Source organism: Amblyraja radiata, chromosome 22 (genome assembly GCF_010909765.2).
Source record: "Amblyraja radiata isolate CabotCenter1 chromosome 22, sAmbRad1.1.pri, whole genome shotgun sequence".
Classification (NCBI taxonomy): Eukaryota; Metazoa; Chordata; class Chondrichthyes; order Rajiformes; family Rajidae; genus Amblyraja; species Amblyraja radiata.
Window position 1 is genome coordinate 11,003,303 of NC_045977.1, and position 60,948 is coordinate 11,064,250.

General features: G+C 42.1%; 2 protein-coding genes across 2 annotated transcripts; one reads left to right on the plus strand and one right to left on the minus strand.

The window, feature by feature from the left end:
* The first annotated feature begins 11,100 nt into the window (after positions 1 to 11,100).
* smim22 (small integral membrane protein 22) lies at positions 11,101 to 29,991 on the plus strand. Its single transcript, XM_033040386.1, has 4 exons — positions 11,101 to 11,258; positions 16,386 to 16,573; positions 19,558 to 19,637; positions 29,307 to 29,991. The coding sequence occupies exons 2-4, from the start codon at positions 16,444 to 16,446 to the stop codon at positions 29,352 to 29,354; spliced, it is 258 nt and encodes an 85-aa protein (XP_032896277.1). The 5' UTR covers positions 11,101 to 11,258; positions 16,386 to 16,443; the 3' UTR covers positions 29,355 to 29,991.
* A 5,505-nt stretch (positions 29,992 to 35,496) lies between these two features.
* Positions 35,497 to 60,325, minus strand: rogdi (rogdi atypical leucine zipper). Its single transcript, XM_033040388.1, has 11 exons — positions 60,214 to 60,325; positions 56,832 to 56,903; positions 53,484 to 53,566; positions 51,537 to 51,591; positions 49,701 to 49,781; positions 48,541 to 48,636; positions 46,433 to 46,531; positions 45,723 to 45,836; positions 40,952 to 41,001; positions 38,292 to 38,418; positions 35,497 to 37,396 (listed from the first exon to the last, which is right to left on the minus strand). The coding sequence occupies exons 1-11, from the start codon at positions 60,247 to 60,249 to the stop codon at positions 37,355 to 37,357; spliced, it is 855 nt and encodes a 284-aa protein (XP_032896279.1). The 5' UTR covers positions 60,250 to 60,325; the 3' UTR covers positions 35,497 to 37,354.
* Positions 60,326 to 60,948: the final 623 nt, after the last annotated feature.

Genomic DNA, 60,948 nt, shown 5'->3' on the forward strand with positions numbered 1-60,948 from the left:
CTATTGTCTATTGACTATTGTCTATTGTCTAATATGCAGCAGATTGACTGGAAGCCGCACTGCCATCTCATGTGAACGGTTTCAGTGCTTTAGGATGAATGGAGACAGACAGATGTTTAAGAGACATTGAGACAGGTACATGATGGATAGGGTAGGTCTAGAGGGATATGGGCCAAACGCAGGCAGGTGGGACTAGTGTAGATGGGGCATGTTGGTCGGCGTGGGCAGGTTGGGCTGAAGGGCCTGTTTCTACGCTGTATGACTTTAAAACTCTATGACAGTGGAGATCAAATTAGGCAGCAGAGCTTCATCCCACTGTCTAACTAGCGCCATGTTACACTGATGGACAAATGCAATGGTCTCCTGGCTGGCTCTGAGTGATCACTGAGCCTTTACCCTGAGGATTTACATGCACCGGTTGGCGATGAGATGGCTGCATAGTTGGTCTCCGACACACTCTGCTTCTTTCTACATCAATACCCACACACTGCAGCAACACCATGATTGCCGAGTCTGTCTGTCTCCATTCATCCTAAAGCACTGAAACCATTCATATGAGATGGCAGTGCAGCTTCCAGTCAATCTGCTGCATATTAGACAATAGACAATAGTCAATAGACAATAGGTGGAGGAGGAGGCCATTTGGCCCTTCGAGCCAGCACCGCCATTCAATGTGATCATGGCTGATCATCCCCAATCAGTACCCCTTTCCTGCCTTCTCCCCATATTTCCTGACTCCACTATCTTTAAAAGCCCTATCTAGCTCTCTCTTGAAAGCATCCAGAGAACCGACCTCCATCACCCTCTGAGGCAGAGAGCCACATTTTATGGCAGAGAGCCATATTAGCCACATTTTTTCAGATTTGTTTCAAAAGCAAAATCCTGGGAATTGGAAACGTGAAAACAAAATGATGGGAAGCAGCGTATTTCAGGAGAGGGGAACACAGATAACATCTGTGGGTCCAAGACTGTGTATCAGCTGTAGTTGACCTGACAAGTGACACTTTGACTGCAGCTTTATAGCGACCTCTGTTGGACATTGCCATCACAGCAGGCCGAGAACTGGTAGAATCAAACATCATAGAGGAGAATAATCACATCCTATGTAGGAAGGAACTGCAGGTGCTGGTTTACACCGAAGATAGACACAAAATGCTGGAGTAATGCAGCGGGACAGGCAGCATCTCTGGAGAGAAGGAATGGGTGATGTTTCGGGCCGAGATCCTTCTTCAGACAGATCAAACTTCAGAACAATCACAACCTAATCTGCGACTAAAAAGCTGTCTGTTTTATCTTCATCATTGTGGTTACACCTGCCGTATATCCAATTAACTGATTCATCTGAATGGTAAAATGGCCATAAGTGAGGAGGGTGAGTGTGATTTACAATTATACTTGGAGTCCTGGGGGGGGGACAATCTCCCCCCCCCCCCCCCCCCCCATCCATCATGTTTTGTAATCTGGACTTTATCAGACGCTTTGTAAGGGCTGAATCGGCCCGTTCGCGGGGCCTTAAAATCAAACTGCTGCATCGAGGCGATCGAGGCTCCCAATGTTGAAGCCCCTTCCGGCCAATGAAAGGCCCCATGAACGGGCCGATTCAAGCCCCACCATATTCGGGGCGGATGAAGCTGCTGTTGCTGGAATTCAGAGTCGGTCACCAACCAGGTCAGTTCCTGATGTTACCGTCCACAGGGCCCACGGCCAACGCCTCGCGTGTGTGCACATGCGTGCGCACATCCGCCAAGAAATTGTGTCCCCCCCCCCCATGTTTTGATAGCGATTTCCCTGCCTGCTTGGAGACACAAGAGACTGTAGATGCCAGAATCTGGAGCAAAATTTGAATGCAGATCACAACATGAAACAATCTGTTTGCCTCCACAGATGGTGCTTGACCTGCTGAGTTCCTCCAGCAGTTTCTTCTTTGCTTTGCACAAATACCTTTTTAATTGATCTAATCTAAAAATAAATTAGTAGCATGTTTATTAGCTTTTGAACCTGAGTGTTTGTGTACATTGTGTTCATGGAACACAGAGCCGTGCAGCACAGGAACAGGCTCTTCAGCACACAATGTCTGTGCCAAACATGATGCCGAGACCAACTCTCATCTGCTTGTACACAATCCATATCTCTCCATTCCCTGCATATCTATGTGTCAATCCAAAAGCCTCGAATCCACTATGGTGTCTCCCTCTTTGGTTTTAAAATACACTTTATTCGTGAAATAAATATATCTAAAACATGATCCTTACAGGACTCCATCCAACATTCTCGGAGGCTATACATACATTCAATATTGTTTACACAAATTACATAAATGTATCCTCCACCCTTGCCACTCATGTGGCCCACTGGCATGGAATCCCTTCTCGTATTTTGAGGGGCGTCTCCACCACATCCTGCCCCCCATGTCCAGCAGCGGAAGGACCCAAGACTGTGGTCCTCCCCCACCGAGCTTCAGTGCGTCCCTCAGCACGTACTCCTGCCGTCTGCAGCGGGCTAGCCGGCAACATTCCCCGACGGACATCTCACTCCGCTGGGAGGTCAACTAAGCTCTGGCAGACCAAAGAGTATCTTTCACCGAGTTGATGACCTTCCAGTAGCACTCAATGTCAGTCTCTGAATGTGCCCCTGGGAACAGTCCCTAAATCACAGAGTCCTCTGTGACGGAGCTGCAAGGAATAAATTGTGACAGGGACCCTTGCCAACCTCTCCAGACTGTCTTTGCGAATCCACACTCTGCAAAGAGGTGAGCAAGCGTGTCTGCCTCCACCACCACACCAGCAGCACATCCCAGGCACTCCCCACCCTCTCTGTAACAACCTTGACCCACACTTTACTCCTCTCACCTTAAAGCAATGTTGTCTAGTATTTGAGGTTTCCATCCTGGGGGAAAAGGTGTTGATTGTATACCCTATCTAATACCATATCATAATTTCATATACAGGTATCATGTCTCCCTCTAACTGCCAGCGATCCAGAGAAAACAATCCATGTCTGTACATGTTTGCGGCCTAACCAAAGTCCTGAACATCCAATCAGTGACTGTTGGCGTGGTTGAACCCCAGCAGTCCAGACACGTCTGAGAATTCAAGTCAAGTCAAGTCAAGTTTATTTGTCACTATACGTCAGTATTGACCCAGGGTCTCACCACTGGACTGGGTGCTGGCTTACCTGTAGAGAGGTACAAGCCCAGGAACCTGCTCGAGGTAACAGGTGGTTTAGTGGTCAAGCAATCAGCAAGATGCCAAAACCAGGAGGAACCACAACGACATGCATTTCTGTAGCACCGTCCATGGCAATGTATCGATTTTGCTGAAGATAGACACAAAATGCTGGAATAACTGAGCGGGACTGGCTGAGCAGGGACAGCATCTCTGGAGAGGAGGAATGGGTGATGTTTGTAAAGTAGGAAATGTGCCAGACAATTTCTGCTCCAACAACAATGATAATGCCACTTAAGTTTATTTTAATCGATGTTGATTGAAGTAAAATATTGGCCAGGTAAAAACATCCCAGCAAAATAGTGCCATGATATCTTTTACACCCCACTGAGAGGAGAGGTGGTTTCAATCTAATATTTCAGCCAAAAGACAGTACCTCTCATCTGCTTGCACATAATCGATATCCCCCCATCCCCTGAATATCCATTTAGCTATCTGAAAGTCCCTTAATCAGCACTGAAGATAGACACAAGATGCTGGAGTAACTCAGCGGGACAGGCTGAGCAGGGAAGGAATGGGTGATGTTTGGGGTCAAGACCCTTCTTCGACCCGAAACATCTGAGCAAAGCGGAAAGGAATGGAGATGGGAAGATATGGCTAGTGGTGGGATCCCGTTGGAGGTGGCAAAAATGTTGTATGCGACTGGTGATGGGGTGGAAGGTGAGAACTAGGGGGACTCTGTCTCTGCTACAACTGGGGGGAGGGGGAGCAAGAACGGAGCTGCGGGATAACGAGGAGACCCTAGTGAGGGCCTCATGTATGATGGAAGAGAGGAACCCCCTTTCCCTAAAGAATAAGGACATCTCTGATGTCTTGGTATGGAACACCTCATCTTGGGCGCAGATGCAACGTAGACAGAAGAATTGAGAGTCGGGGATTAAATGCCACTATCGTGCATGCCTCCATCGCCACCCCGTCACGCAGCTCTCCTTCAGTATGGCACTGGAAAGTTAGCCGAGCGGACCAGATGCGGTCTACAGCAGTGGACACCAACAGCTACGCTTGGCCAGGTCGACCCTGCAGCATTGCCAGGACAACAGGCCTTTATGGTCAGGTCAAGAACCCTGCACTTACAACAACTGGGACTTGAAAATGGCGCCAAACTGGTGACTCTGTATGCTGTCTCAATGTACTACTGCTATACACTGGTACTGTATCTGAGATGCTTATCCAAGAAGTATCTGAGTGCTTATGTATAGTGATACTTGTATTGAACTGTATAATAAGTTTAAGTTTATTGGCCAAGAATGTACACATACAAGGAGTTTGCCTTGGTGCTCTGCTCGCAAGTAACAACACAACATACAGTAACAATTAAGAATGACACATAAAACATTAAACAATAATAACATTATAGTTTAAACATGTGAATGAAATGAAATACCAGAGCAAAAGGAGGCTACAGACATTTGGTTATTGAGTAGAGATACTACTCATGGAAAAAAAGCTGTTTTCATGTCTGGCTGTGGCTGCTTTGACAGTCCGGAGTCGCCTTCTAGAGGGAAGTGATTCAAAGAGTTTGTGGCCAGGGTGAGAGGGGTCAGATGATCTTACCCGCTCGCTACAAAAATGAATTTCACTGTACCTCATGTGACAAATAAAGTGCCATACCATACCATAGTATTGTGCAAGAATCTCACTGATTGAGTGAACACAAACAGCGACTTACAATGAGAGGTAAGAATGTCTATTCTAGACATAAGTGAGAAGTAACTGTGATTCACCATCAAATGTACTCAGTCACTTCCTGTTTTGATGAAGGGTCTCTGATCTGAAATGTTTTCTTCCCATAGACACTGGCTGAACTGCTGAGTTTATCCAGCAGTTTCTGCTTGTACATCGTATTTATAACATCTGCTTTTTTTTTTCAGTGACTCCCAGCAGAGGGGATCAAGTGTTAAAACGTTGCCCAGAGTGGTCGGGTGCCTCCATGATCTCCTGGGCTGGCTGTAACATTAATGGCTGGGATGAGTCTACGTCTGCAGGGAGTGTGAAGTGTTGGCACTGCAGTGTGTCGTGGAGTCCAAGAGTAACATTAGTTTGCATTCGCTACACTGCCTTATCTCACAATCTGTTTTATTTGATTTTGCCCACATGGATTCATCAACGGATATTTTAAGGGGGGAGATTGGCAGATTCTTGATTGGTACAGGTGTCAGGGGTTATGGGGGTGGGGGGGGGTGGGGGGAAAGAGGCAGGAGAATAGTTTTGCGGAGAAAGCAGGAACAGGGTACTGATTTTGGATGAACAGCCATGATCATATTGAATGGCGGTGCTGGCTCGAAAGGCGGAATGGCCTCCTCCTGCACCTTTTTACTGTTTCTAGATCAACCATGTTTGAACGGTGGAGTAGACTTGATGGGCCGAATGGCCTAATTCTCTCATAACTGATGAAGGTACAAGAATAGCAGCAATTTTGTTAGCTGTCTTGATTTTTCATTGATGCTGGGACAATCCAGTGTCTCCACACAGGTTTACATACTTCAGCATGTTATATGCATTAACCAGCAATCATTTCTGCTTCTTTATCATGCCAAATGTGTTTAAACTGTGATAATACACCTCTAGGCATCTGCCAAGGAGCTGCAAATGAAGGTATAAATGGGTAATAAATCAATCCACTTCTAAAGGTCGTGCCCAAATAAATGACAACAATCACTTTGACAACCTTCCGTGGTTCCTTGGTTACGGAGTTCGCTCTCAAGGGCCTGTCCCACTGTACGAGGTAATTCAAGAGCTCTCCCGAGTTTAAAAAAAAAATCAAACTCATGGTAAGCACGTAGAATGTACCTAGCGGGTACGTCGGAGCTCGGGATGTCTCTTAGCGGCTCGTAACGCTAACGGCAAGTACTCGGGAAACGCGGTAAGCTCGTGAAGATTTTTCAACATGTTGAAAAATGTCCACCAGAGCCTCGAGTACCTACGATCGGCTATTACCGTAATTCTCCGAGTTCCAATCAGGGGAAACTCGGGAGAACTCTTGAATTAGCTCGTACAATGGGACAGGCTCTTCAGTGGTGGAATGAGAAACAAGACAAGGCCCAACCTAGTCATAGTAGGGCCATGAATTAGTGCATGGAAAGGAAGAGGCAGAAAAAGCAGCAGACACGGGGGAATAAAATGACCACGTTACATTTGTTGAAAATAAAAATCAACCCGATAAACCTGTTGTTCAGGAGTTGCATCTTACATAACCATAATCGAGCCAGCATTGAACAATAATTAATAAAGCGCCTATCAGTGGTTTCACATTCTTCAGGAGATTAAATAGTTTGTCCTGTTTTTGTTTCACTTTATTTGTGTTCATTGCAACAAAATGGTATATGGTTCACATATGATGAGCGTTTGACGGCACTGGGCCAGTACACGCTGGAGTTTAGAACGATGAGGGGGGGACCTCATTGAAACTTACCGAATAGTGAAAGGCCTGGATAGAGAGGATGTCTCCACTAGTGGGAGAGTCTGGGACTGGAGGTCATAGCCTCAGAATTAAAGGGTGTTCCTTTAGGAAGGAAATGAGGAGGAATTTCTTTAATCAGAGGGTGGTGAATCCGTGGAATTCTTTGCCACAGAAGGCTGTGGAGGCCTTCAATGGATATTTTTAAGGCAGAGATAGATAGATTCTTGATTAGTACAGGTGTCAGGGGTTATGGAGAGAAGGCAGGAGATTGGAGATAGGAGAGAGAGATAGATCAGGCATGATTGAATGGCGGAGTAGAGTTGATGGGCCTCTTGACCAAATTTTGCTCCTTATTCCCAGAACCCATCTTCTGCTTGGTCACACTGATAATCTGTGGGAATCAGGAAGTTAGAGGCCTGCATATAGTGGGCGACTGGGTCTAAAAATATTGGTTGCCAGGAGACAAAGGGGGCCCACTTCATCAGGGGCCCACTTGCCGTCGGACAAGCTGACACCCTGGCCAGTCCGCCGCTGCCTGCATACCAAGCTCTTATGATAGTGCTTCCTGTTATGCCCAAGCAAAAGACCAATAGTGGGAGAGGATGTGTTTCCTGGGGACTCGGAAATTTCTGTAAACAGAAATCTTCTGTGAGTAATTGATAAATATCCTTACATTTTTAAGAAGGTACTGCAGATGATGGACCTTCGACTAAGTTCCTGTTGTTTAGGGGTTTTGTAACTAAAGGTTGCGATCGATATAACCACAGAATGACAAGTCTTGTATTAGTGACAAGTATATTTTGAATGGGTACAGCCTGTGCACCTCCACAGACTCCTCTGTCAAGCTTCTCAGGTTTGCGGACGACACAACCCTGATTCGACTGATCCAGGATGGGGAGGAATCTGCCTACAGACAGGAAGTGACACAGCTGGCGTCCTGGTGCCATCGCAACAACCTGGAGCTCAATGCTCTTAAGACAGTGGAATTGATTGTAGACTTTAGGAGAGCTCCCCCTCCCCTCCCCCCACTCACCATCAACAACACCACAGTCATATCTGTGGAATCTTTTAAGTTCCTGGGAACCATCATCTCCAAGGACCTTAAGTGGGGGGCTAGCATCGACTCCACAGTCAAAAAGGCACAACAGAGGATGTACTTCCTGCGGCAGCTGAGGAAGCACAATCTGCCACAGGCAATGATGGTCCAATTCTATACGGCCATCGTAGAGTCTGTTCTCACCTTCACCATCATGGTCTGGTTTGGCTCAGCCTCCACACATGACATCCAGAGGCTGCAGTATATCGTCCGATCAGCTGAGAAGGTATTGGCTGCAACCTTCCCTCCATTGATGAACTGTGCACTGCAAGGGCCAGGAAGCGAGCGGGCAAGATCATCTCTGACCCCTCTCACCCTGGCCACAGACTCTTTGAATCACTTCCCTCTGGAAGGCGACTCCGGACTGTCAAAGCTGCCACAGCCAGACATAGAAACAGTTTTTTTCCCCACGAGTAGTAGCTCTACTCAATAACCAAAAATCTGTTGCCTCCTTTTGGTCTGGTATTTTATTTAATTCACATGTTTAATCAATAATGTTTTATTATTAATGATTAATGTTTTATGTGTCATTGCTAACTGTCACCGTATGTGGTTGTCACTTGCAGGCGGAGCACCAAGGCAAATTCCTTGTATGTGAATACTTGGCCAATAAACTTATTCATTCATTTGTGTTAAACGTCATTGCTGCAACTCTGTATAAACATGTGACTACATTTCCAAGACACTATAAAAGATGCTGTATGTCTTTGTTCATTAGAGTGGTGGCTCAGGGAGACTTAAGTGTACTTGGGTGATTCTTCAGTAAGTGTCTACTTTTAAGTTTCTGGAAACCTGATTATAAAACTTAAATGTTTGCAACTTTGAATGTTGTTTCACATAGATGAACATCTCTACTATGGGAAAAATATGTTTAGCGCAATCTTTTAATTTAATTTATTTTTTCCTCTTCTTTTACCAGGTTGCCCATTGCATTCAGTCATATCCGTCGTATTTTTACGATGAACAACACAGTAAAAAATAACTGATTTAAGAATATAAAATTAAATTTTTGTCGCAGTCTTTCAAATTATAGAGTATCTTACTCAAATAAACTAACAAAAATTTTTTTTGGAGTCTAACGCATTGATTTTAAACCTTCGTAACAGTTTACTGCCGAAAAAAAGTGGTGATTTTCAGCAAGAATGCTAACCTTCACAAAACTTTTCACCAACTTCCTCTAAAACAATATTAACCAGATGAATAGGCAGAAGCATGCTGTTCATTTATCAATTACAATTCATAATTATGGTAATTGTTGTATTATTTTACACATTATAAGCATAAAATACGCACGTGACGGATATGACTCGGCGTGATGGCGATAATCAGGTTCGGAATTGTCTCGTGACGGGGATGACTCAAACTATCTTTATGGGCCTGTCTTACTTAGGCGACTTTTTAGGCAAGTGCAGAAGACTCTGCGCTCGCCACATGGTCGCCACATGTTCGCTGTTGGTCTCTGGTGAGTCTCCTTCATGGTCGCAAGGAGTTCCCGCATTCTGGGAACTTGTCGCGGCCTCAGTATGGTCGGCTCAAATTTTTCAACATGTTGAAAAGTTTTCTGCGACCAAAAATTGGTCGCCATGGAGATAATCGATAATCCTGTATTCGTAGGTGCAGTTGTAGTGGGGTCGCCATGTAGTTGTAGGTAGTTGAGGTAGTTTTAGTTCATCGCCTTTGCTGACCGGTAATTTTCATTGGCTCATTGGGGGAAAAAAACGTAAGCACGAGTTTTCAGAACCAAGGAGAACCGACCGGTAATGTTAAATGTCTGCCAAACTTCACAGCTGTGTATCTCTGGCTTATTAAAAGTTGGCTGGCTTCTTAAAAGTTGTCTCCACTCCTTCTCCTCCCCCCCATCCTGTCCCCCCTGAGCTCTCCCCCCCTCCTCTCTCCCACCCCTCCTCCCCTCCCCCCCTTCCTCTCCCACCCCTTCTCCCACCCCCCCCTCCTCTCCCCCAAACCTTCTCCCCCATCCCTCCCCTTCTCCCCCCCATCCCTCCCCTCCCCACCCCTTCTCCCCCCCTCCCACCCCACCCCTTCTCCCTCCCTCCTCTCCCCCCCCCACCCCTTCTCCCCCCCTCCTCTCCCCCCCCCACCCCTTCTCCCCCCCTCCTCTCCCCCCCACCCCTTCTCCCCCCCCTCTTGAATGAAATGAAAACTTAAATTAAAACTTTATTCATTTAGGGTTTAATCTTTATTTATGAGGATTATGTTTATTAACAATATAGAAAAAATAGAAATGGGATAGAATTACAGATTTTCCTTATATACAGCCTGAAAGTAGCGGGACACCAAAGTAGACACTTACTGTAGAATCACCCATTTGACTCTGTATCCCTGACTGTTGATCAGTAAAGCTTGTGTTGATCTACCTAACCCATTGTGAGTTGTCTGTCTATAAGAAATGAACCTTAACACTTCTCTCCAGAGATGCTGCCTGTCCCGTTGAGTTACTCCAGCATTTTGTGTCTATCTTTGATTTAAACCAGCATCTGCAGTTCATTCCTGCACAAGGATAGAGTTCCCTTGCTTTCCCTCTATCTCCCAACCCTAGTTCTCCGACTAGTTTCACCGTCCTCCTGATTAATGCTACTGTCTGTATACCTCCTTGTCACCTTCCCCTCAGCCAACAATGAACCATTCTACATTTCCTTGGTCATCTGGTTTGACCTGTCATTTCCTTGATCACCTGCTTTGACCTGTCATTTTCACACCATACCCTTCCATATCTCTAGTCTCCCTTTCCCCTGACTCTCACTGAAGAAGGGTCTCAACCCAAAACGTCACCCAATCCTTCTCTCCAGAGATGCTGCCTGTCCCACTGAGTTACTCCAGCTTTTTGTGTCCAACTTAATAATAGAGTTCTCCCACCATCTCCATTCCCCTTGGTTTTACTCCTCCCCGTTCATTACCTGAACACCCGTCACCTTTTCACCTCTACCCTTTGTCACTAACTCCACCCATGTACTAATCAACCCTCCTCTGCACTGTATCCAGCTACCATTTGCCAGACTTTGTCCCGCCTCTACCACTCTTTCCCAACTTTCTCCCCTCTGCAACAATCAATCTGAAGAAGGGTCCTGACCCGAAATGTTGTCTGTTTACCACCACACATATTCCATGGCTGCTGAGTTCCTCCTGCACCTCGCGCTTTGCAATAATTAAAACAAAATAAGTTCCTGACAATCCGAGACACTTAAAAGCAAGGAATGAAATGAAAAACTATAAAGAATAATTAAACATACAAAAAGTTAACGTAAAGCATTTAAAATTGATAAATATATATATATATTAATAATGTTTTAACAACAAATGAACTTACCTTCCCCTCTTCCACCTTGCTACTCTAACGTGCTCCTCCTACCTTTCGTTCGTTGACTAATCAGGGAGCACCCAGGGCAGGGTTAAGGTGAGGCATCGAGTCTGAGCTGTTGCTCGTCTCTCCCCGACTAAACGAAAGACAAGTGAAGGGGAACAGTCGGGGAAGAATTACCCCAATTTAAAACAAAACACACAACAGTGAAGGCTACAGAAGGTAAGCTGTCCACGCTTAACGCTTCTTCTGATCATTGCGTTTGTGTTTCAACATAACTTGCAGTAGGTGTATGGGCGGCACAGTGGCGCAGCTGGTAAAGCTGCTGCCTCACGGCGCGACAGACCACAGACCCGGGTTCGATCCTGACCTCGGCTGCTGTCTGTGTAGAGTTTCCATGTTCTCCCCTCTCTGGTTCTCTCCCACAGGCGCCGGGTTGTAGATTAATTGTAAAATTGCCCCTAATGTGTAGGGAGAGCGTAGAACTATACGTGTGAACGGAGTGGACTCGATGGGCCGAGGGGCCTGTTTCCATGGTTCATCTATTTAACAAAATAGACCAGGAAACAAGTAAAAAAATCCATTCTGGAACTATGTCTCAAAGTCCATTTCCCCCAGAGTAAGGGACACCCTTGTACTCCAATACATTAAACTGACATAAATACCTGATAAATGTTATGTTACTTTTAAAATATTTGTTGTGGTTTTTGTAAATCAGTGTTGAGGTATGTATTGGAGTGTGGGTGCAGGCTGAACAAAGGTTTTATATGAGTGAGGCCAGTTTTTTTTTAGGGAAATTACTTCCTGGTCTTTTCACAAACCTGGCAGTTGTTGGGTTTCCTTTGTATAACCTGGCGACACAATGATCAGAAACACAAGAGACTGCAGGTGTTATTTTGCACAGTTCAATTATCTATGTTTCTGTTAACAACAAAGTTAACAAGTGAATGATGCAACATGTGGGGTGAACCTCAACTAAATTATAGAATGATACAATGCAGAAATAGGCCTGCCTTGCCAAAACAACCATGATGTCTGTGTAAAACACAACGTTCTGGAGTAATTTAGTGGCTCAGGCAGCATCTCATAGTCATACAGCATAGAAATAGGCCCTTTGGCCCAGTTTGCCCATGTCGAACAAAATGGCCCATCTATACTAGTCCCATCTGCCTGCGTTTGGTCCATATCTCTCTAAATCTTTCCTATCCACGCACCTGTCCAAATGCCTTTTAATGCTACAGTTGCCATAGGGCCACATCCCCAAGACGAGCAGGTTTGTAGGTTAATTGACCTCTGTAAGTTGTCCCTTGTGTGTAGGGAGTGGATAAGAAAGTGAGATAACATCTAACTCGTGTGAACGGGTGATCGATGTTTGGTGTGGGCTTGGTGGGCCGAAAGGCCTGCTTCCATGCTGGCTCTTCCAATTAATCAACACCATGAGGATTTAATGATCTGCAAACGTTCTTGGTGAAGGTCACAACAGACGTAATGGGAGTGGAGAATTTGCTCGGGGATCAAATTAAAATTTGACACAAGCCCAAGGACTTAATTTGACCTTCACCCAAAGGTCATCATTGGGCTCCATTGGATTTGGGTCGAGTATCTTGGCTTTGTATAATAATATTGAGCCTTGCTGCATTTATTTATAGTTGGGCCCCAAGTAAGAACTTTCTTAGCCCCCAATCCAAACCCAACAGGCAACCCGGCTCTGAATGTCTGTACAAATGTGTGGACATATGGGAGAGGCCCATTTAAATAAAGGATGCAAACCCGGAGATGTGTTTTATTTCCTCATGTTGAATACTGACACTGATATTATACAACCCAAAGTGTAAACATATTTATTTTTCTCTCTGCACCTTTTCTCAAAGTGCTACCAAATCATATTTGTCAGGATGGTGAATGTGCATGAATCTTGAGCATTGATCTTTATGTCCAGCAACTCAGTGGTTAGAGCGGGGAGAGGCGCGCATGTACATCCACCAGCACACAAAGCTGGGATCAAACACCTGCTCATCTCGGGTGATTTCTCTGGGGAAGTGACTGCGTGTCCGTAGCACAAACAGGAAAACAGCTGCTGTGTCTGACATGTGTATGAGTCGTGGCCGTGTACACAGCAAAGACCAACATCAACCTTACTGCTTCTCCAATCCAATAACCATAGTGGAGAGCCCGTTAATCTAACCGACTGCTACAAGTAAATCAAGTATTCGCCAAATCCAACCTACACATCATCAACCTTCCCCTCAAAACGTACTACTTGTCCTGCACAACAAAGGCCTTGTGATACGCAACAGGCCCTTCGGCCCAACTTAACCATGCCGACCAAGATGTCCCATCTACACTAGCTCCACCTGCCCATGGTTGCCTCGTATCCCCCAATCTTTCCTATTCATGTGCTTGTCCAAATGTATTTTAAATGTTGTTATTAGTTCCTGCCCCCAACTACCTCCTCTGGCAGCTAAGTCCATGTACCCATCACCCTCTGCATATTATATTGAAAGTGTAATGGTTTGCGGTAACTTGGGTTGTAAATGTACTGCAGGGAAGGAAACAATCATACAGAAAGCGCCAGTTTTAGAAACCAATTGCATGAGGATATTGAGGTTTATTTTCTAAGGTGGCTTGGCATAATAGGAATACTTTGACAATTGCTGCTCATGTATTGGAAAGTGTCAGATCCCATCAGTGTAAACGGGATAACATCAAATCGCTTCAGGTAGTGAAGGATTACTGGGTACAGGGTGAATCCCACCCCACCTCGGTGTTAAGATTTTACACGCCAATGGAAGGTTGTGAATTTCAGTTTGTAAGCCTTGATCTTTGTGCAGCGAAGTGGCAGAACCTATGATCTTTCAGCAGATATCTATTCCCATGTCGAGGTAGACATTTTTTAATCAGAAAGCCAGTAGGACTCCCTGCTGCATCCGCACCAGTGTGGATCGAGGGATTGCGCTGTGTGAACCTAATTACTTCTTTTAATAATAATAATGCATTTTATTTATGGGTGCCTTTCAGAACACTCAAGGACACCTTACAGATTAAATCAAGCAAATTACAAATATATAAATAAAATGAAACAAAAACAACATGTCTTTTTGTGTTTGATATGAACAAGTATGTTGAGGTTTCTCTACTTTGCAACCACACTTGTGTTCTACACCCCCACCTAACCAACTAGTTACCTACTTATATTGTAATTTCTCCATTATTTTCCCCTATAATTTAAATTGTTACCCGTTTCCAGAGTTTCCTTATTCTCAGTTTTAATGTTCACTTGATCTTGCCTCGTTCTACATTAGCAGCAAAAAGTGCTGAAGCTATACATCAAGACTGGTACCTGCTGAGAGAATATCACTAAAATATTTCCATTACATAGAGGAACTGGCCAAAATAAGCAATGTACCACTGCAAGCCAAACAGCTTTCTCCCACACTTCAACATTCAATCGATTGATGTAGGAGTGTGTAGGCAGGAACTGCAGATGCTGGTTTACACCGAAGATAGACACAAAATGCTGGAGTAAAGGGTCTGTCCCACTTACGCGACCTTTATAGGCGACCTCCGGCACCCGTAATAGGTCGCTGAAATTTTCAACATGTTGAAAATTCAGCGGCGACCAGAAAGACGCTACAACTCTTTGGAGACCTCTCACGACCATAGGAGACCTCTCACGCTATATCTCTAAACTAAACTAAAATGCGACAAATGATCTATTGATCAAGGCAGGTGGGGCAGAAGATGAAAACTGGGAGATCTCTGTCTTTGTTCTGTCCTAGGGGAGAGACTGTGAGAGCTCCATCCAAGACCACAAGAAATTGTAGCAAATTGTGGATACAGCCCAGACTATCACTAAAAGCAATCTCCCTTCTATTGACTCCATTTATACCTCACGCTGCCTCAACAAGGCCAGCAGCATAATTAAGGACGAGTCGCACCCTGGCCACTCCCATCTCGCATCAGGCAAAAGGTTAAGAAGTGTGAAAACGCACACCTCCAGATTCAGGGACAGTTTCTTCCCAGCTGAATCATCCTACCACAACTGGAGAGCAGCGCTGTATGACTGTCTACCTCTTTGATGACATTCGGACTATCCTTGATCGGACTTTTTCCAATGTTCTCTCGACTCTGGATCAGTTCCTGTAGATTGGAGGATAGCCAATGTAACTCCAGTTTTTAAGAAAGGAGGGAGAGAGATAATGGGGAATTATAGACCAGTTAGCCTTGTGGGGAAGATGCTTGAGTTGATTATTAAAGATGTGATATTAACGCATTTGGAAAGCAATGGCGTGATCGGTCAAAGTCAGCATGGATTCATGAAGGGAAAATCATGCTTGACTAATCTTCTGGAATTTTTTGAGGATGTAACAAGTAGAATGGATAAGGGAGAGCCAGAGGATGTGGTGTATCTGGACTTTCAAAAAGCCTTTGACAAGGTCCCACACAAGAGATTAGTGTGCAAAATGAGAGCACATGGTATTGGGGGTAGGGTATTGACATGGATAGAGAACTGGATGGCAGACAGAAAGCAAAGAGTAGGAATTAATGGGTCCTTTTCAGAATTGCAGACAGTGAATAGTGGGGTGCCGCAAGGCTCAGTGCTGGGACCCCAGTTGTTTACAATATATATTAACGGTTTAGCACAAGGGAATTAAATGTAACATCTCTAAGTTTGCGGATGACACAAAGTTGGGTGGCAGTGTGAGCAGCAAGGAGGATGCTATGAGAATGCAGGGTGACTTAGACAGGTTGGGTGAGTGGGCAGTACCATGGCAGATGCAGTATAATGTGGATAAATGTGAGGTTATTCACTTCGGTGGCAATAACAGGAAGGCAGATTATTATCTGAATGGTGTCAGATTAGAAGGGGAGGTGCAACGAGACCTGGGTGTGCTTGTACATCAGGCACTGAAAGTAAGCATGCAGGTACAGCAAGTAGTGAAGAAAGCTAATGGCATGTTGGCCTTCATTGCGAGAGGATTTGAGATGAAGCCACAGATCAGGAAAAGGAAAGGAAATTAACAGTGTCGCTGCTGGTAGAGCTGCCACCTCACAGCACCTGAGGCTGTGTGTGTGGCGCGTGGGTGGCCTCTGTCGCCGTCCGAACTCCGTACAGACAGCACCCGTAATCGGGATTGAACCCGGGTCTCCGCCACTACATTCGCTGTTAAGCAACAATACCACTGCGTCACTGTGTAATGACCTGGAAATCATTCTTGTGAAACCTTTTTTAAATACAATCCATTTATAAGCACGTGGTTAAGAAATTGTGTTGTGTGTTATATTGTGAAGGGTTTGTTAGTATATTTTGTGCTGGGTGCATAACAACTCCTGTTTTGTGTTGTGCAGTTACTGTTGTTTGCCAAACCTCCACGATTGAACCATCTCAGAACAGCCATTATCAAAGATGGCTGACCAAGATGTGGGAGCGCAGATTGAAGCACAGTTTAATGATGTTGTAAGGAGACTACAAAGCAAGCAACTTTTTCAGTCTACCTGGGATATTGCCACTTTTGCCATTTTCTTCATTTTTATTGGTAAGTTGCCAAAGGCTACCAAAGATTAATAATTGTAATCTACATATAGATCAATTGCTAATATTTAGGAATATAATTTTTTTTAAATATCTTTGTCCTTCAGTATGTAGCAAATCCTTGCCCTAACTCTTTCATCGGATCCTGAGATGTTGGAACTCACTCTTAAAAAGTTGTGGTTAAATATGTTGCTTTTTCTGCTAAATATCTAATCAGTTAAGGGAGACAAACATTGGCACTCTTGTACGTTGTATTAGCGTCTGCTGTTGTCTCAACATCAGGAAAAACCTGCCAGATGGTTGTGTTTTCAAACGGTGCCAATTTAAATTTGAGCAGGCCTGTCCCTTTTCTGTTTGTGTGATGAAGTTCCGTGCTCATGGCTACCCTGCCAGAAGACATGTTGCTGGCTGCTTTCCAGAGACATGTCAAATTTCCTGCACACAGAGAGCTGAACTTTAATCACCTGACAGGAGCCTGATGCACAAAAGTTTAGTTTTGAGATGCAGCACGGAAACAGACCCTTCAGCCCACCGAGTCCGCGCCGACCAGCAATCTCCACACACTAACACTATCCCACATACACTAAGAACAATTTACAATGATACCAAGATAATTAACCTACAAACCTGTACGTCTTGGGAGTGTGGAGAAACCCCACGCAGGTCACGGGGAGAAACTCCATATAATTAAGCACCTGTAGTCACGTAGCCAAAGCCTATAAACCCACTGTCACCTCTGAAGCCCACGGTTTAGTTTACCGTGTTGAGTTTTGTAACTGTGCACAGTTTAATTCTGAGATCCTTTGGTAACCTTGACAGGCATGAAGTTGAGGCCCAGGTTGCATGTATGTTAATAAGGATGAGTCTGATGCATAATCCACAAGTTGTACAGGAACACTCTAATCATCCACCTTGTTCTACCATCATCTGACCATGTTTGTCCATTGGAATGCCCATGCCTAGATGCCATTGAATCAGTGAACACATTAATATTATGAATGAAAGACCCTGTACAGGATTAAGGAGTTATTGTGAAAGGTATTTCTACATCTGTGAAAACAAAATTCAGATATTTAGTCTTTTAGACTTTACTTTAGAAACAGCGCGGAACAAATTTTGCATCTGCATCATTAGTCTAAAAGTAAACGCAGTCAACAATTGACATGCTCGGAGCCAGTGTTCCTCTACTTAATGAATTCCTCCCGGAATGAGAGATGTGAAGAATGTGTTAAATAGCAAGGTTAGTTTTACCCTAGTTCAGTTTGTACTTGTCATGTGCACATATTGCAGTGAAAAGTTTGTTCTGCATGCTGTTCAGTCAAACCATACTATGATTCACATGAGTATCATAGATCCTCTTCTGGAACAGCATGTAGAGAGTCGCCATGTTCTGGCGCCATCTTGTAACTTGAATGAATGAATGATACTTTATTATCACACGGGGGGTGGAAGATTGCAACCTTCACGTGGTCCGCCCTGTTTCGACTAATACAATCAACTAGACGTGCACAAACAGAAGATCAAATAGAACAAGTTGTCCTACAACTTTAAGCTGTGCATGCCACACGAAAGAAGAAGATCACACGTGACTTGTCACAGTGAGATTCTTTGTTTTGCGTACACATGGTATGCAAAGAGTCACCACATATAGGGCACCGACTAAGTTACAAAATATTCAATAGACAATAAACAATAGACAATAGGTGCAGGAGTAGACCATTCGGCCCTTCGAGTCAGCACCGCCATTCAATGTGATCATGGCTGATCATCCCCAATCAGTACCCGTTCCTGCCTTCTCCCCATATCCCCTGACTCCGCTATCTTTAAGAGCCCTATCTAGCTCTCTCTTGAAAGTATCCAGAGAACCAGCCTCCACCACCTTCTGAGGCGGAGATTTCCACAGACTCACAACTCTCCGTGAGAAAAAGTGTTTCCTCGTCTCAGTTCTAAATGGCTTACCCCTTATTCTTAAACTGTGGCCCCAAGTTCTGGACTCCCCCAACATCGGGAACATATTCCATTTATTCCCCTTTTTTCTCTCTCCCACTCCCCCCCCCCCCCCCAACGTCGAGTCCCTCTTTGTTTTCTGTCTCCAAGTCTCTGAAAAGTCCAATTGTGGCCCAAGGAATGACGCTATCCTACACACTAGGGACAATTTACAATTTTACCGAAGTCAATCAAGCTACAAACCTGAACGTCTTTGGAGTGTGGGAGGAAACCGAAGCACCCAGAGAAAACCCCCGTGGTTACAGAGAGAACGTAAAACTCCGTACAGACAGCACCCGTAGTCAGGATCGAGCACAGGTCCTCTGGCGCTGTAAGGCAGCAACTCCACTGCTACACCACTGTGCTGCCCACATTGTTACTTAGTCCAAAATATCAAAACTCCATATTTGGTATATAGAAATATTGAAGTTCTTGTACAACTTGTGGATCAGGCATTCACTGCTTCATAAATAGTTTATCACTTTGCCTATTTCAGTTGGAAATTCTAATTGTCTAAGGATTATTCTAAAATCAATGTTCTGCAGTCTGAAGAATCCTGCTGTTGAACTTCTGTTGGGCGAAACTGTTTCGCGACATTTCACGCGTTCAAATTTCCCTGAGCTAGATTGTGTTAACTGTGTACCTAGAGTCCTTGCAGCCTGCCTTTAATGTCAGCAATTTTGTTTAGCAAAAGAATTTTGCTGGAAAACCCAGCATGCAAAATAAGTGAATGATATTATTTTATTTGTACAGGCTTGGTGTGTTAAATAACCCCTTATGGTGACACTGCATTGCTCACAGTTTAAAAGGGGCAAAGTTCTGTTATCTTGAAGATTTTGTGCCTGGGAAAATATGCACAACTGTTTTAACAAGATAGTATAAGGCGGAAAAGTTGCCTTCCGACTGTCAAATCCAGTGGCAAATAATTTGCACTGTTGTGAATTCTGCTTGATTTCCCTTTAATTTTTTTTTTTCCTTCTTGTTTTCCTTTTAATTTTCCAGGTGCTGTGTTGTTTCTCATTCTCTTGGTCGTGGTTCGTTTTTTCTGGGGCTGCTGCTGCTGCTGTCCTTCCTCCAAAAAGGTTTGTCTTCTTTGTGGTGAACTGGTTCAGGACTTCCTGCTGTTGCAGCTGGGAGAAATGCCACCTCAGTGACACATAATCTCCGAATGTACCGTCAACCACACTGTGACAGCAGGACACAGTGGTGCAGCGCTAGAATTGCTGCCTCACAGCACCGCTGACCCGATCTCGATCCTGGATCCTGACTAGGGGCACTGCCTGTGTGGAATTTGTGCATTCTCCCTGTGACCACGTCTGTTTTCTCCGGGTGTTCCGGTTTTCTCCCACGTCCCAAAGACGTGTAGGTTTGTAGGTCAACTGGCTTTGGTAAAATTGAAAATTATCCCTACTCTGTAGGATACTGCTTGTGTACAGGGTGGTCGATGGTCGGCGTGGACTCGGTGGGCTGAAGGGCCTGTTTCCATGCTGTATCTAAACGAAACTATATGAAGATCCATGTGCCGCTGAGCTAAATCCTAAAGAAAAGCCATCCGGGCTCTCTTTTACAGGGACCTATCCAGTAATTAGCAGCAACCTGTCAACTTCATCAGCAAGGTTACGCTGCAGGGTGTTTGGTACAGAATCAGGCCTTTTATTGTCACTGCCTACTATCTCTCATTGGAAGCTTCATTATCTGGATGAAAACATCCGTAAACTGAACAAATCTTGCAACAAGCAATCTGCTGGAGGAACACGGCAGCCTTTGTCTACACTCATTGGTCATCCACCTGCCTCTATCTCCCACCCCCACTCCCTCCCCACACCACCACCTGGCTCAATCTGTCTCCCACCCCCACTCCTTCCTCACCACCACCTGGCTCAATCTGTGGTCACCTTCCCCATAGCCATCAATGAACTATTGTACATTTCCTTGATCATCCTCTGCTTTCATCTGTTCATTTCATACCTTATATTCTTTTTGTACCCTTCCATATCTCTGGTTTTACTTCGGAGTCACGTGAGTGATTCCGTAAAGAACCCGCTCAGCACGCAGGCGCAACATTAACGCCAGCAGTGCAACAGCGGCATGCGGGAGTCAGGCGCTCCCGCTACGAGCCTGAAGGAAAGGAACGTTAGGTAAGTATTTACCTTCAGAGTAAAGTCGGTCTTTGCGTTTGTTTTTGCTCCAGGGGGAGCAAAGCAGCAGAGGGAAGCGGCCCCCGTTCGACTCCAGGGAAGGAGCCGACAGTGGAGGGGGGAGAGGCGGCAACGGGACCGCACACGCTGCGGTCCACAGACACGGGTGCTGCGCTGATGCCCAGTCCGCTAAAACGGCTGTCTGACCAACAGCAGCGGACTGGAGGGAAATTTAAAAACCGGCCGGCACCCCTGCAGACTCCCGACAAGGTGACTCGCCGCCCGAGAACCGCTGAAATGCCGCCCGAAAACGGCAGACAGCCTCTAGCAGCAAGGTCAGGACCAACCTCAGGCTGGAGACAGACACGGAAGATGGAATCAGCACTTCAAACAAGAAACAAGAGTGTCTGTTTCTCCAAGCCAGAGGAAGGTCATGGAGCTAAAAACTCCAGCGAGACTTGCCTCAGGAGCAGGGGCAAGTCCGCCAAGGGAGCTAACACTCCCACTCCAGTGCCTAACAGCACTGGCCATCTCCCTTGTCGAGGGATCGAAGGGGACCAGAGCTGGGCTGGTCAAGAAGAGGGGTCACAGGCTGAAGTTTATCGGGAGTATGCTTGAGGTACAGGATCAGGAAGAGCTGCTGGGTGTGGCCGCTATGTGGCTCCACCACTAGCGAGATGGCTTTTCAGTCTCAACTGACGGCCAGCTTACTACCTGTTCTTTTCAAAAAACCTCTCCAAGACAGGTAGTCATGAGGTGTTGGATTTCATCACGCCTCCCCTAAATTGCATTTACTCAAAGTGCCCACCGTTATTGGGGGGTACATTGAGCATCGCTTTTAAAAACCCAAATATCTTAAAATGAATTTGATATCGTTGACGTCGGCTATCATTTTCGCATGCTCTTTCCAGAGGGTCAGGGTAGTATGGCAAAACACCTGACCCTACTGCTCGCAATGCTCCGCAACTTCTCAGGAAGTCATAAAACCTGCCCTCAACTCAAAAAATTTACAGGACTGTGAGAACGCCGACCTCACAACCACAGATCCTGCTGTCTGGCTAAGTTACCAAACCAAGCCTAAAAAACTGGACGAAGTGTCCAAAATATCAGCGCAAGAGGGCAGGGTCTGGAATGAGCACCACACGTAAACCAGTCAGCAGTACCTCTAACGCGTCCACCAGGAGGGTCTACCTCATGGTACTGGTGAAAGCTCGGGGCCTGCATGCCAATCCCGTAAGCCTTTCAGGCCAGTGCCCAGAGCAGGCCCCATGAAAAATGCGCCACCCCCCAACATCACCGCCACGTCAGACAACGTGCAAGACTCGTTGAACCTGCAGGAAACAGAAGAATACCCATAACCATGGAGGTAGGTGGGTCTGGTTCCTACCAACGTATAGAAAATAGGGGCTTAATACTAACAGGGGGGAGATTACACCTGTTTTAAGAAGCACGGGAGTCTATCACGAGTGATCAGTATATACTCAATGGCTTTAGTGGATACAAAATACAATTCATACTAGAAAAATTGCCACCAGTTCAACATTTACCCCAGAGGGTATTTTCCCTCTCCGTTAAAGAAACGAGAGGGACAAGCTGAACTGGTGAGACTAATTACAAAGGGTATCATGGGAAACATGAACCCTTGGAATTCGTATCAAATATTCGTCACTAAACCCAAAAAAGATGGTGGATGTCGCATCATCATTGACTTAACTTCACTAAATATGTTTGTTAAGTATATACATTTCAAAATGGAAACGGTTGTTACTGCCAAACAACTAATTTCCAAAGGATACTTCATGGCAAGCATTGATCTTAAAGATGTTTACTATTTAGTACCATTCACAAGGATCATCGCAGATACCTGAAATTTACCTGGATGGGGCAGCTATGGCAGTTTAAAGCGTTACCCAATGGGTTCACATCAGCCCAAGATTATTCACCAAGATACCAAAACCAGCTCTGGCAATATTCACAAGACAAAAACATATTGTCATGGCATATCTTGATGATATCTTAAAAAAATAGGCAAGACCATGGAATTGACTATGTTAGCTGTATCAGCTACCAAACAGTTAGTCGAAACCCTGGGATTGTCTTACATCCAGATAAATCTAAGTTGAAGCCATCCACAATCATGGACTACTTGGGCTTCACAATTAATTCAGTCTACGTGACTGTAACATTGCCAAGAGACAAAACCGTTGAATTGGCACAATCATGCAACAATTTATTGGTCCACGTACTCCCAACTATTCGACAAGTAACAGAGTAATTGGGAAAATGGTAGCAGCATTTCCGGCTACACAATTCGGACCTTTGCACTGTCAAAACTTACAAAGAGCAAAGGTACAGGCACCAAAACGACATACAGGTCATTATGATCATGTCATGAAGTTATCCACTGAAGCAATATCAGAACTACAGTGGTGGGCAAAAAACGTTTGGCATAATTTCAACCTATTATCATCACTAACAAGTAGTAGATGGACTAACCCAGAGTCATCGTTACCACTTACACTGGGCATTAATTATCTACAGATGTTGGGTGACTTTTATGGTTTAAAAGCATATGCACAAATATGCATCACTTGCATGTACGGTTACAAATAGATAATACTACGGTGGTGGCCTACATTAACCATATGGGCGGCATAAAATCGGTATCATGCGACAAATTGGTCAACACAATTTGGCAATGGTGTGTCGAAAGACATATTTGGCTATCAGTAACTTACCTGCCAGGTAAGCTAAATACAGTGGCAGACACCAGGTCACGTAAATTTAATGACAACATCGAATGGATGTTAAACCCCAAAAAATTTGCAAAAGTTATCAAGCAATATGGCATGCCAGATATCGATTTATTTGCATCAAGGCTAAATCACCAGGTACCTATGTATGTCGCTTGGGAACCAGACCCTGAGGCAACAGCGGTAGATGCGTTCGCGATGGATTGGGGAAATTCTTCTTCTATGCATTTCCTCCCTTCTGCCTCATCAGTCGGGGACTACGCACAGTATAAATGGACTCTGCTTCAGGTATTTTGATAGTACCCGACTGGCCTACGCAGCCATGGTTCCCAAAACTCCATGACATGGTTGTTGAAACTCCGATGGTATTCCCCAGTGACCCAGAGTTATTAACACCCAGTGTCGGGCACAAGCCACCCGTGCCATGGGAAAAAAATCAAACTCCTGGGTTGCAGATTCTGCACAAACCACTTCTGGGACTGGGATTATCTGAACAAACCGTCGACACCATGTCAGCATCCCTCCGAACATCCACTAAAAAACAGCACTTGTCCAGCATCAAGAAATGGGAGAAGTACTGCTTGGATACAGGGACCACCTACTCAACCGCTACAGTTACCAACGTACTGGAATTCCTGGCGAACCTTCACCACGATGAAGGACTCAGCTACAGAGCCATCAACACAGCTAGAAGTGCCCTGCCTGTCTATTTAAAACCAGCTCCAGGACAACAGGCCATGGGGTCCCACCCGCTGGTGGTCAAACTAATGAAGGGTATTTACAACTCTAACCCCCTAGACCAAGGTACACCCATACATGGGATGTCAGTGTGGTCCTGACATACCTCAGGGGATGCCCACCAGCCAGATCCCTCAACCTGGAACAATCTATGCTCAAAACACTCATGTTGATGGCACTTGTATCTGCACAGAGAGTCCAGTCACTACACCTATTGCGACTGGACAGCATGCTCACAGCTCCAGACCAGATCTCTGTCGCTATCCAGGGACTGATCAAACAGAGCAGACCAGGAACACCTAATCCAGTCGTGGAATTCCGGGCTTACCCGCCAGAACCACGGTTATGTGCCATGACCCACCTACTATCCTACATAGACACAACCAAAATATTCGAGGGAGATGAAAAGCCCTGTGGGTCAGTCATAAAAAACCTTATGGTCGGGTGACGAGCCAAACCATTGCGAGATGGCTCAAGCAGGTGCTAAAAACTGCTGGGATAAACACTAACATGTACAAATTTTATTCCACCAGGGCAGCATCCACGTCGACGGCTAAAAGAATGGACGTGCCTATAGACCACATCCTGGCTACAGCAGGATGGTCGGGGGAAAGACCGTTCAGAAATTTTATAATAAGCCGTTGGCAAAACCTGTTTTATTTGCAGGAAAGATTTTACGGACTGCAAATATTTAATTTAAGCCCAGGGGAGCAATTTAATTTCTTTGTTGTTATTGTTAAAAAATACCATTGTGTTTTTCTACAAACAGATTCATTGGTTGATTACGATAACACACTTTCTCCCTCAAAGACTTCGGCAGTGAGTGAAGTAATAACTGTTACATAGGTTGAAATCACAGAGCTTTGAAGTCTTCACGGAATCACTCACGTGACTCCGAAGTAAAATAGTAAGATTAAACGAGAACTTACCAGTTTGAAGTTTGATCTGTTTATGAGGAGTTACGATGAGGGATTACGTGCCCTCCGCTCCCACCCTCAATAATATGGGTCAAACTGACAAACTGATGTCTCCTTGTCTTTACTATGTTTACTTCAATAATTGTGTCTATCTGTGATTCCACACCGCTGCTTTGAAGTATGCCGCGCATGCGTGCTGAGCGGGTTCTTCACGTAATCCCTCATTTTAACTCCTCATAAAATACAGATCAAACTTCAAACTGGTAAATTCTCGTTTAATCTTACTATTTCCCTCTCTCCTGACTCTCAGTCTGAAGAAGGGTCTCGACCCGAAAAGTCACCCATTCCTTTTCTCCAGAGATGCTGCCTGTTACTCCAGCATTTTGTGTCTATCTATCTCCAATCTGCTCATAATGCTTCTTCACCCCATCTCGGTCCACTAATCACTCACTTGCCTCTGTCTCAACACTGCCATCCTTCTTTATATAGGCTATTTTCTCTCTGCACTCTTGATCCTATTGCAGGGTTTCACCCCAAAATTACAGACTGTTCCTTCAGCCAACGAAAATGCTGCTTGAGCTTCAGCGTTCTCCTGCAGATGGTTTGTTATTTCCAGCATCTGCAGTCTCTGAATCTGAATCCCTATTAACAATCTATTAACAGTTAATCTGTGGAACTCATTGCCAGAGGGCTGTGGAGGCCAAGTTAGTGGATATTTTTAAGGAGGAGATAGACAACTTCTTGATTAGAAAGCGGGGTCAAGGATTATGGGGAGAAGGCAGGAAAATGGGAGTAGAATCAAGATTCAAGAGAGTTTATTGTCATGTGTCCCAGATAGGACAATGAAATTCTTGCATTGTAGGAGGCAGAGATCAGCCATGATTGAATGGCACAGTAGACTCGATGGGCCGAATGGCCTAATTCTACCCCTATGACTTGTGAACAAATTTTTCAACTGCTTAATAAATCTCAAAGAAAACGCAGTCAACAATTGACATACTCGGAGCCAGTGTTCCTCTACTTAACTAATTCCTCCCGGAATGAGAGATGTGAAGATTGTGTTAAATAGCAAGGTTAGTTTTACCCTAGTTTGTTATTGTCATGTGCACATATTGCAGTGAAAGGTTTGTTCTGCATGCTGTTCAGTCAAACCATACAATACATGAGTATAATAGATCCTCTTCTGGAACAGCATGTAGAGAGTCGCCATGTTCTGGCGCCATCTTGTAACTTGAACGAATGAATGATACTTTATTATCACATGTGACTTGTCACGGTGAGATTTTGTTTGCATACACAAGGTATGCAAAGAGTCGCCACATATAGGGCACTGACAAAGTTACAAAGTATTCCATTTAGTCCCCTTTGTTCTCTCGCCCCCCCCCCCCCCCACCGTGTCCCTCTTTGTTCTCTGTCTCCAAGTCTCTGAAAAGTCCAATCAAGGGATATGGGGTGAAGGCAGGCACGGGTTACTGATTGTGGTTGATCAGCCATGATCACAATGAATGACGGTGCTGGCTCGAAGGACCAAATGGCCTCCTCCTGCACATATTTTCTAAGTTTTTATGTGTAAAACTAAAAAAAAATTATGACGTCTGAGTTGATTTTTGGATGTCATTTTATTTCAGGATTTTTATCTTATTATTGTTTTGCTTGGTGAATTACTTCTAAGTTCAACTTGTATCACATGGACAATAATTAATTGGAAATTATATAAAAAATAATATCATAAATAGTAGCATAATATGTACTTACTGCCAGCTTTTTTTCTGATTGAGCTGAAAATAACCAGCTGGGTCTTGCAACTCCATTTAACATAAATATGAGTCAAGTGTCAAAAGTATTTTATTGTCAAATGTTCCAGATAGAACAATGAAATTCTTACTTGCAGCAGCACAGCAGAATATGTAAACGTAGTAAACCAAGTGTACTATGTACATAGTTCCACCAAGATGCAGATCAGATCGCCACATGAGATCCTTCTTCCCTGCAACTATCAAACTTTACAACTCCTCCCCTTTTGTTGTGGGGCAAACTGAGACTGATGCTTCCCCCTCTCCCCCTCCCTCTCCCCTGTCTTTGCACACACCCCAAGCCTTTCCACTTGTCACTTTAATTTCTTGTTTCATGTGTTGTGTATTATGACGGTTGGCAGATCAATTTCCCTCCTAGGATAAATAAAGTTCTATCGTATTGTATAATGTACTGTAAACAATATAGTAAACGAGAGGGAAAAAAGTTCTGTGCGTGTGTATATATACACATACAAATACACACATATAGATCGTGTGTGTACACACACACACACACACACACACACACACACACACACACACACACACACACACACACACACAGCATTCAGAATGTATTCAGACCCCTTCACTTTTTCCACATTTTGTTACCTTACAGCCTTATTCTAAAATTGATTAAATTCATTTTTTATCATCAATCTACACACAATACCTCATAATAAAAAAGGGAAAACAGGTCTTTAAACATTTTTGCAAAGTAATTAAAAAGAACAAACTGAAATATCACATTTACAAAAGTTTTCAGACCATTTGCTATGACACTCAAAATTGAGCTTAGGTTCATCCTGTTTCCATTGATTATCCTTGAGATGTTTCTACAACTTGATTGGAGTCCACCAGTGGTAAATTAAATTGATTGGACATGATTTGGAAAGGCACACACCTGTCTATATAAGGTCCCACAGTTGACAGTGCATGTCAGAGCAAAAACCAAGTAATGAAGACAAAGAAATTGTCCGTAGACCTCTGAGACAGGATTGTGTCGAGACAGATCTGGGGAAGGGTATAAAACAATTTCTACAGCATTGCAGGTCCCGAAGAGCACAGTGGACTCCGTCATTCTTAAATGGAAGAACTTTGGAACCACCAGGACTCTTCATAGAGCTGGCCGCCCGGCCAAACTGAGCAATCGGGGGAAGGGCCTTGATCAGGGAGGTGACCAAGAACCTGATCGTCACTCTGACAGAGCTCCAGAGTTCCTCTATGGAGATGGGAGAACCTTCCAGAAGGACAACTATATCTGCAGCACTCCACCAATCAAGCCTTTATGGTAGAGTGGCCAGACGGAAGCCACTCCTCAGTAAAAGGCACATGACAGCCCGCTTGGAGTTTGCCAAAAGGCACGAGAAACAAGAATCTCTGGTCTGATGAAACCAAGATTGAACTCTTTGGCCTGAATGCCAAGCGTCACGTCTGGAGGAAACCAGGTACGGCTCATCACCTGGCCAATACCATACCTACGGTGAAGCATGGTGGTGGCAGCATCATGCTATGGGGATTTTTCAGCGGCAGGAACTGGGAGACTAGTCAGGATCGAGGGAACGATGAACGGAACAAAGTACAGATTGTTCCTTGATGAAAACCTGCTTCAGAACGTTCTGGACCTCAGACTGGGGCGGAGGTTCACCTTCCAACAGGACAACGACCCTAAGCACACAGCCAAGACAACGCAGGAATGGCTTCGTGACAAGTCTGTGAATGTCCCTGAGTGGCCCAGCCAGAGCCTGGACTCGAACCCCATCGAATATCTTTGGAGGGACCAGAAAATAGCTGTGCATCGACGCTCCCCATCCAACCTGACAGAGGTAGAGAGGATCTGCGGAGAAGAATGGGAGAAATTACCCAAATACAGGTGCGCCAAGCTTGTAGCGTCATACCCAAGACTTGAGGCTGTAATTGCTGCCAAAGGTGCCTCAACAAAGTACTGAGTGAATGGTCTGAATACTTATGGAAATGTGATATTTCAGTTATTTATTTTTAATTACATTGCAAAAATTTCTAAACACCTGTTTCGGTTTTTTATTATGGGCTATTGTGTATAGATGATTAAAAAATAATAATTTAATCCATTTTAGAATAAGGCTGTAATGTAATAATGTAGAAAAGGTGAAGGGATCTGAATACTTTCTGAATGCACTGTGTTTATTTATATTGTGTGTGCATATATCTATATCTATCTATCTCAGACCCCTTCACCTTTTCTACATTATTACATTACAGCCTTATTCTAAAATGGATTAAATTATTTTTTAAATATATATATATATATATATATATATACACGCACACATACGTACACACAAAAAATATGGTTATTCTTCGTAAGACATCGAGATCAATAAGCTAGCAAAATGAATTTCAAATATTTTGAGCTGATTCTTTCTCTTTCAGCCTTCAAAGCGTAAAGTGGGTGTCGACAACCTGGCACTAGAACCGTAGAACTTAAATTGGATCTTTGACCATCAGCCGGATCATTTAACGACCACCTTCACTGTCACAGAATCCAGTGCAATCCTTTTGGCCGATGTCTTTTCCGAATTAATCCAGCAAAGAAATCTATCCTTTTTTAGCAATCTTGCTTCAGTTTGGTACCAACGTTACCTTGGACCCACACTCTGTGTACCGTTAGGCAGATGACTAGCAGCAATGTTTTCTACAGCCCCTTAATAACCACTCTGGGTAAAGCAAAGAGATCTTGAAAATGAATGCGTCCCTTATTTTTGGAAGGGAATACACCATTTTAAGCTGCAACTGAGATTAGATTGGAAGAGGGTAGGTACAGGTTTGTGCAGCATGTTGGGATTCAAACACACAGCTTTCCTTCAGAATATTATTTGTAATCTCTTCCAAATTCTTATTTTGCTAAAATCCTAATTGAAATGAATTGATTGCATGTATAAAATCTATTGATTGGGTCCCATCAGCGTGCACTTTGTTTTAATTGTTAACTTCCATTCAACATTCAATATCAAGTTAATTCTGTCTGGATAAATTGTTATTGCCAACACAATATTTTAATGATGTACTATTTTAAATGCTTTTTTCCAGAATAAATTATTTTAATGGTGTAAAAATGGAATTGGTTTCTTTACAATTACTTTTTAAAAGCAAATTTTGTGCATTCACTATATGTAGCCGACTTACATTACTTCTTATTTGCTTTCAAAATAAATGAAACATTCTAACATAGGTCTACCTAGTAAAGCTGCTGCCTCACAGCGCCAGTGACCCAGGTTTAATCCTGACCTCGGGTGCTGTCAATGTGGACTTTATGTGTTCCCCTGTGACCTTGTTGGGTGATTTCCACCCACGTCTCAAAGATGAGTGGTTTGTAGGCCAATTGGAGTGGATAAAAAAGCAGGACAACATAGAAGTAGTGTGAACGGGAGATCCATGGACTGAAGGGCCTGTTTCCATGCTGTATCTCTAAACATGACATCGCTTGTGTGACTGGGCTAAGTGTCGAAACAAGTCTTTTTAATTTTGCAAGAGTAAAAGAAATTTGCATTTTATCCTATTGTCAATTTGTTAAAATGTTTATGAACATTTGTTGCCAGAAGAAAATTGTAATTTATAGATTGAAGTGCGCAATTAATTCATGATTATCCTAACAAGAATGAAATGGGCTGAATGGCCTCCTCCACAGTGCCCGCCATAATGTTTGGGACAAAGACCCATCATTTATTTATTTGCCCTTACAAATTTGAGATTTATAATAGAAAAATTCACATGTGGTTAAAGTGCACATTGCCAGATTTTATTAAAGGGTATTTTTATACAATTTGGTTTCACCATGTAGAAATTACAGCTGTGTTTATACATAATCCCCCCATTTCAGGGCACCATAATGAATGGGACACATGGCTTCACAGGTGTTTGTAATTGCTCAGGTTTGTTTAATTGCCTCCTTCATGCAGGTATAAGAGAACTCTCAGCACCTAGTCTTTCCATCACATTTGGAAACATTTATTGCTGTTTATCAACATGAGGACCAAAGTTGTGCCAATGAAAGTCAAAGAAGCCATTATGAGACTGAGAAACATGAATAAAACTGTTCGAGACATCAGCCAAACATTAGGCTTACCAAAATCAACTGTTTGGAACATCATTAAGAAGAAAGAGTACACTTTAACCACAGGTGATATTTTTCTATTACAAATCTCAAATTGTGGAGTAGATGCAAATAAATAAATGCTGGGTCTTTGTCCTAAACACTATGGAGAGCACTGTTTTCTCGTCATATTCAGATGATCCATCAAATGCCTCATATGCAACTGATGTTGGATAAATGTGATGCTTTTTGCTTCCACCTTTCTGTTCAGGCAATCAAGTCCAAGTGTGTTTTTTTTGCTCACTGTTCACGGAGGGTGGTGGGTATATGGAACGAGCTGCCAAAAGAGGGAGTTGAGGTAAGTACCATAATAGCATTTAAAAGACTCTTGGACAGGTACAGGGAAAGGAATGTTTAGATGATAGGTCAGGTTTATTATTGCCACATGTAAGGTACAGTAATAGTTTTGCATGCTATCCATACAGATTGATATACCGTACATAGAGACAATCAGTTCAAACTCAAGTGCGATAGAGGAAAGGGGAAGATAAAGTGAGATCATAGTTCTCAGCTTAGCACATCAATTCCTTAGACAAAGTTCAGTGTCCTCAAAAATGTAGAAGTGAATTACATGGTCCCCTAGCTTATGGAGGGGCCGTTCAGAAGCCTGATAATGGGGGAAAAAGTTGTTTCTAAGTCTAGAACACACTGTCTCTAAGTGTTTGATTTCAAGCATCTGTACCTTCTGCTGTACACAAAAAACTGGAGTAACTCAACAGGACAGGCAGCATCTCTGGAGAGAAAGAATGGGTGACATTTTCGGTCTGAAGAAGGGTCTCGACCCAAAACGTCACCCAATCCTTCTCTCCAGAGATGCTGCCGGTTCTGCCGAGTAACTCCAGCATTTTGTGTCTCTCTTGGGTCCAGTTCTTTTGTTGATAGTGCTGTGTGCGTTGAAGCCACCAGATGGCAATAGAGATTCATGAACTTTAGTAAATTTGGACTGTGGAAACTTTATAGGTTTTTGATTTCAGGGTGGGTAGAGAATTGTACTGAACAATGCACAAAAACATGAAACAATACATGTGTCTTGTATGCCACTGGGGATGTAAGAAAATATAAGTAGGCCACCTGTCCCCTCAATCCTGCCCTGTCATTTAATATTACAATGCTGGTCTGCCTGGGTCACATTTCACCTGTGCCAGTTCTCTGAGCTCTCAGTTCTTCTCTTCAATTATCTTATTCCTTTTCAAATCCCCTAATGATTTGCCCTACAAATCCTTATGCAGAAAATAATTTGTTTTAAATGACTGGCCCCTTCTCTGTTAAATTTGTAACCATGGCCCCTAATTTGGGATTCTCCCACCAGTGGAACCATCCGTCAAGCCTGATAAAGTCATATTTCAACAACACCATCCCTCTTCTAAATTCTAAAGATTAGAATTGATTTATTTAGATGCTCATGTCAGGGCAACCTTTTCTCAATTCCAGTAATTTCTTTTGGATCACCTACAATAGTAGTATACCCTTTCTTAGATAAAGGAAGCAATACTGTACACAATACTCTGGGTGTAGTCCCAATATCACCCTGTACAATTGTAGCAATATTTCCCCATTACCAAACTCTGCATGTACTCCCAGTGTAACCTCAATATACCCCACAATACTTCACTATTTCCAAACTCCAATCCTCTTGCAAAAACACTTTGTACCAATGATCTTTAAGTAAGTTTGTGATTCATGCACAAAAACATCTAACACAATATAAATTTGATTTTTGGTGGGATTTATTCAAAAAACATTCCTACTTCTACCCACATGGTTTTAAATAAATATTGGGGGAAACCTATGCCTTTGCTAAATGCATCAAAATGCCAGTCTGGACAATGCAAAGCTGTTTTGTTTTTCCATCTCAGTGATCAACAGTGGCAGAACTATCTGGCTCTAGCTGCCTGACCTCTGTGTTGAAGAATGCTGCATATTCTTTTATTCAATATTGCTGCTTCTCCCTTCATATACTCTACGGCAGAGGTAACCCAGTCGTTTAACTCAAGATACACATTTAGTAGCCTGCCATAAAGACAAGCATTTTCGAACAGATGTCATTTGCTTCTATAGAACAGGCTGACGAGTTCACTGTCTGAAAACAGATGCCCATAGAAGAACATCTCTTGTTGGAAAACATAGTATCTGCTGAGTTGTTTTTGATCACTTGCCCTTCATGAATGGTAATGAAGGGTGCAGCGGCTGTCCAATTAGAACCATGTGCGACCAACGTTTTAAATCTTTGAATATTACAAAAAAGGCCATTATTCCAAAGCAAAAAAAAGTGTCAGTTGCAGACTGGCGCAGTTTTGAACACCAAAAATGCTATGCTGTAATCCTATCACCACATTCCTCACTCACCCACTTCAAAATAATTGTATACGCCATTTTCACAATTGCTACTTTAGCAATTTTGTATAGTTCCCATTCATTTCTTCCTTCTGCGGCACATAAAGTGCTTTGAATGCTGCTGAAAGGGATCAGTGCACTGCTCCATTGATAATTATATTCTGCCAATAATCTGTTGGCATTCGTAAAGAAATTAAACAGCCAGAAAACTCAGATTCGTTGAACTCAATACTTTATTGCAGATACAATATGAATGTTTTTAGCGTGGTCCACACAATATTCCGAACAATTTAACAATCGATGCAATGTATGATTGATCCCAGTCGCATTTTTACATATGTAGCAGTTATCAAAATGTTCTCTTTCAAGCTGGGTCACAAACATTAACAGAACTACATTGAAGTTACATTCATATTACATGATACTGGAAGACATCACATTTTTTTTACAAGCTTATCCATTCTGCTTTACTTCACTTTTACTTCACTAATAAAATCAGATCTATCTAATTGTCTCAGCTAATAACTTCAAAATGTCTGACAATGTGCAGTTTCACAAGTAACAATATATCAGAATGCCTTAAATAAGGAATCCATGTATTTGATCTACTTACGCTGCAGTTTAATTCTTTTTAGAATAGAAATCTAGCTTTGCATCAGCAAACCAGGCAAGGAAGTGAAGCGTAACATCTTCCCACAAATGAAGTCCAAGCTGCAGGCTGAACCTCCAGAGGCAAAGGCAACAAGCAGCGAAAGGGCAGCTATATTCAATGAACTATGATCTATTGAAAGCTGTTTCATTTAAACAGGGAAAGCATCAGAGTCTGTTACTCTGAAGACCAATTCAGGAATCAGCTGTTGAAGATGCTTTATACCATCCTGTGCACACATGTGCTAAATGCAGGAGCAATGAAAGTAGTACAGTGCTCTGCTATAAAAGTCAAAAGAATTGCAGTTACTGCAAATCTGAATAAAACCAGAAAAAGCTGGAAACACTCAGCAGGTTGGGCACCATCTCTGGAAGGAGGAAGAAGAGTCAACATTCATTAGGTTCTCATTCTTGAATTGTTCACCCTGTTTTGTTTTTTCTACAAATGCAGCCTGACATGCTGAGTGGGTCTGAAGAAAGGTCTCAACCCGAAATGTCACCTATTCCTTTTTTCCGGAGATGTTGCCTGACCTGCTGAGTTACACAGCATTTTGTGTCTATCTTGAGTGTTTCCAGCATTTTTTTATTTCAAGACTCTAAACTGTTGTTTCTATTCATTAAAGAATGCTCAAATCTTTAAGAGGCATATACAGTGCCCTCCAAAATTACACGTGGTTGAAGTGCACATTGTCAGATTTTAATAAAGGCCATTTTTACACACTTTGGTTTCACTATGAAGAAATTACAGCAGTGTTTATACATAGTCCTCCTATTTCAGGACATCAAAATGTTTGGGACACAGCAATATCATGTAAATGAAAGTAGTCATGTTTAGTATTTTGTTGCATATCCTTTGCATGCAATGACTGCTTGAAGTCTGCGATTCATGGACATCACCAGTTGCTGGGTGTCTTCTCTGGTGATGCTCTGCCAGGCCCGTATTGCAGCCATCTTTAGCTTATGTGTGTTTTGGGGGCTAGTCCCCTTCAGCATATAAAAGGCATGCTCAATTGGGTTCAGATCGGGTGATTGACTTGGCAACTCAAGAATTTACCATTTTTAGCTTTGAAAAACTCCTTTGTTGCTTTAGAAGTATGTTTGGGATCATTGTCTTGCAGTAGCATGAACCACCGGCCAATGAGTTTTGAGATGGACAAAAATGTTGGAGAAACTCAGCGGGTGAGGCAGCATCTATGGAGCGAAGGAAATAGGCCGATGTCTCTAACAGTTTTATTCTTGTTTCAGTCTCATAATGGCTTCTTTGACTTTCACTGGCACAACTTTGGTCCTCATGTTGATGAACAGCAATAACATTTTCCAATGGTGATAGAAATGTTAGGTGCTGTGAGCTCTCTTATACCTGCATTAAGGCGGCATTTAAACACACCTGAGCAATTACAAACACCTCTGAAGCCAAACATTATGGTGCCCAGAAATGAGGGAATTATGTGTAAACACAGCATAATTTCTACATGGTGAAACCAAAATGTACGAAGATGGCCTTTCATAAAATCTGACAATGTGCACTTTAACCACATGTGAATTTTTCTATTACAAATGTCAAATTGTGCAGTTCAGAGGCAAATAAATAAGCAATGGGTCTTTGTCCCAAACATTATGGCGGGCACTGTAACAACTACACAAGCAATGTAAGTCTGAATATCATGGAACTCATTCAACAATTAAGAGAACAGAAAATAAAGTGGTTTGAAGAGTACTACCTTATTTGGTTAAAAGCATAGACAATTTGAACAATGCTCAATCTAACCAGTGCTGGAACTTAAAATGATCACAGTACATTTTGAATAATATGTTTGTAATTTTTTTTAACTGTGTCCTTCCTGTAATTATTACGCTGAAAAAATTCAATAGTTACAGGAAAGATCAAAGTCTATTTGGAACACAAACAACTGTCTGGTCCAAGAGTGGAGAGGAAAGATTATTGTTCCCAATTTTTAGCCCTTATGAAGGGGTTTGGAACGGAATATCGGCTCCTTTCCCTCCCATCAAGTGCTGCTCAACCAGCTGAGCTCCAGCAGTTTGCTTTTGCAATAGAAAAATCTAATTGTCTCACATAACAAGGACAAACATCTAAATCCAGTGCAATGTTTATTAATGGTAATTCAAACACACCGCCTTTATCTATAGAAAATTATTCAGTTGAAATACATAAATACATCTCATTTATGACCAGCATTAGGGAACTTTGTCAGATTGTTCCTTGTGCGTACTCTACTGAATCATGCCTGTTGACTTCAGAGAACAGCCTACACTTCCAGCAAAGATTTCTCTTTATTGGAATATATATTCAATGTAGTTATACTGTTCTTTGTTAAATTAGTGTTCAAAATGAAACATTTACATTAGCTCGGCTATTTAAAATCCAGTATTTCAGTGGTTAAAATGTTCATGTCCGCAAGACTCCATATAAATTACATACACAACACAACTGACCTTAATTCTTATTAACTGCTCGACTGCATGAAAAGCTCCCATTTGTTTTTTGTTACATTGCATATTAATCCACAAACGACCTCATTTCACCTAGCATACCACACCCCCTGAAGTCTATTATCTGTGTAACGATGGTTCTTATTTTTGGTCCATCTAAATCTCTAATCCTTTAATGTGCACGCCCCAGATTCCAGGAATAATCTAATTTCTGGTGCAACGGTTGTCATTAACGTAAACACAAAACTTCAGGATGTGAATAATTTATGATTCACCCAGCACAAACGCAAGGCTAACACAATATCATGGAAATGTAATACACAAATTGTAGAGTAAGCATGATGTGTTTACAATTAAACTACATTATTAACTATCCATTTTATCTTGATGAAGACACAAGCAAAGTCTCAAAAAGATAAGACTGACCCAAAAGAGGTATAATGTATAGTTTTTGTTCTTATAGCTTCCTAGTAAATAGCTCATAAGCATTGATTTTAGTGGTTGAACACTGAGCTTTGAGGGAACTTTCCTTTCTTCATTCCCCTTCGCCTTTGTAAAATTCGACACCAATTATTTAACAAATGAGCATGTTACCATCATCAGTTGAACTTCAGCCTATGCCATCAAGCCTAATGCTCTGAGGAAAATAAGGCCTGCTGGTGGCTCAAACTTCACCATCGTGGGATATTTCCAATTATCATTAGGCCAGGCTTGCTCCATAAGCGATCCAACTCATTAAAAACGTGGCAAAGGAAGGTGGGAAAAGTGCACCAAGTGTAACCTATTTGATAAAAAAAAATTCACACACACAGCATTTACAGTAGACAGACTAAACGCTGCAGCAGTAAGTGAGTACAAAGTGCAAACTGATCTTCATTTAGTCTGTCGATCAGCATCAGTAGGGCTTGAAGTTCCAGTAATTGGAAAAAACGGAGACCTATGGGAAAAATGCAAATGCTGCATCACCCAATAGTAAAATCTTACATCCATATTCCTAAATCTGCCAGTTTTGTCAAGGAAAACCATGTTAGATTGTCCTTTAATGAACATTTATAATTTTATCATAACTTCTGACTAAGTCCAAACCTCCGCTCTGAATCTTAAGGCTATTGTATGACTTCATTTCAAATCAAACTCAATTTCAAACAGAATGACAAAGAGGTTTAAGTTTAGTTTAGTTTAGAGATACAGCGCAGGAACAGGCCCTTCGGCCCACCGAGTCCGCACCGCCCAGCGATCCCTGCACACTAACACTAGTCTACACACTCTAGGGGCAATATTCAATTATACCAAGCCAATTAGATGACAAACCTGTACGTCTTTGGATTGTGGGAGGAAACCGGAGATAATCTATTCGGGTCACAGGGAGAACGTACTAACTTTGTACAGACAGCACCCGTAGTCAGGATCAAACCCAAGTCTCTGGCACTTTTAGTCAACAACTGCACCACCCTGATGGATTCCACACTTTGTTCGGCAAAGTGATTACTTCCAGTAATTTATTGCAGGGAGTGAATCAAAGAGTAGGACTAGCTGTAGTAGTAATTTGCCTGTTGTTTACTCTGCTGGGCAGTGAATGACAGAGGGGTGAAGAGGACAGCAGAAGGTAAAAAGTAGGGTTGAAGAAAGACAAAAACTACATAAATCTGTATCTACCTAGAATCAATCAGTTGAAACTTACTCAATTGTGAGAGTGTTTACAATCAGAGTCAAATAACAATTTTGTTACTGTAACAAGCAGGTTGTATCACTGATTTTCTATCTGCGATAACTGAAGTGCACAAAGTAAAACATTTTGGGTTAATTTACAGATGAAGGAAAATAGATGATACCTTATCCTTCAGTTGCTGACAAAGCTGTAGAGCAATGGTAAAGAAAACAAGCGTATCATTTAGCCAGGGGACCACACATTCCACTTTGTGTACATGGCTAACTTCAAACTTCTGGTTATTAATCTCACTGCAATGCAAAAGTGAAACAAAAATCTGAATTAATTGCTTTCTCTCATCGCCGTTTTTTTTAGCCAATAAAAATCGCATGCATTACTATTACTATGATTACTAAAACTAGATGACACCCAAAAGGCTTCTCTATTGACCCTGATGTACTGACTGCTGTATAGTGTTGGAATGGCAGCCAATTTCAAATGAGTTCAATAGGAAGTGTTGAGGAATTCAAGATTTATACATTCAAGAAAATTATTTGAAAGGAATTTTCTTCTAAATGGCTTTCATCCCACTGATCTGCAGGATATCCACAATTAAAAGTTGTGAAGCTTTATATCCCCACTTTAGAGAAACACCCATCTCCAATTTCCCAAGAAGGTCAGCGTTGGATTAGATTGCGGAGAGGAGTTGAAATGTTCAGCAACCAGGAGATCCAGTAGGCCTTGATAGGCCAAACGCAAATGTTCAGTGAAATGGTCGCCGAGTCTACAGGAGGCCACATCAGGAACACCAGATGCAGACGAAGTTAGAGATGCATGTGAACCAACTGTTTCACATGGAAAGACTGCTGGGGTCGCTGGAAGGATGTGACGGAAGTAATATAGGGACAGGTGTTACACCTCCTGCGGTTGCAGGGGAAGGTATCTGGGGAGGGGGTGGTTCGGGTGGAAAAGAATAACAGAGGGATTGGTCTAATTTAGTTTAGTTTAGAAATACAGCGCAGAAACAGGCCCTTCGGCCCACCGGGTCCGTGCCGACCAGCGATCCCCTGCACATTAACACTATCCTACACACACTAGGGACAATTTTTACATTTACCAAGCCAATTAACCTACATGGGGGAAGATTTGGGGAAGATGGAAAGGGGTGGGGAATGGAAGATATGACTGGTGCTGGGACCATGTTGGAGGTGGCAGAAATGTCGGAGAATGATATGTTAGATGCGGAAGGCAGTCTGAACAAGGGCCCGAACCAGAACCGTTACGTTACAGTTCTCCAGGGATACTGCCTGATCCGTTGAATTACTCCAACACAGCATCTTTTGTTGTAATCCAGCATCCACAATTCCTTGTTCCTACATACTATGTTAATATTGTATGATTTAATTAGTTTCAAGTGTAATATCAGAAGCACTCTTGTTGCAGTAAGGCTGTAGTGATCAGGGTTGTTGGAGTCGTGGAGTCGGAGCAATTTGGTGCTGCTGGAGTCGGAGTTGGTAAAAAAGTCCTGACTCCAACAACATAAATTTTAGAGACTACGTAAATCGTAAGACTACGTAAGACTCCGCAATGAAAATAATTAAATTAGATTTAAGGGGATCAGGCAGAAGTAAAATTCTGTTCCTAAGGACATTATTAATACATTTTAGGTATGTACTTTTGTAGCAAACTTAACTACCTACACATTTAGTTTTAATTTCTATTGCATTTGAGAACTATTATTTTTTTGTCATAATTTAGCCATTTAGCTCATACCTGTGGCCTTAGAATAATAAATTTTGGAGTAATGCTTTTATAATTTTTATTTAATTCAATGGAATTTTAATTTTGTCATAGTCCTATATGTAACTTTTTTTCTTTTAGCATAATTAATTATGTTTTTTATTCAAGAATAAACAATAAAAAAGCCACAATAGCGTAGCTACAACCATTAGACTCAAAATTTCAAGGACATGGGTTTAAAATGTAGCCTGATGATTCATATACTTCTTATGAAATGCCATCTTGTGTAATGTCATCATAGTAGATTTAGAATTATTATACCTAGGAGTCGGAGTCGGATGCACTAGAAATCAAGGAGTCGGAGTCGGGTGTTTTGGGCATCGACTCCACAGCCCTGGTTGTGAAGAAGGGTCTCGACACGAAAAGTCACTAATTTCTTCTATCCAGAGATGCTGCCTGTCCCGCTGAGTTACTCCAGCATTCTGTGCAACTGAACTATAGTTAACTGGGCATTATTAAGACTTTTACAGTTAAAATTGTTTTTGTTGTGGCAATCAAATCGTTGTGAAGGCCTGTTACACCTCAAATACAAGTCTGTAAAACCACATCCAATATTTTAGCAAATATCTTCTAAAACATGCATCATCTATAATCTGCCGTTCAGTAAGTTTAGAGCTGCTGCTATTTCTAAGTATTTTTGTTCTTCCCCCAAATCTTTCCAATATGCATTTTAGTGATGTCCAAACAGTGGTGACAAACATCTATTCCTTATTCGCTGTAAAACAGACTAAAACTAATATGTAAACCACTCAAAATGTAACTAATGAAACTTGGAAAGCAAGTGCTAAATATAACATATATACAAACTGCATACACAAGTCAGCTCTGGTTCCCATTGTTCCTTTCAATGAAATGTAAACACTCCCCATTTAGAATATACATAGCATCTTTTCTGCATGTCATTTGCTTCAAAACTCAATTTAAAATGAAGAGAAAGAATCTTGCTTGTTATTAGATATTTCCTGCCAAAACAAACTAATGCTTCAGGCAGAGTAGACATGATGCATCCATTTTACCTGTGAACAAATTCAGAAAAGCACTTACAACATGGATCCCGGGTTGTGCAGCACAGAGCTCCCAGCTGCTTTGAAGTTCTAAAAGGTCAAAACAAAACTAATGAGAAGACATCACAAGAAAGACCTTCACAAATTTCATACATCGTAAATCCTTTCTCCAATTTATGCTTTCATACATCGTAAATCCTTTCTCCAATTTGAAGAACACCTAAACTGGCAAGAAGAAATATTTTTAAGCTCAGATAACAGAAGTGATGCAAATATACATGGATAATAAATAATGTAAAAGCTAGTGCTGTATTAAATGATAGACCCTTGTATATTAAAAAATCAGTGTTTCCTATTTCCTATAAATCCAAGGTGGCGACATGTCTATGGCGACATGTTTCCAGCCACACAGCAGAAAATCAACAAATATGGTAGTTCTCGGCTTACCTGTATAAAAGAAACAACAGAAATCAGCGATGCAACTGACAAGCTGCTAATGAATTTAAACACTGTATTAAATGAAGCTGCTAATGCATTTAAATGCATTTAAATGCATTAGCGCAATTGCGATCTGCAGGCAGCAATGGAGCTGCCAACTGTAAGGGAATTCCCGATGGCAGGGGAATCCCCGACCTGGTGGAGGATCACAGGAACAGTAAGTACTGTACCTGGAAACACCGGGGAGGTCTCCATTGTGTCCAGAAACGTGGCCGACGGGCAGGAGTACGTCAGACTTAAGCGCAGGGGTCTACGACCCCCTCTCCCTACCATCCTACTAACCAATGTACAATCACTGGAAAATAAAGTGGAGATCTTATGGTCAAGGCCACTTTACCAAAGGGAGCTGAGGGTATGCTCTGTGTTCTGTTTCAGAGACATGGCTCAACCCCAGCTCCCCAGATTCAGCCTTCTAGCCTGAAGATTTCCCCATCCATTTTTGTATGGACCTTACGCAGGCATCTGGGAAAGGGAGAGGCGAAGGCGTCTGCCTCATGGTCACCTCTTTGCTCAGATGCGGCAGTTCGGTCTAACTCCTGCTCTCTGCACCTGGAACATCTGGCGGTGAAGTGCCGCCCCTTCTACCTCCCTAGGGAATTCACCTCCATCATCCTGACCGCGGTCTACATCCCATCCCAGGCAGACGGCCGTCTAGCATTGGAGGAGCTGCACACCGTGGTCAACAAGCACCAGACAGCGTACCCTGAAGCGTTTACCACCATAGCCGGGGACTTCAACAAAGCCGACCCAAACTATACCAACATGTCACCTGCAGCACCAGAACACCCTTGACCACTGCTACACGACCATCGCTTTATCCCTCGCCCTCACTTCGGGAAATCCGACCATTCAGTGGTGCTGCTTCTACGTGCATATAGGCAGCAACTGAAGAAAGCACCCACAGAGGTGAGGACTGCACAGAGCTGGGGAAGCAGAGGAACAACTACAGGACTGCTTGGAGTCAGTAGACTAGGCAATGTTCAAGCACTCGGCAACGGACCTGAGTGAATACACCACAGTCGTTACAGACTTCATAAGGTAATGTGTGGAGGACTGCGTTCCTACATAAACCTTCCGAGTGTTTCCTAACTAGAAACCTTGGATGAACCAGAAGGTCCGCTTTCTTCTGTGGGCTTGATCCCGGGCATTCAGGTCTGGTGATGCAGACGTCTATAAGAAGTCCAGATATGACCTTGACAAGGCCATCAAAAAAAGCCAAAAGAGACTTCCGCTCAAAGCTGGAGGATGAGGCGGATGTTCGGCAACTGTGGCAGGGCTTGAATGCCATCACCTCCTACAAGGCGAAACCAGGAGGCAGCTCAAGTGACAGCGAATCATCACTCCCTGACGAGCTCAATGTGTTCTACGCACACTTTGATAGGGAGAACACTGATGTGACTTCCCGAGCCCCCATACGCCCTGATGGTATTACAGTCACAGAGTTGTCGACGTAGAAGATCCTTCAGGGGGGGGGGGGGGGGGTGAACCCTCGGAAAGCGCCTGGACCTGATGGTATATCTGGTCGTGTTCTCAAAACCTGTGCAGACCAACTGGTTGGAGTTTTTGCAGATATTTTCATCCTCTCACAACTGAGGTCTGAGGTTCCCACCTGCTTTAAGAGGGCATTAATAATACCGGTGCCCAAGAAGAATAAGGTGACGTGCCTCAACGACAATCGACCAGTGGCACTAACGTCCGTGGTGATGAAGTGAGGTTGGTTATGGTGGATATCAACTCCTACCTCAACAAGGACCTCGACCCACTACAGTTTGCCAACTGTCACAACAGGTCAACAGAGGATGCGATCTCACTGCCGTTCAATACCATCATCACCTCCAAGCTGGTTACCAAGCTCACGGAACTGGGTCTCTGCCCATCCATCTGCAATTGGATCCTCGACTTCCTCATCCACAGACCACGGTCTGTTCGAATTGGCAGAAACACCTCTTCTTCATTAGCAATCAGTATGGGAGCACCTCAAGGCTGCGTGCAGCCCCCTGCTCCGCCCACTCTATGCTCATAACTGTGTCGCCGGACATAGTGCAACAGCATCTTCAAGTTCGCTGACGACACCACCGTTGTTGGTGAATTACAGATGGTGAAGAGTATAGAAGTGAGATCGACGGATTGACCAAATGGTGCCACCACAACAACCTGGCTCTCAATATCAGTAAAAACAATGAACTGATTGTGGACTTTGGAAGAGGAAGGATGAGGACCCTCAATCCTCAGCGGGACAATGGTGGAGAGAGTAAAAAAACTTCTAATTCCTGGGCGTGCATATTTCCGACGATCTTTCCTGGACCCAGCACACTGATGCAATTATAAATAAAGCACATCAACGCCTCTACTTCCTGAGAAGATTACGGAGATTCGGTATGTCAGAGAGGATTCTCTTGAACTTCTCCAGGTGTACAGTATAGAGCATATTGACTGGTTGCATCATGGCCTGGTTCGGCAACTTGGAACGTCCAGGAGTGGAAAAGACTGCAAAACGTTGTGACCACTGACCAGTCTATCACTGACCTCCCCACCATCAAAAAGGCAGCCACAATCATCAGAGACCCACACCATCCTGGCCACACACTCATTTCACCACTGTCATCGAGAAGAAGGTACAGGAGCCTGAATACTGTAATGTCCAGGTTCAGGAACAGCTTCTTCCCTACAGCCATTAGGCTATTAAACACTACAACCTCAAATAAGCTCTAAACTACAGTACACTATTATTATCATTATTATTGCACTATTGTTTGGTATGTGTGTGTGAGTATGTGTATCGTTTATCATATTGTTTACAGTGTACAATGTTTACATATTCTGTTGTGCTGTAGCAAGTAAGAATTTCATTGTTCTATCTGGGACACATGACAATAAAACACTCTTGACTATTTCTCGATTCACCCATGGCACCAAGCTACATTCTCATCCTGTTCCTTTGCTCCCTAAATAGTCACAACTGTGCAGCCAAATTGTGCTCTCAACCCATTCACAAGTTTGCAGATAACAGGAAGTACAGGAAGGAGACAAAGAGCTTGGTAGCATGGTGTCAAGAAACAACCTCGCCCAAATGAAAGGTCTGGCCAGACTCAGGCAGCAGGGTTGTAGCACTTGCTATAGTCTGTATCAATGTTACTGAACCGGAGACGGTCTTGGTGTTGACTCAGAATGCATTCCCCTGCAATTTCCTGCTCCCAGAACCTGGTGCTAACCATTAAGTTAATTAAAACTTAATGTTTATGTAGTCTTTGATATAAAAGAAAATGATTTTATCTAAACTACTGTTACCGAAAAGATTAGACCCCAGTGCAGATTCCTGAGTAACGTAATTACGTATACTCATTCACACAAACCAGGTTACAAAATTATCTACATTTTATTTCTGCTAAAAAAAAAACATCAGCGTAATCAATTTAAATACCTTCTGGAAATTTATATGGGAAACACGCACAAATTCCCCCTTATCGATCAGTTAATATTTTTTCCACAAATTCCAGCATGTTAGATTACGTGCTGGCATGCTCATTTACCCATATGTAAGGAATTTAAATATGGTCAATAATTATTTTTTAGTAACCTCTTATAATCAGAAGATTCTGTTTGGATAAGAGAAAGTTGCAGTGCAACCCACAGAATATACTCACCAAGAAGCAGCCTAAAATTTAGAAGAGTGTTTGATTTGATTGGCTTGTTATGGACATGAAAACACTCTTTCTATAAAACCTATAGATCATAAAAATCCAAACAGTGGCACAGCTGCTGCCTCACACCACCAGAGACCTGGGTTCAACCCTGACCTCGGGTGCTGCCTGTGTGGAGTTTGCATATTCTCCCTGCGACTGCATAGGTTTCTTCTGGGTCCTCCGGTTTCCTCCCACATCCTAAAGATGTGCAGGTTAGTACGCCATGGTTAATTAGCCTCTGTAAATTGTCCCGAGTGTGTAGGGAATGGATGAGAAAGTAAGATTACACAGAACTAGTGTGAATGGGTGATCAATGATCAGCGTGGACTTGGTGGGCCAATGTTTCCATGATGTATCTATAAACTACATCCAAAAATATTCAGAATCATGCTCAAATTTAACATCAAGATCTGATCCAGACTATTGACAAAATCTAACCTATAAAATAAAGCTTTGACTGTTTAAACCAAATGATATCTGCATCAGATAACTTTCATAAAGATCCAGACACTGAACAACTGCACAAACTAACCAGGTTATGCCAATTACAATAAAATAGTTTCCTTCTTAAACATCTACTGAGCAACTTTACTACTGACAAAATGCACCAAAAATGATGCTTCATTTCACCTTATTCAAATTGGGCTGCAGAAGATGAAGCTGGTAGACAATGAAACAAAGTTTGCTCAGATTAATGTAGAAGTTGGCAAAGACGTCACCAGGAAGAGATGGCGTGAACATTTTCTAAAAGGGAATTAAGAAAGTTATTTAAATTATGCACAGATAAATCCAAATGTATAAGAAAAAGTTGAAATTCTTTAAGAATAATAATTAATTCTTTTTTTGTTTATCAGTAGCAAGATGTAATAACATAGAGATATGCTGATCAAAGTGACAAGGGAACAAACTAACAAGTAGGAATTTCAATGTTCTGTTTCGGTACATATGACAATACAACACTCTCGATAAGTATATATATTTGTGAGCATTATACAATGCAAATACAATCTTTGACCATTGAAAGATAAAATCTCCAGAATTAACTCCAAATGGAAACTGATGCCCACAACGTTTCCCTCAAGACATTTTTATCTTGGACAAGTTAAAAAATGAGGCCTTGTAAAAGTATTAAAGTTCATGTAAATCACATCTGCTGCCCTGCCCTCATCGATACACGTTGGTACCTCTTGAAAGAAGCGAATTAAATTGATCAGACAACATTTATCTTTGACAAAGCCATGATCTTTGCATTTCAAAGTGATCATTAATCTACTCACTCAGAATTCCTTTTGAGAGTGCAGGAAGACAATAATCAATCATGCAGGAGGACATATGCTCACCATTAAACTGCTCGAAGCTACTTCTGGGAGCGTCATAACTGCAGGAGTGGTCAGTCTATTGCGAGCACGGGTTAGCTGCAACATTACTGCATCCATGAGCTTAAAGAGAAAACGTCTTTATTTTGTCAAGCTCCGATTAAATTAAGAATGGTCAATTATCATTCACGTAATCTTTTTGGATTAGTTTTAGAAATATAATGCTCCCTTCACTGAATTGTGAATAGGGGAAAGACTGTCCTTTGTCTACACAAATATTTATCTTAATTGTGAAGCTGACTTTGTGTTTTTGGGCCAAAGTCCCAGACTACTTTTTTTTGTTCAAGAAGGAACTGCAGATGCTGGAAAATCGAAGGTAGACAAAAATGCTGGAGAAACTCAGCGGGTGCGGCAGCATCTATGGAGCAAAGGAAATAGGCAACGTTTCGGGCCGAAACTGAAGAAGGGTTTTGGCCCGAAACGTTGCCTATTTCCTTCGCTCCATAGATGTTGCCGCACCCGCTGAGTTTCTCCAGCATTATTGTCTACCCTACTTTTTTTTGTATTCTTTCCGTCCGTGGGACTGAATAGATGCTTCAGAGTGGTTCATATGAAAAGAGAGGCTTTGTCCTGGGACAGACCAAGCGATTCCCAAGCAAGCCACCATTGCCTCATCAGAAGTGAGTCAAGTCATTTTTCATAGGCAGGATACAATATGAATGCAATTTTTTACAAAAATAATTAACTGAAATATTTTGCAGTCTAAAGACATTCTGTTGCTATTTTGTCATCTCGATACACTGCTGTTATTCTAAGTCATCCCCCAAATACTAATCAGCAAATATAAATCACTACAAACTACTCTTGATCTTTATAGTTTAGAGGATCTTCAGACACAGGCAAGCAGGAAAGTTATAGTCAAGGCGATAGAAAAGTAAAATGACATTCCTTTGGAAATAACATTTCAATCTGTTCTTCCAAAAGCACAAACTTGTGTTCTGGGGAAAAGGTTCAAATATCACAGGCAGCTACTTCCCTCGTGCAGGAGATTATGCTTCCTATTGAAGGCCACCACCTTGTTTGGGAGAGTTTGAACATTTAATAATAATTTAATTTTTTTAAATAAATACTTTATTGATCCCCTCAGGGAAATTCAGATGTCCAGAAACCCCCAACCAACAAACCTACAGATTCAAAACGAACGCAGACAGAAAATACATAGAATACAATGTGGACACTACCTGAGAGCAATAAATACTTAAAAAGACCAATAATTAACAATTAAAAATTGCAAAAATGCATCCCCCTACAGCCTAGCGGTCCGAATTATAAAATCTAATGGCTGCAGGGGTGAAGGATCTCCTGAACCGCTCCGGTCTACAGGGCAGGGAGAGGAGCCGGTTGTTGTTCCGAGTGCTCTTTTGACTCTCCAGAATTACATGGAGGGGATGCCCGGGGTTTTTCAGGATGACCTGCACCTTGTGCCTCATACGCCTCTCAAGCACATCCATCCCAGAGTCTACTCTCCCCTCCAGCACTGAGCTAGCTCGTTTAACCAGTTTGACCAGCTTCTTGTTGTTTTTTGCACTAATGCTGTTGCCCCAGCAGACAACAGCGTAGAAAATAACACTTGCAACCACAGTGTTGTAAAACATGTGCAGCATATCATTACACACATTGAAGGATTTGAGCCTTCTGAGGAAAAAGAGTCTGCTCTGGCCTTTTTTGTAGAGGGAGCCAGAGTTGACAGACCAGTCCAGTTTGTTATCAAGGTGCACTCCAAGGTATTTATATGTCTGCACCACCTCAATTTGGAGGACAGCAGCACACTACTGTCTTCCTGTACCCAGGAAATATGTCCTAAGCAGAGACCTTGTATTGGAAATTAGTTGTATTTTGCTGCTTTTATTTTAAAAGCGGCCTACTCCATCCTCACTCCCCTGACACTGCTTGAAAGGTAACTCGGGTCTGTATATGGACTACTTACAGACAGACGGCACCATATATTAACAAAATAATCAAACACTATTAATGATTCACAACTTTTTAAAGGAGTTTAATTTTAACTACTGAGTGAAACATTACCAATTCAAGGACGGTTAACGCTGAAGAATCGTTGTAGTCTGACCAACCTTGTTGACCTCTGCCCCGGTCTTAAACTGGTAAGTTTGATCTCTGCTATTTAGGAGATACAAAGCTTGACCAACGTGATTCCTGGCATCCTGAATCTGTGAAGGGGAGAGAAAATATTAAAATGGAAGGATTCTAAGTCACACAGTGAGGTGGGTGGGTGGAGGCAGGGGGCTAAGGAAGAGGATGAGGTGACAATACCAGGTAGAAAGACCATTAACATATAATTGAGAATTCTTATACAAGTCAGGAATACAATAATAGAATGAGAGAAGACTTTAGCCCTTTACTCACAATAATTCATACTGTTGTGCAGTTTTGTTTATATATACTGAACTTTTGTTGTTGTTTACTATGCTGTTTAAGGTGTACTATGTTTACATATCTGCTGTGCTGCTGGAAGAATTGTATTGTTCCGTTTCAGGACATATGATAATAAAACTCTTGACTCAGGAAACCTTGATAAAGTTTAGAACAATGGACCACAATCTGCCACAATCTCCAAACAGCATTCCAGATACCACTCCACAACCTACTAAGGTTGCTAGATCAGAAATATTAACAGCATCCCTGTCTACAGATAATGGCTGAGTTTTCATTTTGGTGTATAATACATTTCTCCAGTGCGCACTGCAGTTTTGATTTTTCTAGCTGAGTACAAATGGTCCAACTACTTAAACATGATCTCAAGAAAGCTGGAATGAATGAAAACTTTGTCACGTGTGACAAGTCACTGTGAAATTCTTTGATTGCATATCCAACAATGGCTACGGATAGGACGCTGACTAAGTTACAAAGTAACCCACGCCGGCTCCTCCTCTCTTCACCCCCTCACGGACAAAGATTGATACTTAAATCCCCCATTAGTAAATTATACAGGGTCTGAATTCCTTATATGTACTTTTATTTAAATAGATGAGGTAATCCGAAAATGCAAATAACAAATGGAATGAATAAAATCAAAATCCATCATTACAAAATCATCACTGAGCTCTAAGGTCAGTGGTAACATGAAGGGAATCAAAAGTAAACCACCTCCAATCACAGTCATTATGCAAAGAAACCAATACCAATATTTTTGAAAAGATGAGCAAAGTCTTATTAAAAAAATGAGCAACCATGTCCAGAGAAAGAAGAAAACTGTGGTGATAAAAGCTTTTACCTGCTGTATTTTCCACTGTTTGTCCTCCCTGAAGGTGCAATGCAGAACCTGGTTGTGTTTAGGCAGCTTCAGGTTAATGTCCTATTTTAAAGAACAATTTTTCAATTAAAATTCAAATGCTTCCTCTTGACAGTAACCGCTGCCAAGATTTGTGAGAACTCTTTATAGGCACAAGTACTTGTGAGATGACCATATTGCACATTGAATTTAACATTTTTTAGACATGTATATCAGAACTGGCTAGGTCTAATACAAGGTTAACTCTGTTTTTCTCTCTCATGACTTGATAAACGGTCCAGTATTCCTTTTTATTTTAGATTAACAGCAACAGCCGAGTGCTGTAACTGAGTTCCACCATTTGTGTTTTCTCTTTCCTCTGCTCTCATTCTTCGTCTTGACTTACATCCTCTCCATTCAGAGCAGCTACAGTAATCAAGCCCTCACCATCCTCAGAGACAACACAATCACCACTTGCTCCTCCACCCCCATCACGAATGAGCCCTTTATTCTCTCTACACTCAGCGATAGAATCGCTGCCTTACTACGGATGCTGTCTGTACGGTGCCTGTACGTTCTCCCCGTGACTGCGTGGGTTCTCTCTGAGATCTTCGGTTTTCTACCACACTCCAAAGACATACAGGTATGTAGGTCAATTGGCTTGGTGTATGTGTAAAATTGTCCCTAGTGTGTATAGGATAGTGTGCGGGGATCACTGATCGGTGCAGACTCGGTATCTCTATACTAAACTAAACTAAACTAGCAAACTGTTTAAGAAGGAACTGCAGATGCAGGAAAATCAAAGGTAAGACAAAAATGCTGGAGAAACTCAGCAGGTGAGGCAGCATCCAAGGGGCGAAGGAAATAGGCAATGTTTTGGGCGTTGTTCATTTGGATGTAACTAAAATTGAGACCTTGCCCATTTTCTATGGGGAAGATTCACAATCCTTTCTTATGATTTCAAAGCAGAAATGTTTATTTCCGTTGCGTTAACCAATTTTAATCTTTTCTTGAAATGTTATTTGATGGATAACCAACTAATTTTCACATGGATATTTGCAGCTGTGCACCAAATGGTCATCACCGTTCCTACACTACTACAGTGACCACACTTCATAAAAGCACCATGTTGTTTGTGAAATATTATGGGCCATGTTAAAATCTTAATAAATGCTCTATAACATTCATTTGTTGATCCTTCCCCATTTGAAACTATTTCCTTAGGTACTCTGGCATCTAAGGTGTCAAACCTTGGAGTTTCAAGGTTGATTAATTTCATCAATGCACCAGTTCTCTTTTTACAAAAGTATATTTGTTTTAAAAAGAGTTGAACTCCATCTCTAGTTTCAAGTATATGCACAATGGTTAAAACAAAGGTAGTTTGAAAGGGAATGTAGAGCTGAAATACTTTAAAATACAGCAGTAATCTGCATTTAAAAAAAATGTATTTACAATCATAGCTTTTAAAATATAAATTTGGATGTTGAAAATTATCAATTAGCAATGGTGTATGGATTCAATTGTTAATTTAGTTATGAACCTGCCTGTGTCTACTGTTTGAGGGTAGATGGGGAAACTGTTCTTTCTGTTTGGTCCCATCTGCATTATATTCACTGAACAGCACAACAATTATATCTGCAGGCGTGCAACAAAATGTCAGCTTTGCCTGATCACCGCTAAAGCAAAAAATTCAATGATATGGTATGTGTGTTTTCCCAAACAGGAAAACTCAGCACTATAATACTCTCAGATTGGATTGCTAGATATACCTGCACATTGTGATTACATGCAGATAATAAGGTTAATTTTAATAGGAGATGCATTTGTATTTATACTCACTGCTTGAGTCAATGCGTCTCCTTGTAACGTCAGGACACCCTTCACCTGATCTGTGCTGGATAAGAAAATCAATTTGAGAAAATATTCATTTCATAATTTATATCACAATTTGCTTGATGCATGATAAAAATCCATCATTTTGAGTTGTCTATAAAGAATGGAAAAAGAAAATCAATTAAATAAGATTCTAAGTAAGTTAATAAATACAGTGATGGATAATATTATTTAATCATGTACCATACTCTTCTCAAACTTCCCACATAAAAACATTGCACATTGCTTCTTTCCTATTTGGATAGTATCTTTCACACAAGGATTGAAAAATAAGATTGAAATGGATGCCTCAGAGAATCACGTTTGGTGCAGACCTACTTGAATCTGACTCATTATTTTTAAAATCTGGTGCTCAGCTAAAATTGAAAGCTTTTTTGTTTCATTTCCAGAGAGCATGCAGTCGATTGATTTTACTTGTCTTTGTACCAAGACACCAGGTCAATTAGCTTCTCCTTATAGCTTGTGGTCCCCACAAGATCATGTCCACTATGTAACAAATAAAGACAAAATGTTCAAGAAATGGGTACTAAAATGTTATACAAATATATGTATGTAATCCCAGGAATGTAAATAATCAGACAGCATCATTTTGGTTCATCGTACCTCATACATGGAATGCGCAGGTTACAATATTCCACATTTTTGTCAAATAATATTCCTATTTGAAACAAAACCATGCAGCGAAGGACATTTCATATCATGGATTCATAGAGATTTAGAGTTATATACAGCACGGAAACAGGCCCTTAGGTCCATCTCATCCACATTGACCAATATGCCAAACTACACCAATCCCATTTGTCAGCTTAGGCCCCATATGATGCGAAATCTTTCTTTTCCATATAGCTGTCCAAATATTTTTTTAAGATTGTAGTTATGCCCATCTCTACCACCTCCGCTGGCAGTTCATTCCAAATAACCAACACCCTGTGCTGTCCCTCAGATCCTTCTCCTCTTACCTCAAACCTATATCCTCTAATTTGAGACTCCCCAACTCTGCAAAATAGACTAACTATCTACTCTATCAATGCATTCCTAATTTTATAAACCTCCATTAGGTCACCCCTCAGCCTCCACGTCAGCTTTCCAATCTCTAGTAATCTTCATGCACCCTCTGAGAAATTGCTCATTCCAGGTTTCACCCATCTCACTGGAAGCTGCAGAAACATCATCTTTACAGTTCAACTTTTAAAATTAGATGAGACCCTCCATCAAGTCCGCAGGCTCCCTATTCAGGTTTTTTTTCACTGGTTATGAAAACAGGTACAGATCACCTGAGGAAGTTTTGGACACAAGACAATTTATTTATTTTAATAGAAAGCAGGCAGCTTAGAGGGAGCAAGGATCAATCTCCAGCATTGCAAAGTAGTTGGAAAGATGCCACTGCAAATTTGTTGGGAGCAGGAGTGTGGTACAGGAACTCAAAAAGGTGAAAACTGAGAACTGAAGATCTGGATGGAACAACACACAAGAGACTAAAGCCCCGGTCATTATTTCCAAGTAGGCCATGATATAAAGAAAATAAATAATGTAAGTGATGTTCTTTAGCCAGCAATTATACATTTAATGCTCTGCAAATATGTGATTAAAGAACATTTGATATTCAGATACCTTGGTTGCATTCAGAAATGAAGAAGGTCACCAAGATGGGTAAAAGGTTTACATCATCCAAATGAGAAAACCTTTGCAAAGTAGCCCTTTTGTTGATGTATTCATTGTAAAGTGATTAAAAACTATATTTTCTATTAAAATTATTCTTTGCAAACCTGGGGATCCCATCCTTTTGGGATGTGTTTTATTAAATAAACCTACTCTGCTGTGTTCAGTGCAACATTGCTACCAAAAATCATTGTTTGCTATTATGTACAACAAAAACTGAAGATAGCTGCTTACGATGAGCTTCCAAGTTTGAAGTTCTCCTGTCGGGTTTGACCTTCAGATCCAGAAGTTGAGAGAGTAAAGCGCCGAGAGGCCTCCTGTGCAAGAGGAGCCGGTCATTAGTGAAGAGAAAGGCAAACCAAGCACTTTGTAAAGCAGCAACATTATGCTTACATTAGTTGCCAACAGCCAGCATTTTTGTTAATAATTATCATAGATAGATTTCAGTGATTTCACTCTAAATTCCTAGATGTCTCCATAAGACATAGGGGCATAATTGGGCCTTTTAGCCTGTCGAGTCTGCTCCACCACTCGATCATACCTGATCTATTTTTCCCTCTCAGCCCCATTCTCCTGCTATCACCCCGTAGCCTTAGATGCCGTTATTAATCAAAATTCAATTAATTTCTGCTTTTAAAATCCCCAATGACATGGTCTCCAATGACTGGCGTCTGTGGAAATGAATTCCTTAGATTCACCACAATCTGGTTAAAGAAATTCATCCCTCATCTCTATTCTAAAGGTACGTCTTTACATTCTAAGGTTGTGTCCTCTGGTCCTAGACCCTCCATTACAGGAAACATCCTTTCCACATCCATTTTATCTAGGCTTTTCATTATCTGATAGGTTGCAATTATATCATTGCTCATCCATCTAAACTCCAGTGAGTATAGGACAAGGCCTTCAAACACTCTTTATATGTTAATTCAATTGTCCCCGGAATCATTCTTGTAAGCCTCCTCTGGACCGTCTCCAACAGCAACACATCCTTGTTCAGTTACAGGGCCCAAAACTGCTCACAATATTCCAAATGTGGCTTGACCAACACCGTAAAAAGCCTCAGCATTACATCCTTGCTTTTAGATACTAGTACCCTCAAAATGAATGCTAACAATGCATTTGCCTTCCTTACTACTGACTCAAGCCTCAGTATTGATGTGGATAGAGAACTGGCTGGCAAACAGGAAGCAAAGAGTAGGAGTATACGGGTCCTTTTCACAATGGCGGGCAGTGACTAGTGGGGTACCGCAAGGCTCAGTGCTGGGACCCCAGCTATTTACAATATATATTAATGATCTGGATGAGGGAATTGAAGGCAATATCTCCAAGTTTGCGGATGACACTAAGCTGGGGGGCAGTGTTAGCTGTGAGGAGGATGCTAGGAGACTGCAAGGTGACTTGGATAGGCTGGGTGAGTGGGCAAATGTTTGGCAGATGCAGTATAATGTGGATAAATGTGAGGTTATCCATTTTGGTGGCAAAAACAGGAAAGCAGACTATTATCTAAATGGTGGCCGATTAGGAAAAGGGGAGATGCAGCGAGACCTGGGTATCATGGTACACCAGTCATTGAAAGTAGGCATGCAGGTGCAGCAGGCAGTGAAGAAAGCGAATGGTATGTTAGCTTTCATAGCAAAAGGATTTGAGTATAGGAGCAGGGAGGTTCTACTACAGTTGTACAGGGTCTTGGTGAGACCACACCTGGAGTATTGCGTACAGTTTTGGTCTCCAAATCTGAGGAAGGACATTATTGCCATAGAGGGAGTGCAGAGAAGGTTCACCAGACTGATTCCTGGGATGTCAGGACTGTCTTATGGAGAAAGACTGGATAGACTTGGTTTATACTCTCTAGAATTTAGGAGATTGAGAGGGTATCTTATAGAAACTTACAAAATTCTTAAGGGGTTCGACAGGCTAGATGCAGGAAGATTGTTCCCGATGTTGGGGAAGTCCAGGACAAGACGTCACAGCTTAAGGATAAGGGGGAAATCCTTTAAAACAGAGATGAGGAAAACATTTTTCACACAGAGAGTGGTGAATCTCTGGAACTCTCTGCCACAGAGGGTAGTTGAGGCCAGTTCATTGGCTATATTTAAGAGGGAGTTAGATGTGGCCCTTGTGGCTAAGGGGATCAGAGGGTATGGAGAGAAGGCAGGTACGGGATACTGAGTTGGATGATCAGCCATGATCATATTGAATGGCGGTGCAGGCTCGAAGGGCCGAATGGCCTACTCCTGCACCTAATTTCTATGTTTCTAAGCTGCAAATTAACCTTTGGAGAATCCTGCACCAGCACTCCCAAGTCCCTTTGCACCTCCGATTTCTGAATCTTCTCCCCATTTAGAAAATAGTCCACATCTTTATTCCTTCAACCAAAGTGCATGACCGTACACTTTGCTACGTTGTATTCTGTTTTCCACTTTCTTGCCCAATCTCCCAGCCTGTCCAGGTCCTTCTGCAGACTCCCCACTTCCTCAATACTACCTGGCCTATACTCAATACTACCTATCTTTGTCTCATTCGCAAACTTAAGTTTGGGTTTATTAGTTAGAACCAATTCTATCCTAATTAGATGATTAAATTGATAAACTCTGATTTTGTACTGAAAATCAGCTCTTAAGTTGCATTCAAAGCTGAAGGCACAAATGCTATTTCATAATTTATGCAGCAACCATGTTGAAGAGGAGGATTTGCACAGTACATTGTTCAATGTGTATATTACATTGGCAATTTGACACAATTTGGGATTTTTTTTCTTCGGCACAAGAATGTTGGAGTTCAAATGAGATCTGAAATTGACCAATGTCCTCTTGGAATGTTTCTATAACAAATTAATGGAAGTATAGTTCAGTTTAGTCTAGCATTAGTGCCATTGAAACATACCGCTGCTGCAAAAATGCATTTCAGTATAGATCCAAGGGAGACAATACTGAACTAACAATGACAATAAGATACCCAAGTTGCACCACAAGAATGGGAAGTCCAGGTGTATGCTTGCAGAATTATTACCTTGTTAGATCAAATGCCATTTCCAACACAGTCAGAAACATTTGTTAATCTGGATGGATGATATATTAGGTGTTAGTTTGGCAGCATTGCATTTCATAAAAGCACTTATTAATATCAAGAATTTTGAATAAGATACATCTGAAAATAGAGGCTAAATTTAGTGTCTGCGGTACCTTGTTTAGGTCATACTTGGGAACACTATAAACAGTTCTGTGTGTATATTGTAGAAAAGGCACAGACATGTTGCAGGTTTACGAGAATGTCAACAAAACCGTGAAGGTAGAAACATAGCAACATAGAAAATAGGTGCAGGAGTAGGTCATTTGGCACATCGAGCCTGCACTGCCAATCAATATGATCATGGCTGAGATACCCATCAACATTAACGATGTTATATATTTTTTGCTCTCGAAAGAGAAAATCGATGATGGTCTTATTGAATTCTTTAAGACTGTGAAGACGTTTGAAAGAGTAGATGACGATAAAATGTTTCTGTGTGCAAGAAAGGACAGTACAATGAATCATAAATACAAGAGATCCAAACTTCTTGTGCAAAAATTCTAAGTAAATTACCTTAAGAATATCTTTTAGCTGTTTCAGGACAGCGTGAACTTCTTCGCGCAATAACCATTTAAATTCTTCCTCCTGAAATATCCCAAAAATGCAAGTAATCCTTATCAACAATATAATTTGGAGTGAAGAGTGCTTTCATTACAAGACATAATGGCAGCAATGACAAAGAATGCATAACTAAGTCATAGCATCTCGACATTACCCAAGCTAATGGTAATTCAATGCTTTTGCTCTCTTTCATTAAAAGACGTTGATCAAAAATAAGGGACGTGACACAACTTTATTCTTGGCATTAATCCGTGGACAGAGTAAAATTCTAAACAATTTCCCACTATTAAAAATAAGCATACATTTTAATTTAGCCTTCCATCAAATGCAATGAACGAAAATGAATCTGAAGAAGGGTCTTGTCCCAAAACATCATCGATTCCTTTTCTCCAGAGATGTTGCCCGACCCACTGAATTACTCCAGCATTTTGTGTCTATCTTTGAATGAATATTTCATTTGTGACCCTTAGACAGATCAAGTCTAACCTTCAAATATTTTGTACTTTTCACATCAGCTTCAATGTAAATAATTTTTCTAACCATGTGACTAATAAAGTTTTGAAAAACTGAAATCGCTTTACATCTTTCCCAATTCCAGTTACTTCTGGCTTGCCTCAGAAGAATAATTTCCAAACCACTACTGTTAATCTGCCTAATCAAAGCTATGCACTCTGCGTTTTCCAGAGCTTTTGTGCAAATCTATTAATACATTATTTTATGCCTCTATTTATGAAATTTTAAATCTTATATCCTAAGTATTTTATGCCATATTCTGAAATCATGATGACACGAAAGACTGCAGATGCTGGAGAAACAAATAATCTACTGGAGGAACTCAATGGGTCGAGCAGCATCTGTGGGGGGAATGTATGATCGACGTTTAGGGTTGAAATCCCACTTCAACATAGAGCAGAGAAGGGGAGTCTCAATTCTAATGCAGGTGTCGGCCCAAAACATCTACCATTCTTTTCACCTATATGCTCAACCCGCATAATTCTTTCAGAAGCACGGTGCCATCTTTAAACGTTACTGATGATACCACTGTTGTTGACAGCTATCGATGAGTCAGAGTATTGGAGGAAGATTGAAAATGTGATTGAATGATGGCAGAACAATATTGCTCTCATTGGATAGCATACAACAAAAGCTTTTCAGTAAACCCGACAATAAACTAAACTAACATGTTAGCAAGACCAAGGAGATGGCTGTTGATTTCAGGAGGGGAAAGGATCCATGGACCTGTCTTCATCAATGGGAAGGTGGTGGACAGTCAACAGCTTCACGTTCCTACAAGTGCATATCCTGGATAATCTGTACTGGGCCCAGCCAAATTGATGCAATCACAAAGAATCATCAATATTTCTGCTTTCTTAGAAAATTGAAGAGATTCAGTGTGTCAACAAATACTACAGGTGCATGGTGGAGGGAGGGCATAGCGACTGGTTAAATTATAGCCTGGTTCGCCAAATTTGAACACCCGGGAATGAAGGTGGCTGCCACTGCCTATCCATCACTAGTACTGACTTCTCCAACTCTGAAGGGCTTTATAGGAGTTGCTGCATCACAAAGACAGCCAATATTAACTAAGGTCCACACCACTCCTAAAAGCCATAACCACCGGATTCATGAACAGCTTCTTCCCAGCAACTATCAGGCTCGTGAACACTACACAACACTAGCCTCAGCAACTATGATTTTCTGCAGACTATGTCTTTGGTTGCACGGTCTTTGTTTTTTTCACTACTGTAGTTATCTAGTATTATGGTTATTAACTTATGGTATTTGTAATTATTATATATTTGTCCGTGTGGCATTGCAAAAATGGGCCTGTCAGCTACAGCAAGAATTTCATTGCTCCATTGTCAGTACATATGACAATTAAACACAAAAGAAAGGCACAAAATGTTGGGAGTAACTCAGCAGGTCAGACAGCATCCCTTGAAAAAATGGATAGGTGATTTTTTGGCTCAGGACTCTTCTTCAGTGTGATGAATTCCACAATAAAAGAATGTTTGTTGTGGGTTCACATTACCTTTGCTACAACTCCCATTGCTGAGACACATAAAAATAAGCATATATTTTCAACAGCAAAAATAAGCCAGGCTTAGTATACGTCTGCCAAGTCAAATCCATGTCAAATTAAAAAAGCTTTTTGTTGCACTACTTCATTGCAGAGAGATTTTGACAAATACTAATATATTTAACACTTATGAATGGCATCAAAACGTTAACTGTATCCCTCATCAAAGATGTTGCGTGACCTGTCAAGTATCCCAATAAATTTATATTTCATATTTCACTTGGGAAGCTTACAACCCAGTGGTATAAAATTGATTTCTCTAACTTCAAGTAACTATTGTTTTCCATCTCTCGTCTCACCCCCACCCTAGTTCTCTGACTCGTTGCACTGTCCTTCTGATAAATTTTACTGCTTGTATCCTTCGTTGTCACCTTCCCTTCAGCCAAAATTGAACCATTCTACATTTCCTTGACCAGCTTCTCTTTTGATCTTTGTTTAAGAAGGAACTACAGATGCTGGAAAAGAGAAGGTAGACAAAAGTGCTGGAGAAACTCAGCGGGTGCATCAGCAACTATGGAGCGAAGGAAATAGGCAACGTTTCGGCCCGAAACGTTGCCTATTTCCTTCGCTCCATAGATGCTGCTGCACCCGCTGAGTTTCTCCAGCACTTTTGTCTACCTTCTCTTTTGATCTGTCGTTCTCACACCTTATCCTTTCATTTCACTCCCTCTCCCCTGACTCTCAGTCTGAAGGGTCCCGACCAGAAACGCCACCCATTCATTCTCTCCACAGATGCTACCAAGTCCCGCTGAGTTACTCCAGCATTTTGTGTCTATTTTCTATTTATCTTTCAGATTTCCAGCATTTCAATGGATATATTCCCAACAACGAACCATCACGATTCTGAACATTGTTGTTTAAGGGAAGGACGGTGTAGTCAACCAGTGCAGGATCTTGAATCCATGGACCCTGTTGCAATATTATATTGAATATATTGCAATATAAGGTTATATTGAATATAACAACCCGTTGCAATATTATATTGAATATATTGCAATATAAGGTTATATTGAATATAACAACCCGTTGCAATATTATATTGAATATATTGCAATATAAGGTTATATTGAATATAACAATCCGTTGCAACATAACTTTGTACAGGGCTACATCCCTCCCTACCACAGTAACCCAATTCCAGCCGCTGGCCGGCCCACCTCGCCTGATATCCTTTTTAAACCACATTTGGCACTCTCCTGCCGGTGCTTCTTTCCCCTCTCACTCTGCCCGTGGCCGGGGAAGGTGCAGACTCACCAGCACCGCCCGCTCCGCCTCACTCGCCGCCGCCATCTTCTTCTGAAGGACAAGAGAACCGCTTCCGTTGTCCGCGGCTAAACCCTTCCTCCCCTCCCGCCTGTGCCGCGTCCGTAAGGTCCCCAGCGCTTCTGAATTAATTCCTCATCTAAGTTTGAAGCCGTTGAAGTTTTGATGCAGCATTTTCCTTTCCCCCGAATTGAAAACTGAAGCCGCAGCCTTGAGGCGCCCGTGTTGGTGGTCAGTGAGGTACGATCCCCTAGACCCGGCAATCCCTCCCCCACCCAAGCCGCACCAGCTTCTCCTTTTCACCCAACAAACAGCTAACAATGGCATGTTTCCTTTATCATAGTTACATTTTTCCCATATCTTTCATTCATTGTTCTTTATCTCTCCACATCACCCTCTATATCTCTCCTTTTCCTTATCCCTAACCAGTCTGAAGAAGGGTCTCGACCCGAAACGTCGCCCATTCCATCTCTCCAGAGATGCTGCCTCACCCGCTGAGTTACTCCAGCATTTTGTGTCTATCTACAATATAACTTTATTTATTCCAGGAGGGGAATTGATCTGCCGACAGTCATAAAAACGCAAAATACATGAAATTAAAGTGACGAGTGGAAAGGATTGGGGATATGCAGATTGAGAGTGGGGACTCAGTCTCAGTCCACCCCACGACAGATGGGGGAGGAGTTGTAAGGTTTGATAGCCACGGGGAAGAAGGATCTCCTGTGG

Excerpts from the sequence above, each read along its gene's own strand:
- smim22 (XM_033040386.1), top strand. The coding sequence starts at position 16,444 with ATGGCTGACCAAGATGTGGGAGCGCAGATTGAAGCACAGTTTAATGAT. Across the intron at positions 16,574-19,557 it reads CATTTTCTTCATTTTTATTG|GTGCTGTGTTGTTTCTCATT; the intron begins GTAAGTTGCCAA and ends TTAATTTTCCAG. Across the intron at positions 19,638-29,306 it reads GCTGTCCTTCCTCCAAAAAG|CCTTCAAAGCGTAAAGTGGG; the intron begins GTTTGTCTTCTT and ends TTTCTCTTTCAG.
- rogdi (XM_033040388.1), bottom strand. The coding sequence starts at position 60,249 with ATGGCGGCGGCGAGTGAGGCGGAGCGGGCGGTGCTG. Across the intron at positions 49,782-51,536 it reads GAGACGCATTGACTCAAGCA|GACATTAACCTGAAGCTGCC; the intron begins GTGAGTATAAAT and ends TCTTTAAAATAG. Across the intron at positions 48,637-49,700 it reads AACAGTGGAAAATACAGCAG|ATTCAGGATGCCAGGAATCA; the intron begins GTAAAAGCTTTT and ends TCCCCTTCACAG.